Raw genomic sequence first — 72089 nt, 5'->3', positions numbered from 1 at the left:
TTGTTCATTGGCCGGTTCTAGATAGCTCGAAGCTGATAGGGGCTCCCAGAAGTGATCCCAATTCGTCGGTACGTCCGACGTACGTCTCCGTTCCCTCCTTCAGGGAACGAGGGTTACCATACGTAACCGAGACGTTATCAGTTATCATGTAAGAAAACCGTTCGCTTCCACCGTTCTCAAGATCAGACTAACATAATGAAATCAACGTTACGCAGCCGGAGAAGCGCTTTTCTTAAAGCGGCAGTACACTATTTTACCAATATGAACTAAAACTTACAAACACATGAATTCTAGCATGCTTTTAACATTTTAAGTACTATTTAACATTAATTCTTATTTACATTACCATGAATTGCACTTTGGCCTCTACATACCCGACCCCTAATTGCCTTCTATCCTTGAAGCAATTACAACTTTAAATGTCTTTCTTTTGAGTAAATCTCAATGACAGTCTTTTAAACTGCTTCCTGAAGTAAGCAGAGCTTAGTTATCGGCCTCTCAAGCTCATTAGTCTTTGTCTTGACTCGAACCTTGCGGACCACTCCATGCTCGTCCTCCCTAGTCTTAACGATTCTTCCCATCAGCCATGATCCCCTGGGGGCTGATTCGTCGACAATCAAGACTACATCTCCCGGAATGAAGTTCCGTGATGGATGGTTCCATTTCTGTCTCTTCTGAAGTTGAGGCAGATATTCCTTAGTCCAACGTTTCCAGAATCGATCGCTCATATACTGGACTTGCCTCCATCTTTTACGCGCATAAGTGTCATCCTTATGGAAGAGTCCTGGTGGTAAGCTGGGGTTAGTCTTGAGTAAGAGTAAGTGCTGTGGGGTAAGAGCTTCCAGATCATTGATATCACTGGAAGGCATGGTGATAGGCCTACTATTCAGAATGGCTTCACATTCACAGAAGAACGTCTGAAGACCTTCCTCATCCAAGTTTTGTTCTCTCAGCATAGCATTCATTATCTCTCTGATGGAATGGATGATTCTCTCCCACACCCCTCCATGGTGGGATCCGGATGGTGGATTGAATAACCATCTGATGTCTTATTGGAGTAAGCTGTTCTCAATTTGTGAAGTATTCCACTCCTTTATTGCCTTTCTGAGCTCATGATCAGCTCCAACAAAGTTGGTCCCATTATCAGATCTCATCTCTTTCACCTGCCCTCGTCTTGCAATGAAGCGACGCAGAGCTTGAATAAAGGAGTCTGTTTCCAGTGACGTTGCCATTTCTAAGTGGACTGCACGACATGCAAGACAGGTAAATATCACCCCATATGTTTTTACAGATGATCTTCCACGTTTAACGTAGAATGGCCCAAATAGATCCACTCCAGTTCTGGTGAATGGTGGTTCGTCTGGTACAACTCTTTTTCTTGGCAAGTCCGCCATCACTTGTGTGCCTGCTGCACCATGTTGTCTTCGACATATTCCATGTCATCCTGACATCCAAACTTTGTTCTTCATGAAGACACTCACCCTTTGTCCCCTGGAGGCACAATCAGCAGGATTCAACTGAGTGTTGACGTAGCTCCATTGTTGCACTTTTGATGCTTGTAAGATTATGGCAATCCTGTTCGCCACAAATGTCTTAAATCTGATGTTCTCATTTGCTAAGTACCGGAGTACTGCAGTACTGTCTGTCCAAAATCTGGAATCTGACAATGGCAATTGTAGTTCTTTCTTCAGCATAACATCCACTTTCACTGCTAAGGCAGCAGCCGTCTGCTCCATTCGTGGGATGGTTGGTGGTTTGAGAGGTGTGACCCTTGCTTTTCCCAAGACAAATGAGCAGAATATTTGGTTGTTAATGTTCTTCTGCACTAAGTAAGTAACAGTACCATAGCCTGTTTCGCACGCGTCACAAAAGTGATGCAACTGAGCTTGCACCGTTTTCCCAAACTCAGGTGGCTTAAACACCGATTCACTCCAAAGTCAGTGAGCTGTTGCAGTTCTTCAGTCCATTCTGTCCATTGTTGTGCGAAATGCTCTGGCACAGTATCATCCCAGCCTGTTTTTAGTCTAAACAATTCTTGCAGGATGTTTCTAGCAGGCAGTATGACTGGTGACAACATACCCAGTGGGTCATAAACTGAACTCATCGTAGACAGGATACCTCTCCTGGTAAGAGGCTTCTGCTCTATGTGCACGCTGAACTTGAACTGATCCGACCGGATACACCACTGTACTCCCAAAGCTCTCTTGATGGCGAATGAATCCTGATCAAGATCGAGATCTTTGACTTCTGTTGCCCTGTCCTCAGGTGGAATATTTAACAACACATTTCGATTGTTTGTCGTCCATTTTGTCAGTCTAAAACCTCCTGTTTGACAGATAGCTTTCAAGTCTTGAAGTAGTTTAATGGCTTCTTGATCCGTGGCAACTGATCTCAAACAATCATCCACGTAGAAATTATTCAAGACTGTATCCACTACTGTTGCATCAAACATGTTTTTGTTGTCTTCTGCACACCTTCTCAATGCATAACTTGCGCAGCTTGGTGATGAGGTGGCTCCAAACAAGTGTACTTCCATTCTGTACTCTTGCAGCTCATTTGAGGTGTCGCCGTCCGGCCACCACAGAAACCTAAGGAGGTCAGCATCTTCTGGTGGGACTTTGACTTGGTGGAACATCGATTCCACATCCGCCATGATTGCTACTTGTTCTTGACGAAATCTATTCAAGACACCAACCAGACTGTTTGTCATGTCAGGCCCTTGCAATAATTGCTCGTTGAGTGTGGTTCCTTGGTACGAAGCGCCACAGTCGAATACCACCCGTATTTTATGCTTCTTAGGGTGGTAGACACCGTGATGCGGAATAAACCACACCTTTCCATCACTCCATTTTAGTTCTTCATCTGGCACCTTTACAGCGTAGCCCTTCTCTATCACATTATTCATGAAGCTGACATAGTCCTCTTTGAATGTCTGATTTCTCTGAAGCTTCTTTTTCATGTTGAGCGCTCGTTGCTCTGTCATTGCTCTATTGTTGGGCATTTTTACATCTTTGTTCCTTAGTGGCAGACCAACAGAATAGTGGCCGTTGACCAGGTTTGTCGATTTGGAAACTCTGTCCATAAACAATTGGTCTTCCTTAGACATTTCTAACTTCTCTCCATGAGCATTCTCAGGAAAATCGTACTTGAATTGCTGAGTCCACAAATCCTCGAGACGAGCCACTGAGATTCGATTCATCTGGATCTGCGGGTATCCATTCTTTGTCCAGCTTCTGTTGTTCTCACGCAGCGGTCCGTTTACTGTCCATCCCAAAGCTGTACGTACTGCATACGGCCCATCATTGACACTGCGGATTACCTCTTTTGGCTCCAAAGCTTTTGCCACATCAGTCCCAATCAGAAGACCGATATCCGCGTTGATCGATGGAATTCGCACACCTCGTAGATGTGGCCACCTATCCACGTCTTCTTGGGTTGGAATGTTTTCTTTACTCGCGGGAATAACTTTTTGTGCGAAAACACCTGTAAGCTCGATAAAGTCGTCATCTTCTAGGTTACTCACCTCCAGATCTGATACAGCTTTGCATGAAACTGTCCTTTGGTCTCCCATAGTAGTAAGTAAGATGTTCACATTTTTTCCTTGCAGGTGAAGATCGTTCGCCAGCTTGTTAGTACAGAAGGAGGACTTCCTGGATCCATAAACGCATAACAAGTCACCACTTTATTGCCTTTTTTTGCTTTTACTCTCACAGGAACAATGGCGAGGACATTACCTGTACCCCCGACCCCAGTCTGAGAGCATGCTTCTCCTGCATCCACGAATCCACTGACAACGGTTTGCTCTTCCTTTGGAAACTCCTCCTTTAGCTCCTCCTGTGAATCTTCTTCCTTTGGTACATCTTTACATTTCTGCTTTATGTGTAAGAGCGTAGGGTGTGTCGCTGAACATATCTGACAGCTCTTCTTCTGTTCACAGGCATTGCTCATGTGTCCTCCTATAAGACAACTGAAACAAAGTCCTTTGCTCTTAAGGAATTCAAGCTTTTCTTTGTGCATCTTTTTTTGGAGTTTCTTGCACTGTTCCATTGTATGATCTCCTTGACAACAGATACAAGGTTTCATGAAGGCTTTGTCCATGTTTGTTCCCTTCTCTTGAGCTTTTTTGTTTCCAAACCCAGCTTCTTCTTTCTTAGCTTTCTGTTCTTTTACTTCAGTTGCTAGTGTTGTGATGTTTTTTCTTCCAATTGACCTTTCACTCTGGCGCTTTGTTTGTCCTGAGATTTCACCAAACACAGGATGTGCTGCTATTTCAGCTTGCGAGTTGACAAATGACACAACATCTTTGAACTTTGTCGGCCGATCTTGCTTTTTCTGAATGTCTATAGCGACACTTCTGAATCTCTCTCTCAGTCCGTATGGTAGCTTTGAGATGATCACGCGCATGTTAGCAGCATTTTCCATTTCTTCCAAGTACTCCAGATCTGACATTGCATTGTTGCAGTTTGTCATAAAAAGAGCATATGCTTCAAGTGCCTTGGTGTCTTCTGCTTTAATGGCAGGCCAGTTTAAAGCTTTGTCAAGATATGCCATGGATATCTTATACTTATCTCCAAAGCGTTCCTTTAGCAGTCGCTTGGCTTCAGGGTATCCCTGATCTGAATCCATATGAAAACAACTACGCACTAAGTCATTAGGCTGTCCACTTGTGTGCTGTTCTAGATAGTAAAGCCGATCTTTGTTGTTTTCAGTTTTGCTTTCTATGCGGTGCTCAAAAGCTCTAATAAAGAGACAATATTCCAATGGATCTCCTTTGAAAACTGGAATGTTCAGTGATGGCAACGTAGATAGCCTTTGCTGCTTTATTAAGTTTTCAGTGATGTCGTTTTGTCGTTGCATGATGGTAACCAGATGATCTGTGTGCTTATCTGAAGTGACTGTAGCTTGTATAGCATCCGCGCCTTGTTCACTAGCGTGGCTATGCCATGTTCCACTTGGCTCTACTTGACACATCTGAACTTTCATATTTTCTTAACACGGCTAATCGTGCATCTGTAGCAGCGAGCCCTGCTTGTAGCTCCAACTGTTCTTTTTCAACCTTGAGCTGTAGTTCGTGCTCCTCTAAAGTCTGTCTTTTTCTCAATGTAGCTGACTTGGCTATCAGAGCAGCTCTTTCCAATTCGACCTTTAAGCGTTCAACACGAGCTGACGATGTAACAGAAACAGCCGAAACAGACTTAGATTTTCTGGACCTACTGGAAGTGACTGACACACTATCTTCAGGATGTATCTGTTCACTAACCTTGTTAGCCTCTTCTCTGCGCAGTACTGCATTCTGCCTCCATGCATTCACTTCTTGCACAAATTCTCTGTGCTCGTTATTTCTTGGCTCAAACCAATCCCTTTGATCTGCTCTCAAATTCTCCACGCATTCCATCTGGCAGAATAGGTCTTTAACGTCTGCGTTTACTTTACTGAACTTCTTCATCAGCGTTTCATACATGGCCAACACTTCCTTTGCTACAATTTCCACATTCGCATCATCATCCATTAAAACATGCAATTCTTTCTTTTTCTCAGAAAGCTGTCCTAGTATGGCTTTTCTGGAGCTTATTTTCGTTTGCAGATTGTATTCCAATGCTTTGCGTGTTGGTTTAACCACTCGTTTTTCCTCAGTTAGGCTTACCGCGTGTTCTGTTCCTGTTCCTATCATGATCGCAGAGCCGGCCCAGCCACTAAGCGAACCTTGCAATTGCAAAGGGCCCCGTGGCCAGCAGAGGGCCCCCTAGAGTCATTGCTGAAAAAAAATCATACATCAAAAGTAACATTAAATAAATAAATAAAAAGAAAGAAAGAAATTGGCCTACAGCGCTCTTTATCAGGCATCATGATAAGCACAGTTGTTATTTATTTAGTTCTTTATTATGGCGAGTTCCCCGCTAATCTTGACCCCTGACTGACCCTGTGATGTCAGTCACATCATGTCACTCGTCACCTGTCAGTCAGTGACTCCGACGTCGACGATGTCTGACAACAAGAAACGAAAATATCTTTCTGGCCATGAAAAACGACAAAAGAAGAGGCTGGAAGAAGAAAAGAAGCAAGAAGATAAAGGTACGTAAACCTGTAGGCTTAATTGTCCGATACCTATGTATGTATGGATAATCTGCAGTCTAAATATAAGTTAGTCTCTCTCGCTCGCAGTGTAGCGAGGCGGTTGTTATAGCGAATAAAAACCGCCTCGCAGCTCGCTATAGATTATCCCTCTTATTACATGGATACCTACCAAATCAATTAATAATTTGACACAAAATATTGATTTAAAAAGGAGTTTATTGATTTAAAAACGATTGTTGCTTCCGCTAAAGAAAATAGTCCGTTCCGCGTCCATAGCAACGCTCTGCTCAACGGTGTGTTATAGCTACTTCACAGCGGGCTGTTATCAAGACGTAACAGACCCGCATTCTACATTGGAATTCAACCAAGCCATGTAATAAATGCTAATAACATGCTGCATAAAATTGGTTTAGTATTATACCATTTGCTGTGATGTTAAAGCATTTAACAGAACAATACAACCCCAGTTTGGCTTCTTCACTAAAGGGCTAACATTAATTTACTCCTTATGTCCCCTTTCCAGGGGCACTATTAAAGTATATGCTGCCAGTTAGCAAAGCTCCAGCTGTTGGTGAATATAAAGGTACTGTAAAATGATAACCGTCTGCATTTTAAAAAATTAAGTCTAACTTTATATATAATTATTTTCTTTATTGCAGCTCCATCAACCACTTCTTTTCCTGGTTCACAACACAGTCATGTCACCCAAGAAGACACAAATACACAAGTTTGGATTTTAATAGTTCTATTGAAATGTTACCTAATTATTATTATTGTTACTTTTAATCTTGTTTGTGGTGTTTTAGATATTGTTAATTTTGTTTATTTGAAAAGTTAAACCATTTAAATGTTCTATTTATTATTTTATATAATAGTTTATTTAAATGTATTAAATATTATTCTATTTGCTCTATTTCATTTCAATTATATATAGGCTGTTGTTTGTGCCTCTTAAACTCTTGTGTCAATTAAAAATGTTTCTTTGATTGTCAGTGAAAATCACTTTATCAGTCTTTTTATTTAGCAAGTTCATCAGTGTGTTCATTGCACTGCACTGCCATTCAGCTCAGTTGTATCATAATTATACTGTTAGACATCAAACATGGAACTCAACTCAAGAACTCAAGGTCTTTTATTGTCATTCTGTACATGTTGCCACATAAGAACGAAATACGTACTCAGGACCAGCAGCGTCAAAAAGAAAATTAGCATACAGTATACATAGAATAATTAAAACATTATTTAATAGACTAAAAAATAAAATAAAAACATAGTAGATATAATGTGTACAGTATAGTTATAAGGTAGTCATTGCTTTTCTTTAGGCCTTACTTAAAACGGTCATAGGGGCCTCCAACCAAATTTTGCTTAGGGCCCCCAAAGGTCTAGGGCCGGCTCTGCATGATCGCTTTGATATTCAGTCCGTTTTTTTTGTCTTTTTTACAAATTCCACTTGCAAACAGACGCGTAGCAGTAATGACGCACTTGTAGCCCGTTAGCAATCCCCTGCGCACTCACCAGCACAAGCCCAGCGCATGTACAGGCAAGTTGAGAAAGTCGGTCTTTCTTCCTTTATGTTCCACTTTCGCAAACCTCTCCAAAGGCTCCTAATCCAATGTCAAGCAGGTTTTCTTACTAATGTAGAGGTTTGAAAACTTGAGAAATGCGATGGCTTACGCTGATAACTATATAACCTTGTTCCAAGCAGCTAGTTCCATTGCTAGCACAGCGTCACAGTTCAAAAAATTCACTCCAGAAACGTTGTTGAAATGAAATACGAAATCTCCGGTTTATTCCTTGTTTTTATAGGTATACAAAAAAGAATGTGAGCTGACTAATACACTTATTGTAGCAGTTATCAGTTATCATGTAAGAAAACCGTTCGCTTCCACCGTTCTCAAGATCAGACTAACATAATGAAATCAACGTTACGCAGCCGGAGAAGCGCTTTTCTTAAAGCGGCAGTACACTATTTTACCAATATGAACTAAAACTTACAAACACATGAATTCTAGCATGCTTTTAACATTTTAAGTACTATTTAACATTAATTCTTATTTACATTACCATGAATTGCACTTTGGCCTCTACAGTGTGTGTGTGTGTGTGTGTGTGTGTGTGTGTGTGTGTGTATGTGTGCCCTTGTTTATATTACACTGTGGGGACCAAATGTCCCCATAAGGATAGTAAAACCTGAGATCACCTACATTGTGGTGATCCAGCCAGCGGTCCCCACTTTTCAAAAGGCTTATAAATCACACAGGATGAGTTTGAGAAAGTAAAAATGCAGAATGTTTCCTGTGATGGGTAGGTTTAGGGGCAGTGTGTGTGTGTGTGTGTGTGTGTGTGTGTGTGTGTGTGTGTGTGTGTGTGTGTGTGTGTGTGTGTGTGTGTGTGTGTGTGTGTGTGTGTGTGTGTGAGTGTGTGTGAGTGTGTGTGAGTGTGTGTGAGTGTGTGTGTGTGTGTGTGTGTGTGTGTGTGTGTGTGTGTGTGTGTGATGGGTAGGTTTAGGGGCAGGGGCAGTGTAGGGGGTTAGAATGTACAGTTTGTATGGTATAAAAACAATTACGTCTATGGAATGTCCCCACAAAGATAGTGAACCAGACGTGTGTGTGTGTGTGTGTGTGTGTGTGTGTGTGTGTGTGTGTGTGTGTGTGTGTGTGTGTGTGTGTGTGTGTGTGTGTGTGTGTGTGTGTGTGTGTGTGTGTGTGTGTGTGTGTGTGTGTGTGTGTGTTGTTTGTTTGTTTGTTTGTTTGTGTGTGGTTCAGACAAGTGAACATATATATATATATGAATATCACTAATAAAATTAAATATGACATAAAACACAGCCCAGTCTTTTTTTGTTAAATGTCAGTTTTTGTGATCAATGATAGGCTATAAGAGTATAAGTAAAAGGTATAAGAAGCTATACAAGAAATAAAGCGGACAATTTAGTCAAACAAAGTTAGTGCTATCTACAATGGTTAAGTAATAACGTTACCTAAAATATAAAACTTCACTTTACCCTCAGCCAAAACTGTCTGCCAGGGAACAAATTATAGATTCATGAGACCAAAGGTCGGCAGTTAGATCTACACAAAACGCATAATATCTCAATATCTCAAGATGAATATTAACCACTACAGAGACATCAGAGTCAGCGGCAAACGTAAGAAAGACAATAGCCCGAGTAAAGGCTGCTCTCACCGGGTTAACATTGGTAAACATTGGATATTGTCAACATTGTTTACGATATTCAATATATATCTCGAAATTGCTTTTAAATATATATATATATATATATATATATATATATATATATATATATATATATATATATATATATATATATATATATATATATATATATATATAGCCCCCATTAAAACCAACAAAAACTATTTAGATAGAACCAAATTAAATGCAAAATGTTTACGTTTATGTTAAATTTTTTCTTCTTTTTTTTTTTAAATAAGCAAAACATGCAAATTACAAACAATATGACAAAAACAGTGCTTTATTTTCAGCTACAGTGGGTCTATTTAACAGTAGCAAGTCAATAAATAAATAAAAAATCAAATATATATTTTTTAAAAACCGCTCAGTCTTCACTCTACAAATGAACTATAGGCTACACTGTTTCTTAATAAATATATTAAAATTGTTTAGCCAAGCATGGGGTGGTTTTCTATTTTTCATTGTTGTTTGATGAACATTAAATCACACAGAATATGACCTCCGGCCCTTTAAGAGCTGCACGGACCCAATACACTGTAACACATGATTTCTCACTCGACTCTGTGTGCGTTCACTAAAGACACACACTACTGTGTTTAATACTCGACAGGACGTGCATCTTTACATCTGTTTGACCATTGAAACCCAATAATCCATGAAAGAGCTGAATCCCGAAGTCCGGCAGCGTGAGCACGTCCTGCTAATATTCGATATATCGCCCAGCCCTAATTAACAGTAGTGTTTTTAAATTATGCAGAGTTTCTCTTCCTATAGATGATTGTTCCTATTGAGCCAAGACCTCTGCTTCTTCTCCCAAGTTGCATCGACACATTACTGCCGCGAGTGCCGCCAATTGTTTGGGGGTGGAATTGCCAAGGCCCCTGTGCCTCTAGAACCGCCCCTGCTGGGATCGAACCCACAATTGCATGATTACATGTTGTTGTATATTGCAATGCTCTACCAATATGACGCAGATAAAAGGGAACAATGCATTACAATGAAAGTGTACTGTAGTCGATAGGTGCAGAACTTTAGCAAATGCTCCTATGGGTTGTATTTTAGGAAAGTGAAAAACGACCTATATAGGCGTATTGTTTGGAGAACATGTTGTTATCTACCTCTTCACCTTGAAAGTGCTTGGTACTGACCTGTTTGAAATGGAGCCATTATAATTTATACAATTCTGTTCATGTAAAGGTCGTCATTGACAGTGATAATTCATCAGAAACCCGTCATGCCGTTGATGATAGCCCCACTGAAATGGTTAGACCATTTTAGACCTGTTTTTGCTTTTATTTTTTCAGAGGCAAATCCATACTCCATGTATATCTACTTTTTACCATAACAAATGCTTGCTCCTCACCTTCTGTTTTAATGGAGTCATTGCATTTTGTTACAATTATGATTGTCTGCTTGTTCATGTTAAGGTGATAGCTGAAAGTAATGAATCATTACAAGGATACCCCCCCTCCCCCCTTGATGATGATGCTAGTGAAATGGTAAGAACATGAACAAACATTTCAGTGCTGTTGTAACTGTGTTTGAGTATGGTGCCGTAAGAAACAGACAGCGCATTGACATATCTTGAAATAGTTATGCTATTTAGATAAGTGAGATCTTAATAATAATGCTTTGGACAGAATGGTAATAGTGTGATTAAAGTAGGGGTGTGCAATATATAACATGTCTGCTGAATGTGTGTGTATATAATAATATAGCCTATATAAAAATGCTTGATTGTACAGTCTTCTATAATCAACTCTTCAAAAAGATTATTCTTCTGGCAATACAAAAGCATGTAGCAAAATCCTGATTGCATCAAAATGTTACATTGGTTATGTAGTTTCACATTTAATCTGAAAAAGTTAAGGTCTTTAAATTCTCTGAGATTTTTATGATGTCTCTGCAGACAAACAACATGCCACTAAATCCAGCAAGATCCACAGATGAACCTGAAACAACAAATGGTTTAGAGGTAATTTAAAGGTGTCATGAACTGGCTTTTTTTCTTTTTTTATACTGTTGTCTGAGGTCAACTAACGATGTCTGTGTGGTTTTTACATTCAAAAACATAACTAATTAGCTATTTTCTACACTGGTTTTGAGGCTTTCTCCTGAACGCTGGGTTTTGATGGGCGTGCCGCACTGGAGACTTGGAAGTAAACGCCCATGGCTAGGATTGGATAAGATTTGCATATTTAATGAGCTTCAGCTCCCCTGTCAGTTCAGTTCACAGGGATTGTTTTAAAAGCAGCAACCGGAATGATTCTCTCACAGGGCTCGTAAACATCTTTATCAAACAACCACAATGATTTATCTCTCATCCACCCGTAATTGATTGGAATATTATTTCTGTATTACATGGCCCGCACGATCAGTGGATATAAGCTCGAAACATGCACACACACACACACACACACACACACAGATCAAGAAAGGAATATTATTTCACTATTTGAGATTCACGGCCTGCCGACGGACTTACGTTTTGGTAGCCCGTCTGGAAAACACATATCCCCGGGACTACTATTACATATAAAATAGACGTTTTACTCACATAAGTTTGTTGCACCATTCCTGTCGGATCCGATATAGAAGGCACAACACTGTGTTTTAATCTCAATATGTCTGCAAATCCAGCTTCAACCAGCTTCAATCTTTTTCTGGGCCTGGTGTCTATAAAAGCTTTACTTTGACTAGCAAGGAAGTTTTCAGCTCTGAAACTTACAGGATATTCTTATATTACCATGACATTTTATATATCAAAAGCTCAAGGCAAAGTTGATTTCTCAATTCATCACCACTTTAAAAGTTTTTTCAGTTTCTCATAGAGCTGCCTCCAACTAAAGATTTTTCTAGTTGACTATTAGTTGTTCATTTAAGCCATTAGTCAACTAATTTCATTTAATTACTTAAATATATACTGAGGAGAATGAATACTAAACCATAATGAGTGTTTAATATATATATATATATATACTGTATATATATATATATATATATATATATATATATATATATATATATATATATATATATATATATATATATATATATATACAGTAGGTGTCACAGACACTTCAGGTTCCAACCTCCACCAATCACAACGCACGCCATCTCCTGAGTACTGATCACCATCACCTGCACCTCATCACGGCACTCATCACCAGCACTATATAACACACACTCACACAGCACTCCATGTCCGGTCTCGTTCGCATATACTCTGTGCTATGCTTACCTCAAGGACTTCTCTTCACATACATACCTGTCTCCAGCGTGTCTCCTTCCCTCTGTGTTCCTCGTCTGCTGTGTGGGTGTGTTCCAGTCAGTTCCTCAGTTCTCCAGCGATCTCCAAGCTCCAATGTTCATCTATCTGCAAAACAAAGGACCGTAACTAACTCTATCATATCCATTCTACGTCTATCTACGACCAGTTTACTCACCTGTGTTACTTAGTCTGCTCTACTGTGGTCAAATAAACTACCATTACCTGTTACGTCTGTGTCTGCCTCCTGTGTACTGTAACAGTTTTCTAGGAAAAAACTTGTTAAACTGTGAGAAAAAAGTAATTGTGTTTGAGAAAAAAAATTTAAAATTGAGAAGAAAGTCGTGTTTGAGAACTTTATTTTGTCAAGTCAACTTTATTTATATAGCGCTTTTAACAATGTAGATTGTTTCAAAGCAGCTTTACAGTGTTAAACAGGAAAATAATGCAGCATAATTTTATTCAGCTGTATAGCCATTCTGGAGAAAACGTTGATGTCATCAGTTCATTTCAATTATCATACAGTGACAGTGTGGGCTTTAGATCAATAGTTAGATCAGTAATTTAGTTTATATGGTTAGTTTAGTTTATTAATTAGATTTATTTCGATGTTTAGTTCTCTGAGCACAGGTCCACCATCTGATCTGGATCCGGCTGACTGCAGTAAAACAGAGAGACTATCATTAGCGTAGATGGCATTCTTCTGATGATGTAACGAGTACATCAGGTGTTATGGGAAGTGTTCCCGGTTCCGGCTGACCTAGTTAATGCAGCCTAACAATCATTTAATTGAAAAAGTGTTTTATGTGTATGCCACAGAAAAGAGATGTGTTTTTAGTCTAGATTTAAACTGACAGAGTGTGTCTGCTTCCTGAACAATGTTAGGAAGACTGTTCCAGAGTTTAGGTGCTAAATAGGAAAAGGATCGAGCGCCTGCAGTTGATTTGGATATTCTAGGTATTATCAACTGGCCAGAGTTTAGAGACCGCAGTAGACGTGATGGAGTATGTGTTAAGAGCTCGCTCAAGTATTGGGGAGCTAAACCATTTAGTGCTTTGTAAGTAATAAGCAAGATTTTAAAATGTATGCGATGTTTAATAGGCAGCCAGTGCAGTGTTGACAGAACTGGGCTAATATGGTCATACTTCCTAGTTCTAGTAAGAACTCGAGCTGCTGCGTTTTGGACCAGCTGGAGTTTATTTATTAAGCGAGCAGGGCAACACCCAGTAGAACATTACAATAATCTAGCCTTGAGGTCATGAACGTGTAGTGATGCTTGTGACGTGTTTGAAACGTCACCATCATTAAGTACGTGGCCAATTGGGTGCCTCTCCGCTTTTGCATATAAGTTTGTTGTTCATGCCCCCTGGAGTGCATTTGATCAAAGGCCCGCCCCTTTTTCCTCGCACTGTTGTGGATTGCAGGTATGTGTTTGTAGCAATGTAGCTTTGTTGTTAGAGTTGAATGCTATGTAGTGATATCATGCGATCTTTACTTTAGTGTGATGTTGGTCCGCCAGAGCTTTGTGTGTGCGTGGTGTACTGCTTACCCTCAGGTACGTTTTAATGTGGTACATTCGGTGTTGTGAGAAGTTTGAGTTTCCTATAGTTATGCGTTTTAGCGCGGTGTGTTTACAGGGTGCCCACCTGCGCGTCCGGGCAGCACAGTAGACAGGTCGGTGCACCAGCTGTTCACCCACCAACTAAAGGAGCTACAGTATGACTGTGTGTGTGTGTGTGTGGTTGTGAGTGTCCCATCGTCTAATTATAAGGTGAGTAGTTTGTTTCTCCCTTGTAAATTGTGTATGTTTTAAGTTGAAAGTGTAATAAATGTTTACGTTTAGGGTCCTCGTTAAGGCATTGCGCCTTCTCTCCCCTCCTCTCTCTCTCCAATATGCGCTCTGGGCCGCGCTGCTGCTTTGGGTCATCAACACTTCTGGTCCAGTGGCTAAGTGGGCTGGATATTTGTTTCTTTTTGTTGTGGTCGTTATTTTGGTTGGTTTAATTTGTTTTTGTTATTTGTATTGAGTTATTTTGTATTACTGTCACCAACTCTCAGTTCCTTTTTGTTAACAGTCACTATTAATTGAAGTGATTACCGCTATGCGGTATCAATGATCTCGGTGATATTGCAATCTTGAGCTGTGATCAGTTCTGAGTTTGATCTTTGCTGCTGTGACAGTATACGCTGCCTTCTTTAATTAATACTTTTACATTTTGCTAATTTGAGTATTGTACGTTTTGTTTATATTTGTTCAGTATTTTGATTCTGGTTTGTTTGTCTTCTAATGTAATTCTTTTCTTTGTGTGTTTTGCAGGAGCTGAGAGTTCCTTGGGAGCGGGCTGGTGTTGGGTTACACAGGCTTCACTTTAATACGGGTTGTCATTTTATTGCTGTGTCATTATTTGCAGTGATTCTTTGTGGATGTGATTTTGATTGGTGAGATGTCTTTTTTTGCACTGGGTGTACCATACTAGCCCGCTTCTCATAAAGGAAGCCTCAGTCTCCCCCTTTGCATTGATTAATTTTGTTTTCTTTTTCATTTGACTACAACAATTAAATGCTGTGTTGAGGATTTTAAATTTTGTAAACTCTTTTTAACTTTAATAAAGATATCTGTTTAAACGGAAACTCACGCCTCTTGCCCTTTCCAAGTGGAGCTTATTTGCGTGTTCTTTTTGATAATTTCCCCGTTTTCGGGGTGGCGTAGTCATTACAAATCAGCCACATGCTACAAACGCATGAACTAACTGTTCAACATTTTGCATTGAGAGCATGTGCCGTAATTTAGATATATTTTTAAGATGGTAGAAAGCAGTTTTACAGATGCTAGAAACGTGGCTTTCAAACGAAAGATTGGTATCAAAGAGCACACCCAGGTTCCTCACTGACGACGAGGACTTGACAGAACAGCCATCAAGTGTTAGACAGTATTCTAGGTTACTACTTGAGGAGCTTTTTTGTCCAATAATTAAAAATTCTGTTTTTTCTGAATTGAGTTGCAGGAAATTACCGGTCATCCAATGTTTTATATCAGCTATGCATTCCGTTAATCTTGTGAATTGGTAAGTTTCTTCAGGGCGTGAAGAAATATAGAGCTGAGTATCGTCAGCATAACAATGAAAACTAACGCCATGCTTCCTAATGATATCTCCCAGTGGTAGCATGTAAAGGGGGAAGAGTAGCGGTCCTAGCACTGAGCCTTGTGGTACTCCATACTGAACTTGCGATCGGTGTGACATATCTTCATTTACTACTACAAACTGATAACGGTCGCATAGGTATGATTTAAACCATGATAAAGCAATTCCACTAATACCTACATAATTTTCGAGTCTATTCCAAAGAATGTTGTATCAAATGCAGCGCTAAGATCGAGTAACACTAATAGAGAGATACAGCCACGATCGGATGATAAGAGTAAATCATTTGTAACTCAGATGAGAGCAGTCTCAGTGCTATGATACGGTCTAAATCCTGACTGGAAATCCTCCCAGATTCCATTTCTTTCTAAAAAGGAACATAATTGTGAAGACACTGCCTTTTCAAGTATTTTTGACAGAAAGGGTAGATTTGAGATTGGTCTATAATTGACTAATTCTGTAGGATCAAGTTTTTTTTCTAATAAGTGGTTTAATAATAGCCAACTTAAAAGTTTTCGGTACATATCCTAATGACAAAGATGAATTAATGATATTAAGAAGAGGATCTATGACCTCTGGTAGCATCTCTTTTAATAGCCTAGTCGGTACAGGGTCCGACATACAAGCATACATGTTGTTGATTTTAATGATTTAACGAGTTTAGCCAATTGTTCTTCTCCTATAGCAGTGAATGAGTGTAATTTTTCCTCAGTGACACTACAATGCTCTGTCTGATGTGATACTGTAGTAAATGGCTGCATGGTAAAAATTTTCTTCCTAATATTATCAATCTTACATGTGAAGAAGTTCATAAAGTCATTACTGCTGTGCAGCTTACAATCATCTGAAGTTGAAGCTTTATTTTTGGTTAATTTAGCCACTGTATCGAATAAATACCTTAGGTTGTGTTTGTTTTCTTCCAAGAGAGTTGAGAAATAAGCAGATCTAGCCGTTTTTACGGCCTTTCTGTATGTGATCATGTGCTCTTTCCACAAATTACGAAAGACCTCTAGTTTTGTTTTCTTCCAGCTGCGCTCCATTTTTCTGGCTGCTGTTTTAAGGGCCCGAGTGTGCTCGTTGTACCACGGCGTTGGACTATTTTCTTTAATCTTCTTTAAGCACAGAGGAGCAACTGTGTCTAAAGAACTGGAAAAGAGAGAGTCAATAGTTTCTGTTGCAACATCGAGTTCTTCTAAGCTATCTGGGATGCTGAGGAGATGATACTGATGAGGAAGATTATTTAAAAAGCAATCTTTAGTAGCGGCAGTGATTGTCCTGCCATTTTTGAAGCGAGGGGGTGGCTTTGCAACCTTAGCTAAATTAAGTATACATGTTACTAAGTAATGATCTGAGATGTCATTGCTCTGCTGCAGAATTTCAACTGTATCAACATTTATTCCATGTGACAATATTAGGTCTAAAGTATGATTATGGCGATGAGTGGCTCCTGACACGTGTTGCCTAACTCCAATAGAGTTTAATGTGTCTTTAAATGCTAATCCCAATGCGTCTTTTCCGTTGTCTACATGGACATTAAAATCACCAACAATTAGTACTTTATCTACGGCCAGTACTAACTCTGATAGAAAATCAGCAAATTCTTTGATAAAGTCTGTATTGTGCCCTGGTGGCCTGTATACAGTAGCTAACACATGTTGAACAGGTTTTATCATGTACACTACATAGCGTTACATAAAGCACCAAAACTTTGAAGGAATTATATTTGAAACTAGACTTCTGAGTAATACTGAAGATATTATTATAAATTACAGCAACCCCTCCCCCTTTACCTTTCAGACGCGGCTCATGTTTATAACAATAATCTTGGGGGGTGGACTCATTTAAGGTAATGTAGTCGTCAGGTTTAAGCCAGGTTTCTGTCAAACAGAGCACATCTAGATTATTATCTGTAATAATATCATTAACAATAAGCGCTTTTGGGGAAAGGGATCTAATATTCAGCAACCCAAGCTTTATCAATTGTTCATCTGTATTATATATTTTGTTTATTTGTTGGACGTCAATTAAATTTTTACTGTTGAATGGTTTTGATGTTTTTTTGTATTTACTAATTCGGGGAACAGACACAGTCTCTATATGATAATATCTAGGTGAAAGAGTCTCTATGTGCTGGGATTTATCTGACTCCGGTAACGTGAGACAGCTAGCAGACGGTCGGTTTAGCCAGTTTGTCTGCTTCCTGACCTGGGCCCTAGTGAGTCAAGGTTTAGCTCTCAAGGTTTAGAGAAAAATGTTGTGTTTGAGAAAAAACATTAATTTTGAGAAAAAGTAGTGTTCGAGAAAAAACGTGTTATATTGTGAGATTTTTTTTTTAAATTTCAAGAAAAAAGTAGTTGTGTTTGCAAAAAACGTGTTGTGTTTTGAGAAAAAAGTCGTGTTCGAGAAAAAACGTGTTGCATTTTGAGAAAAGTCGTGTTCAAGAAACAACGAATTCTGAGAAAAAAGTAGTGTTCGAGAAAAAATTTGTTAAATTGGGCGGCAGTGGCACTGGGGCGGCAGTGGCTCAGTGGTTCATGTGGGTTGTCTACAAATTGGAAGGTTGGTGGTGGTGTCCACCGAGGTGTCCATGAGTAAGACACCAAACCCCAGCTGCTCCCGACGAGCTAGATGGCGCCTTGCATGGCTGACACCGCCGTCGGTGTGTGAATGGGTGAATGTGAGGCAAATGTAAAGCGCTTTGGATGGCCGTAGATCTGTTAAAAAGCGCTATATAAATGCAGTCCATTTACCATTTACCAAATTATGAGAAAAAAGTAATTGTGTTCGAGAAAAAATTTGTTAAATTTTGAGAAAAATGTGTTCGCGAAAAACGTGTTAAATTTTGAGAAAAAACGTGTTTAGAGAAAAAAACGTGTTATATTTTGAGAAAAACGTGTTTAGAGAAAAAACTTGTTCATTTTGAGAAAAAAGTCGTATTCGAGAAAAAACTTGTAAAATTGTGAGAAAAAGTTGTTGTGTTCCGAGAAAAAAGGCATGCGATCAGTGTCATGTTCATTGCATATTGACAGTTGGATCACTTAGTCAAGCTATATTTTAGGTTTTCAATTAACAAAGAAATACTATCAGCTTTAGCTAATTAAAACCGAATAATAAGTAGCATATGAACTTTAAAGAGAATTTGAAGCGCCACATGCCTCACAGCAGGCGCGTCACGTTCTCAAGTTCAAGGCGGCAATGTAAACCAGCGAATCTAATCACCATACAGGTGAAACGTTCACTTCAAGAATGAACAAAAGTGTTGATGTTTTTTACAGCAAATGTGTCAACAATCTATATTATATCGCTACATAAGCACAGACTTTATTAAATACACAGAAAGAAAAACGTCTATGGTTTATTAATTAGGTGTGTACAGAATTTGATCTTTTAATATCAATGTCTTATAAGCCATGTACGTTAAGCGTTCTCTATAACGGTTTTTAATGGGAGTTCATATTCTGGGCATCTGCTTATACATAGTATGCTTTATTAATAAGATGCGTACATCATTTTAATATCACTCTTTAATTTGTAATTAATGCATTGTGTTCATATTGTGTGCTCATTTGCACATGATATGCTTTACTGAGTGTGTTCTTTTAATGCCACTGTCTAAGTACATTGAGCCTTGTTAAGTGTTATTCACGTTAACCGTTTTAGAGTGTCCCGTTTTCTTGCGAGTACATCGTGCAACTTGGACTGTTCTTCTAAAAAGACCCAGTGCTTACAAATTCTCTTTAAAGTTCGTATACTACTCATTATTCGGTTATAATTAGCTAAAGCTGATAGTATTTCTTTGTTAATTGAAAGAAATTTGTCCCAGTTATGTATGTAACCTTAGTTCCCTGAAGAGGGAACGAGGCGCTGCGTCACTGCTGTGGGAACGCCTCTGAGTGATGGCATCGTGAAGCACATATGGAATCAGTCCAATGGCGTGAAGGAATGTCATAGGTGGGTGGCGTCATCGACCAGGAAACTGATCAATACCGTACCCCCTAGGCCTACGGTTCAGATATTAACCCAGCCTACCTGGGTGGGGTGGGTTAGCCTTCTGTTCAGTGCACCACATCTTCGCTCTCAGAGGAAAGCTATGCCTGGTTATGCACTCCCACGGCCCACACTGGTTGGCCACCTTGACCGACTTTGTAAAGTCTGTTGAGATATCTCCGTACAAATAAAAAAACTAATTCAGAAAGTCATATGACATTCTTACTCTACATCAACGAACATATTGGGACAATACTATCAGAGTTTAAGGGCAGTCCTCATGCTCACCCACACACATAATGCAACATTCATCATCTTTACAGGATATGGTACACACACAGTTCAAAGACTCTGTTTTTGTCACCTTATGAAAACTTCATGGCATCTAGAGTTCTTCCAAGATCTGCAATTCTCTGCTTTTTATTATCTTTTCTCATCATTTAGATTTTTATCTAATTGTTTCCTAGAGAACACTCAATTTCTCTTGACATTGTGTAACATATATAATCTCTCAACCAAACAACGCTCTCTTTATCTAACATTTACTTGCACTTTAAAAGTTAGATTTTTATTTTAAAAAAAGAAATCGGATTATGTTGTTACCTGCGATAACCACTGGAGGTCACTGTGTGGTATTGTGATGTGTGTTGTAACACAATTGTACAAGCAGAAGAAACTGAACAGATGTAGAAATAAAGAGACACATGTTGTTACTGCACTACAGATTGTTTCATTACTAAATGTTAAACAAAACATGGTACCAGGAGTGAAATCAACCAAAGATAACCTGTTGTGAAAATGACAATGAGATGTGACCAACAGTCTTTTTTTTTAAACTCTCAGCGTGGTCATAAAATACATCACAAATTATTCAATTGTTACCTAGTCACTCTGCAGGAACTACTAGTGACTGTTTTTTGTAATAATTTGTCATTTACCTATTAGTTATTAATAAGGCTAATCTCATTCAGTAATTATTGATTACCTAATAAGAAACTATCTTATAGTCCTAAATTTGATATTATTTCCTGATTAATTAAGCTTTTTCTATATTAGTCAATAGCAGTAGCTGAAGTGTTAATGTGGTACTACTCATTAGTCCTGCATTACTTCCTGCCAGTGGCGGTTCTAGGGGGGCCAGGGGGGGCCAGTGCCCCTGTGTCAACAAGCTTGGCCCCCCCTCTGGCCCCCCTAAATATAGAATCATATCACACCAAACAATTTTCTGAAACTGGTTGCAATGTGCAGTTTTTGCTGTGGCGATATGTATTGAAAAGAGTAATTTATTGTGTCATAACCAATAACCAATGCAGAGAAGCAATGAAGAGGCTGCGCGCTGTGGCGCTCAAGTAATCTGTTTATGAATGATTCGTCACTCAGTCTGCATTCGCTCAAATAGTTGTAAAACGCGGGCTATAATGGTCGTTATACACTTGATTATAGATAAAATAAGCTCTCTTTATACTCGTTGTGTTGTGTGTAACACTTCACCCATATGTAGCAGTGATACTGTAGATTAATTTTACTGACTTGACGACTTTGAATTCCATTCAGTCATTTTGTTCATTTAAACATAGGCTACTGGTAGTTAAAATATATTTTTTCAATGGCTAATTTCTCAGAACAGGTCCACATATGTAATCTTTGATCATATTCCGGATTAGGAAGATGCAGCCAAAGATAAATTATGACCAACGCAATGAAAGAACCGTTCATGTACGACTATGACAGAGATAAGCATACCCGAGCATAGATACAGAAAATAATATAATTTCAGTCTTGTTCACATATAGAAATAATATAATTTTATCCAATTGTCCAGTGTTGCTTATAGAGTATTAGATGTTTGTTTTTATGTCTATGCTAACTTTGCGAAGAGTCCGCTAACAGAGAGCAGGTTGGCTACAAAACATGTAAAATAAATGGTTTAGTTTTACTTTTATAAATTGAGCATGCATGATCATATTACAGATACATTACTTTTCAAATAAATAAATGAACTTGAAATTATTTTACTTCACGTGTAGAGACTGCAGAGTGATAAGGTACATGGCCAAATAAAAAAGACTTTCAATAATCCGGAAAATAAGTTAAAGGGTTAGTTCCCCCCAAAAATAAAATAAAAGCACCTAAGCACGTGGTCTACGTCAGAGCGCGTTCTACACCGCTGGCTCCCTCTCGCTCGTATCCAAGGTAAATCATCAACACTATCATCCCTTACATGTGTTTTATTAAACTAAATATATCGCCATCTGATAAAATTCATGCGCAGGTTACTTTTCTTGCGCACCCGAGTCCTTTCAAATTCAAATGAATCGCGGCACTGCTCGAGCGCAATTTGCACAACCGAACTCAGACCTCCTCCTTCAGGCAGTCTCGATATTCAGTTCCCCTGAGCTCAGCTCACACGGGTCCGCATGACAACTTTCACATTACCAATTATTCGAACTAAACTGATTCTGATGATTCGCAACAAAAGCACAAGTGGCCCCTGCCTGGCCCCCCTAGTTACCGTGGTTTAGAACCGCCACTGCTTCCTGTACAGTTACTTATTAATGACTAGAGATGCACCGAATCCAGGATTCGGGTTCGATTCGGCCGAATATTGGGCTTTTTGACGGGGTTCGGTTTCGGCCGAACCTTAGAATTTTTTTTTCACCGAACCGAACCGAACCCTAGGCTTGGACTACGCGCTCCGCTGGTTGAACGTAATGACGCTGCCGTTGGTAATGGGAAGGTGTTTAATAGCTGGACCGTTCGACTGCATTTGGCTGTGAGAAAGTGAAAATGGAACTTGTGAACAGAAAACGTGTTGTTTGGAAGTTCTTTAAATCAAAAGAAGGTGATTCAAGTCGAGCTACATGTTCAATATGCAATGCCGATTTGTCTCGTGGTGACAAGAACCCTAAACAACAGCCGCTGTTAAAACAATTGCGCATGAAACATCCGAAAGAATACGAGTTGTGCATGAGGGAATCTACAGACAGCAGCCAAAATGCAGCAACTTCAGGTAGGAAGGACAGTCATCCTGGCATAATGTTGGCAAACAAGGCTTCAGATGGCACTGGTGTCCCAGGAACACAGAGATAACGCCTCGCTAGAGTAGCCAGCCTCAGGAAACGCCTTCATTTGCTTTCCACCAGTCAGGAGCTTGTACTACTGCTTTATTTTAATACCGCATAGCATATTTTGCAATATGATCATCCCTACACTGCTGTGGACGTTGTTTACTTACTGTGATAATGAACTGAGTATGAGAGTAGGATTTGGTATTCGGTTTCGGATTTGGCAGAATCTTAACCAGTGGATTTGGTATTCGGCCGAACCCCAAAAATCTGGATTCGGTGCATCTCTATTAAAGGGATAGTTCACCCAAAAAGGAAAATTTGACATTTATCTGCTTACCCCCAGGCCATCCAAGGTGTAGGTGTCTTTGTTTCTTTAGTAGAACACTAATGGAGATTTTTAACTTCAACCGTTGCTGTGTGTCACTCATAGAATGCATGTCAATGGTGACTAAATCTATTAGGGTAAAAAAAAACATGCACAGACAACTTAAAATTAATCCATGCGGCTCGTGACGACACATTAATGTCTTAAGACACGAAACGATCGGTTTGTGTGATAAACCGAACAGTATTTATATAATTTTTTACCTCAAATACAACACCATGTCCAACAGCCCTGAAAGCGCAGAACAAATACGTGCATTACCGCCACTTATGTCAGAAATGCTCTCGCGCTCGTATACAGTAAACAATGAGTGACGTATACGAGCGCGAGAGCATTTCTGACATAGGTGGCGGTAATGCACGTATTTGTTTGCGACCCGCCGTAAAACAAGAAGAAGAAGAGCGCGAGAGCACTTCTGGCGTTTGCGGAAGTGCTGCGCTTTCAGGGCTGTTGGACATGGTGTTCCTTGTTCCTAATAATCCTTTAGGTGAGTGTGTATATATATATATATATATATATATATATATATATATATATAGGTCTAGCTATCAAATTAGTGCAGAATCAACTTTGCGTTGCGAATATACATCAATCATCAAAAGTGATTGTGTGGAAAAGTGCTGAGCTGAATTTTTGTGCCATCTAGTGTTTTAATGGAGAATGCAGTCAAATGACCAATTGTATATAAGTAATCTTATGCTTGGCTTGACTTGTTTGAATGTAAATGGCTGTAGGCCTATAGTATATGGGTCACGGAAAAAAAAAGGGGAAAAAAAAAGGGTCGCGGGTTGGGTTGAAAACCACTGCTCTAAACACACGTAATCAGTCTTAAAAAACTGCTAGGACAGTCTAGTTAAAGATATTAAAAATCAATACAATACATACAAAAGTACACTCATTGATGTGTTTATTCTTGACATGAGTTTTAATTATTTATGGTTAGTGTTGTGACCCCAGGTCTAGGGTTCAGGGATGAAACATAAATGAAAATAATCAAACAGATTATTGTTTTCTTGTTTTCAAAAGTTCTTGTTTTTATTGTGAGATTAAGAAAATACAATCAATGAATAAGAACAATGCAGAAGTAACTTCAGGGCTAGGCCAGGCCAAAATAATAATAAACAAAAAGTAAACTACCTTAACCCAGAAACTAAACATCCTTTCAGGGACAAAATCAAGCAAAAGAAAATACAAGAACTTCCCTAACTCCTTAACTAATCAAAAACAGGAGAAAAGTATATCAAAAATAAATGGCACCAGACCCAACGGCGTTCACGACAAAGGCAACTTGTTATTGGATTACATAATTGGTCAACACACCACTAAAAGAACAATGAGGGAGGAAAAATAACATAATCAATGGCTTGTTCGAGCTTCACAGAATTCACAATCAAAGCTGTGAAAACACCATTTTTCTCTCTCACCCTCTGAAGATGTCGAGCTTCCGTTTCTCTTTTAAAATATGCCCGCGATCTTCCTGATCAACCACCGCACGCGTTGACCGCATGTGCAATTAGGGAAAGAGCCTCAGGCGCAATAGGTTACAAATAGGTAAACAGAGAGTCAGAGCCCGACTCTACGGCTATTCAGAGTCCAGGAATCCACTCTTTTGTAGTCGACTCCCCATCATCACTATCTGACCAGCACAAATACAACAAGTGTGTTTAGTCCAGACTGATTCACAACAACATCCCATAAAACCCTGAAACTATCTCTTATTCATAAAGGCAAACATACCACATTCTGTGAAAACCCACAATCAGAAGATTAAAATACAGTAACAAGGAAATAATAAGTAACATAAAATATAAAAAACATAAAATGACAAGTAATAATAAACTGAATAAATGATTAAATGTGAAAGTGTGTAAATCAAATGACAACTACATTATAAATTATTGATTATAATATAAAATGAAAGAAAATAAAGCACAACACAAATGTATGGTTGAAGTAACACACACACAGGTTTCTATTGAGAATCATTAGATCCTTCATTTACACAGGAATTGATCAACAAACTGCGACTGATTCATTCTCTTCAGTCCGTGTCTCAATTCCCCCGACTTTGACGTACTACTGTACACCCAACGCACTTTAAAATCATTCAAGCATATGCATATGGGGTAGTAATGAAATACATTTACTTGGTTACATTTACTTGAGTATCCTTTTTGGAAAATTTGAACTTTTAAGAGGAGATGTTTTTCCGATTCTGTTCAAAGACTTGATTAAACAGATTGATAAAACCGTCTAAATTGGTTTGCGAATCAGTTTGAATTTGATAATTGTTAGTGTTCAGATGTTCAGCAGCGGTTGTGAGCACATGTGAAGAGTTCTCTCTCTCTCTTTCTTTTAAATGTAGCTATACGTTGTTGTTGTTATTATTATACAAAGCAAAGAACACAGATATTTAGGCTAAAGATGCCAGAAATGCTCTTCTCTTCTGTATTTGTTGCAAAGATATCTAATTATGATAATAATTATTATTTAAATTAAATATCTATCTAAATTAAAAACATGCTATTGTATTGTTGTTTTATATACTGTATATAAACTACATATATTTAATTAACATGAACTAATAATGAACTGCACTTCTATAGCATTTATTAATCTTTGTTAATGTTAATTTCAACATTTACTAATACATTATTCGAATCAACAGTTGTATTTGTTAACATTAGTTCAACAATCAGCAGCTGAATTTTTATTAACAAATACAGTAACAAATGTATTGCAAATGGTTAATTCATAATAAATTAACTATGTAACTAGTAACTAGCTACTATGAAAACTTATCGTAAAGGATTACATTATGTATATGATCCAAAGTATAATAAGTATGTACTTGAGTCGTTTTTCATTGGACACTTTTTTACTCTTACTCAAGTAACTATTAAGATTATTATGTACTTGTACTTTTACTTGAGTACAGTTTAGGGATACTCTACCCACCTCAGTAAATATACACTATATTGCCAAAAGCATTGGGACACTATACTAAATTCAGGTGTTCAATCACTTCTTTTGCCATATGAGTATAAAATCAAGCACTTGGCATGCAGACGCATCTACAAACATTTGTGAAAGAATAAGGCGCTCCCAGGAGTACATTCGGGAACTTTCCTCACTACTAAATATTCCACACTCAACTGTTAGAGGGATTATAACAAAGTGGAAGCACTTGGGAACTACAGCAACTCAAAGGTAGCCCACGTAAAATCACAGAGCGGGGTCAGCAGTAGCAGCAGCAGTGTGCAGAAGTCGCCAACTTTCTGCAAAAGTCAATAGCTCCAGACCTACAAGCTTCTGTGAGCCTTCAAAATTCCCATGAACACACTCCTAAACCTTGTGGAAAGCCTTCCCAGAAGAGCTGAAGCTGTTAGAGCTGCAAAGGGTGGGCCGACTCCATAATTAAACCCTACGGATTAGAATGGGATGGCATTAAAGTTCATGTGCATGTGAAGGCAAGTGTCCCAAAACGTTTTGCTCTGGGTTGCTGTGGCCTCGAAACTCTGGAATTCCCTCCCTCTATCTCTGCGCGACTGTCGCGGTTCATGAATTCACTATCTCTCTCTTGTACGCTTTACGTATGTGTGTGTTTGTGTGTGATTGGGCGCTGCTGCTGATCGAGATCACCTGCGGCTGTGATCAGCGCTCCACCTGCATCTGATCAGTGCACCCTATTTAATGTCTCTCTGTTTGTCATGTCATTTGTCAGAGCGTTGTTGGATGTTTCCCCGTGTGTTCCTGCCTGCCCTCCTGTTCATCCCCTGTCACCTTCTGTGTTTCCTGGTGTGTGTGTGCATTGGATTCCGTCACCTCTCATCACCTTCATCGTTCACCATTGGAGGTCTGGACTGTCCTCAGCGTCCCTGTGCTGCCAAGCGTCTCACCATCCTGGACTTTCCCTGCTGCATCACGATCTCTCTTACCAGTGTCCAAATAAATACTTTTACTTGCATTTGAATCCGACTCTGTCCTAATTTACTGCAACGTCACAGCGACACTGCTACTATATCCTCATTCAAATCTCAACTAAAAACATATCTTTTCATACAGTATTTCCAACCCTCCTCTGCTAAGTGTTTTTTCTACATTGATGCTATGTATATGTATGTATATTTCTCGCACAACAACCTTGAGCCTGGGAAAGGCGCTATATAAATAAAACGTATTATTATTTATTATTATTAAAACTTTTGGCAATATAGTGTATATGTTCATCGTCTTTCTGCGTGAAGCATGTGACAATCACTGATTTATCATGCAGCACAAAGCATTATGGGTAGAATCTCTCTAAAGTCTATTCTGATTCATCAACACAGTTTCACTGATGATCCAGGGCCAACAATAAACCCAGGATAGAGCGGCTGAGTGAATGTGGTCTGGACTGTGTGGAGGAGGCTCATTGTGTCTCCAGAGACGCTGTAGAAGGACAGAGTTCCTGCACTGTGATCCACATATACTCCTATTCTATTGCTGGTGTTGGGCTTTACAGGGAGAACAGTCTCTATGTCATTGTGTAGGAGTGCATAACTGGAGGAAGAGCAGGAAAAACCCCAGGACTGATCATTAGATCCAAAACGACACTCTTTACCCCGTCCCTTCCTGCTGATGCTCTTATATGACACTGATATTAACACACCACGTCCACTCCACTCAATCTCCCAGTAACAGCGTTCACACACACTCTCGCTACACAAAACCTGAGAACGGTCATCAAATCTGTCTGGATGATCAGGATACGACTGATTTGTGTCAGTGTAAGTAATCTCTCTGCTCTTCTGAGACAGACGGAGGCTTTCATTCACTGTGTGAAGATCCAGATTGAACTGATGAGAATCTGAAAAAATACATCAGAATTAGAAATAATTTTTGCTGTTTGTTAAATTTACTTAATTTAAATTAGTTAAAACCACACAATTACTGAATATTTTGTATTAATTTTATTGTGTAAAATCCAAACATGTAAAACTGTTTACTTAATACCATTTGTTTGAATGAACTAAACTTGGCAGTGGATTTTTAGTTCCCAGTATGCTTTGTATAGATCTGGAATGCTGAAATGAAGTGTAAAAGTACAGTGCATCCGGAAAGTATTCACATCGCTTCACTTTTTCAATTCTACAAACAATACCCCGTAATGACAACGGGAAAGAAGTTTGTTTGAAATCTTTGCAAATTCATTCAAAATAAAAAACAAAAAATTCATATGTACATAAGTATTCTCAGTCTTTTCGCAATACTCTTTGTTACGTCCACCCGCTTTTCTACGGGGAGTGGGACTAACAAATAGACATACCCAGGATGGAAAAACCAAGGATGACTCAAAACATGTCTCAAGTTTATGTATTTATTAACAAATTATCATAAGGCTAAACAGAAAACATAAGCAGCACCACAACAGTGCACACGGCTCCCACCGCGCAGATGAAATACCCGCGAGGGATACCCCCTGCTCACCACACCAACTTCTAGCGGATCGGGAACACTGGTCCGACGGCTGCCTTCCCACAGACGGCACGAGGAAACATTATGATCAGCAGCACCCAGCCAATCTCGCTACAGTCCACACAGCAACTCACACAGTAGTCTTAATTCACACAGTAATTCACACAGTAATCCACACAGTCGGTCACGAGTCGCCAAGAGAAAACCAAGTGAGAGACCCAGCACACTTCACTGTCTCCGCTAAATACATCCCACTAATTGCCGCTGATCAGCTTCAGCTGCGGGATTCACTCCACGTCAGACTCAGCAAACGGGTACACACACCTACACAAGAGAGACAAAACACACCCACAACAACAACAAACACAACACCCACAGACCTCAAGGGTCGTGTAACGAATGTAGCAATTATGGACGCAGACATATAGATGAGTTAATCTTCCAAATGATTCGATCAAATTAACATCCTTTTCACAAAAGCCCAATTCAGAGACCCCAGGAAATGGACCATTGATCACGAGAGAGATGGAGGCTCGATTCTGCCCGGAGCTACTAGTTTAGTTAATAATTACTCAATTTCCTATGAACTCATGACCAAACTTACACAAAGAGGACAGAGGACCTTTTGTGTTAACACAAGACAAAGAAACAAACCAGATCTCTGTCTTTTCAATGAGCGGTAAAAGAACTCCACGTGACAGCTAAAACTCCAAGCAAGCTCACAGAAACTGTTAGCTTATGGAGTGCATCAAATAACTGATTATTGGACTTTCATTCAAATAGCCTTCGATATAGCTTGTTAGTGTGTTTACAACTGATACACATGACTATTATGCATGTACATTACTCCCAATTCATGCAATTATGTAACTATTGAATGAGTGGATGAAAAGGCACGGTGTTTGATACCAGCATGTTCGTATGGGTATAATCCAACAGATGAGCTGAATGAAATCTTTATAGAATTGATCATGTCCTTATAGTAAGAAATTAGGTCTAAATTTACTCTCTGCTTAAGAGCAGGAAACTAAATTCTAAAGATAACCCAATTTTGTGGGAGGGGTGGAGACACAGTCACCCCTGAAGCCTAATTGGCCAGAACCCATCCAGGGGATGGGCAAATGTTTGAGTTTAATCTCAGAACAGTTCTGTACAGTTCAGACCAGTTCACAGAAGCAGTGCACAGTTCAGTTTTCACGTTCGGTTCCAGTTCGGTTCGAGCTGGTTCGCGGCCTGTTCGCAGTTCAGAGATGAGCTAAGTCCTAGCAGTTTGACCAGAGTGAGTTCTGAACGGAGAGCTCCCAGGACAGACCAACATCGGAGAAAATGGGTTAACAACGATTTCATTCAGGCCATCTGTCTTTCTCTCACTTTCCTTTCTTTTACTTAAAGTTTATTTTATTTCCGTTAAGTCTCGGGTTCTGTTAAGTTTCGCCGCAAAAGCTTCTCAACGAGTTTCTAACAGCGCGCTCCAACTTCAAACAACGCCCACAAGACTTCCATCCAGCCGCCAACACGCCACGTGGTTGGATTCCCCAGACGTCGACCAGACCTTCAGCGAATCAAAGATCCGGGAAAGCCCCTGTCCAGCCAGGAGAAGGGAATCCCCCTTGTCAGACGACACACAACGCAAGTAATGCCTTTTGATTCCAAGCTGAACTCGTGCATTAGATCAAATGTAATAACCCTGCCTAAGAAACGATAGGAGGTTAAATTACTGATCAATGGTTTCTTCAGGTCATGTGTCATAAATGCATAGATTGCTTAGGATTTCACAATTTCTCTCTCTTAGAACTTATTCTTTTCCTCACCTTCTTCCTTTCTGCAACGTGTGAATGTGCGAGTGCGTGTGTTTATGTTAGATATTAGTTTGATGTGTTAGAGTAATCAATAAAGTTCCGTTTGTATTCAAAGATAACTGTTCTTGTGTTATGTGCTTATCAATTTAATGTCTTGAACTGCCGATCTAAGTTACCTGGCTGTTAAATAGTGTTTCACTATTGTTCAGATATTAATATCCGCTGCAGAGTTGATATTTACGGCCCGTTCAAATGAACGCTAGAAGAGTCATTTGCTCGGCTGTAAAATAGACTCTCAAAATTCCCTATGAATTCATTAATTCATTCATTTGAGCTAAATATACATGTTTCCCTTTAACAGAGCCCCTTTAAGTTCTTACATATCGGCGGACGAATAAGTTAAGGTGTAAACATTAATTCTGAATTATTTATAAATTATAGTGTCAATCGAGTCTTTTTTTCATTTTAATTCAGTTCCCCGTTGAGTTATTATTTTATCTGACTCATAGTCGCTACAGTCGTAACAATACCCCATAATGACAACGGGAAAGAAGTTTGTTTGAAATCTTTGCAAATTCATTCAAAATAAAAAACAAAATTCACATGTACATAAGTATTCTCAGTCTTTTCTCAATACTCTGTTGAAGCACCTTTGGCACCAATCACAGCCTCAGTCTTTTAGAGTTTGATGCGACAAGCACACCTATTGTTGGGCAGTTTCTCCCATTCTTCTTTGCAGGACCTCTCAAGCTCCATCAGGTCTGGGCTCTGGCCGGGCTACTGAGGGACTAGGGGTGTAATGATATCGTTAAACGATATATCGCGATAAAAATTTTTTGATGATATGTATCGTTGATGGAAACGATATGATTTGATATAGTTGTTTTATCCAAGACTCAACTTGCTGTAGTCGGCCTATTTATAACGTATAATTCACCCAAACACAAATTAACAAATGTACCACAAATGTAAACTCTGTCATCATGTACTCACCATCATGTTGTTTTTCATAACTTCCAAACACAAATGAAGATATTCTTTATGAAACCTGAGGGATTTCTGTCCCTCCATTTTTAAAGTCCATTCCTCTCAAACTTAAAAGATCCAAAAAATGTCATAAAAGCATCGTAAAAATAACTAATCGAATGTCTAATCCAAATACAAGTCTTCTGAAGAGACACGATGGCTTTATATGATGAACAGATTTAACATGACGCCGCGCATACTGTAGTAAACACGGACGTTCAAACGATTGCATGACGTGCGAAAACAACATGAGAGGGAGTAAATGCAGAATTCAAATTCTTGGATGAGCTAAACATTTACAGTATGAGTGGTCCTTTTGACACACTTCCTTGCGATTAGAACTGTGATTGATTACATTGATCATCTGAAGTGCACACGCTGATGGAACAGCACTCTTCAAAGTGAGAGCGCAAACATTATTTAAAGCGGCACTCCTAAAAGTCAAAGCGCAAACATCATTTAAAGCGGAACTCCTTAGTGAAAGCGCAAACATCATTTAAATCACCAGATCAAATTTAGTTTTAGTAGCATGATTATTCAAAGCATTTTAGATGGTTTATTCTTATATGTTTAGTGCATTAATAGCGGGAGAGGCGTGACATAGCGAGCACTGGGAGAGATGCTGTCTGCATTGAAAGCGTAAGTAATGTGTGAGGGGGAAAAAAAGAAAGTTTACGGAGTTTCTGTGACATTATTACATTAAACGAACATAGTTTGAATATAATGTATGAATATAATGTATAATAATGCATAGGGGGAATATTTGTGGGTCCTGATAATAATACACTAATAATAATAATAAAAATAATATTTTAATAATAATAAAAAAGTACAAAAAAATATATATATATTTTGTCTTAAAATATCGGGATACATATCGTATCGTGAGTTCAGTATTGAGATGCATATTGAATCTTTACACCCCTATTAGGGACATTCACAGAGTTGTCCCGTAACCACTCCTTTGTTATCTTGGCTGTGTGCTTAGGATCGTTGTCCTGTTGGAAGATGAAACTTTACCCCAGTCTGAGGTCCAGAGCGCTCTAGAGCATGTTTTCATTAAGGATGTCTCTGTACATTTGCTGCATTCATCTTTCCCTCGATCCTGACTAGTCTCCCAGTTCCTGCTGCTGAAACACCAAAAAATGCAATCTTTGTTTCATCATCATTTTGTTTCTCATAGTCTGAGAGTCCTTCAGGTCCTTCAGCCTTTTGGCAAACTCCAGGCAGGCTATCATGTGCCTTTTCCTGAGGAGGGGCTTCCGTCTGGCCACTCCCCCGCACAGGCCTGATTGGTGGAGAGCTGCAGAGATGGTTATTCTTCTGGAAGGTTCTCCTCTCTCCACAGAGAAACGCTGGAGCTCTGTCAGATTGACCATCGGTTTCTTGACCTCCACACTCAGTTTGGCCGGGCGGCAACTCTAGACAGAGTCCTGGTGGTTCCAAACTTCTTCCATTTATGGATGATGGAGGCCACTGTGCTCATTTGGGACCTTCAAAGCTGCAGAAATGTTTCTGTACCCTTCCCCAGATCTGCGCCTCAATACAATCCTGTCTCGGAGTCTACAGACGATTCCTTGGCCTTCATGGCCTGGTTTGTGCTCTGACATGCACTGTTAACTGTGGGATAGAGGTCTTCACGGGTCCAAAAATTCATACCCGAACCCGAAGAGACCCGTAATGTGCTTAACGGAACCGACCCGGACCCGTCTATTATTTCAAAAGCTGGACCCGGACCCGTGCAGATCTGAGAAATGCCAAAAACATAGTACCCGGAACTGACCTGGACCCGTCTATTATTTAAAAGCTGGAACCGAACCCGGTGCGAAGACACAAACCCGACTGGACCCGATTGTCACATATTCCACAATAACTGATATTAACAAGTCAATAAACAAGTTATGAAAAATACAACTTTTTGTCTTACCTAGCCGTCGTGTCCCTTCCTTGTAACGTTACTTGTGATGCATTACATCCTTGTTCAAAAGTTAAATCCATGTTATTCCTCTCTTGTTATTCCAAGCATGCTTAATTCACTCATCATTTCAGCTTTAAAAGTCCACTTTATGTCACGGTGACGGATGACAAATGCGTCTTTGCAGATTTACATTTCGCCAAGTTAACTTGCATAATAACTTTGACTGTTTGACTTTTTGAACTATAATAACGATTGCTCGTTCGGTGGCCGCTGACGTCCGCATTATTTATTTGCTATAATCTCTGTGAGCCGAGTCTGACCACCAAAACTTTAAGAAATAAGACGGTTCATTCATATTATTATTAAAGTCAATCACAGCGGAAGCTCGGGTTGCCATAGAAACATGACACGCGCTTGAGACTGCACATGCACGGTGGCTGGAGCAACCTGAAATATGAGCTTTTTTACGCAATTTGAGCATCATAGAAAACATTTGTGACTTTGTTGCTGATTTGAAATATATTATTTAAATAAGTTCAAATCAAACTTCAACAGTGCGTCACACGTAGACAGCACTTACTTTTTACGGGTACGGGTCCCGGGTTGGGTCCCGGGTCCACGGGTCTCGGGGGCTCCGTGAAGACCTCTACTGTGGGACCTTATATAGACAGGTGTGTGCCTTTCCAAATCATGTCCAATCAGCTGAACTGACCACAGGTGGACTTCAGTCAAGCTGTAGAAACATCTTAAGGATGATCAGTGGAAACAGGAGCACCTGAGCTCAATGTCATGGCAAAGGCTGGGAATACTGATGGACATGGGTGTTGTAAAGGCTCCTTTGAGAGAGGGCTTTTATTTTGACATCATATTTCATTTTCGGGCTGAGCAGTCTCGTCCGATAATCTGCCGTTGCCTGCTGAACTTTAATGGTATGTTAGCCGATTGCTGAAAGGACATTTATTCCTCTTTAATTTGTTATTTGCTGCAGCAGTTACCAAGGTGTTAGTCATTGACCTACAAGTAAGCCATTTTGCTTTATTTTGGTGTTGATATGGTATTGGTATGATCGGTATTGAGTTATTTATAGCTGTGTCACTCTGACATGTCTAAACATTTCCTCAGCTGATGTCTCTATTAGTTTAGGTTAATAATGCTGTTCCATATGTGATTATTTCTTCTCTATTAAGATGTATATCAATGCCTTTGTTTCTACAATACCTTTGTGATATGATTTGGGATATTTTGAGCTGTTTATATCAGACGAGGGATTACACCCGGATGTGCCGTGATTTCCATACATGGAGTGTGTATCATATTAGATGATTGTGTACAGCTTAATGTACAATGTAATGCCTTCATTTCTTTCTTTGGATATTTAATGGAGGTGTATTATTATATATATGCCAAGCTAAGAAGTAATTCATTATTCTTTATTGTATTTTTTGTTTCAGACTAATTTCTCTACTGCCTGTAATTGATACGTCTGCAGCTTATCCTTTATAAATACAATACATCACCTAAAACCTGCTTACCTGTCTCCTCATCCTTATATATAACTGTGCTCTGACCGGCACCGAGAGGGGTTCACTTATCAAATTACTAACCAGATCCTGTCAGTTAAACGTCTATATAACAATGGGATTGTTTTGTTTTTTATTTTTAATAAATTTGCAAAGATTTCAGACAAACTTCTTGCACGTTGTCATTATGGGGTATTGTATGTAGAACTGAGGGAGAAAATTTTTTTTATCCATTTTGGAATGAGGCTGTAACATAACAAAATGTGGAACAAGTGAAGCGCTGTGAATACTTTCCGGATGCACTGTACACTCTCAGAAAATAAAGTACATAATTGTACCTTTAGGGGTATAATGGCTTGTCACTGGGGCTATACCCTCAAGGGTACATTTTTGTACCTCTAAGTCAAGGGCTGATGTCCGGCAGAGTTTAGCTCCAACCCTACTAAGCCACCACAGTATAAAACTCATTATTCCCAGCATGCATTGCAGCATTAAGTATGTCACCATTGTTGAGATTCATATGCTGATTCTTGATATCTGTGTGCATCTAAATCCAAACTCTGCAGGACAGTGACTCTCTAGGACTGAACTTGCCCACCCCTGCTCTAAGTAGAGGAAACCGCCTAGGTTACAACTGTAACCTCGGTTCCCTGAAGAGTAGAGCCCAAGTCCAGAGAGTAAAATCTGACGAATGTGTGCGGTGAGGACCACCCTGCCGCATCACACACTTCTTGCAGAGCAACTCCTGATATAAGGGCCTTAGAGGCCGCCATACTCCTTGTAGAGTGAGAACGAACCGCCATAGGGGAAGGCTGTCCGACTGACTCATAAGCAAGCGATATAGTCTCAACCACCCACTTGCTCATTCTTTGCTTAGATGCGGAGGACCAATTAGGAGGCCCAAAGCACACAAACAGTTGCTCAGAATTACGCCACAGGGCAGCTCTGTGGACATAAGCATCTAATGCCCTAACAGGGCACAGCAAATTATTCTTCTCCTGGTCTGCATTTCGGAAAGGTGGAGAAAAAAAGCCTGAAGAACAATGGAACTGGCTACATTAGTAGGAACCTTCGGAACATGACCTGGCCTAGGATGAAGGAAGGCCTTAACCATGCCAGGTGCAAATTCCAAGCACGAGCGTGCCACCGACAGAGCTTGCAAATCTCCTATCCTCTTAAGAGATGAAATAGCGAGGAGGAACAACGTTTTTAAAGTTAGAAACTTAGCAGGAACCTCCTACAGCAGCTCAAACTGAGCCTGGGACAGGCCCCGAAGGACAGTAGCCAGATCCCAGGTCGGCACCCTAGTGCGAACTACAGGCCTCAGCGTACCATGGAGAAAACGAGATACCAATGAATCTTTACCCAAAGACATGCCACCCAAAGGAATGTGGTAAGCACTTAAGGCCGCCACATAAACCTTCAAGATGGATGTGGATAAACCTGCAGTGAACCGGTCCTGCAGGAACTCCAGCACTGTTCCAACCGGACTGGATCTGGTAACTGGATCCCACTGGCGGTCACTACACCATGAAGTGAAAACTTTCCACTTTAGGGCATAAAGTTACCTCGTGGAAGGTGCTCTGGAGTGTAGAATGGTCTCCACAACCTCAGTTGAGAGACCTGCCCCTATGAGCTGGGCCCCCTCAGAGGCCAAGCCCACAGGTTCCACAGTTCTGGATGGGGGTGAAGAATCGAGCCCCCTGCCTGTGACAGAAGGTCCCTCCTGACGGGTAACTCCAGGGGAGGCCCGTCGAGGAGAGATATTAGGTCTGAAAACCATACTCGGCCCGGCCACCGCGGGGCTATCAAAATATGGTTAACTTGGTCCCTGCGAACTATCTCCAAAACTCCTGGGAGCAGAGCGATCGGCCTCGGCCATGTCTGTATTGTCGCATCCAGCCCCAGGGGAGCTGGATGCATAAGGGAGAACCAAAGTGGACAGTGAGACGTCTCTCGAAACGCAAACAGATCCACCTGAGCCTGGCCAAACACCCTCCATATCTGCTCCATCACCTCGGGGTGGAGCCTCCATTCCTGGGCCTCAGCCCCTGTCTCGACGGGATGTCAGCTCCTATATTCTGGACCCCCCGGGATATAAGCTGCTTTCAGTGACAGTAACTTTCCCTGGGACCACAGGAGGATCTGGTGCGGCAGTTTGCCAAGCGGACGCAAGCGCAGACCCCCCTGGTGATTTATGTAGGTGACCACCGAAGTGTTGTCTGTGCGGAGTAACACATGATAGCTGCTGAGGTCTGTGAGGACATTTTTCAGAGCCCGAAAAACTGCCAACATCTCCAGGCAATTGATGTGCCACGAGAGATGGTGGTCCCCCCACAGACCTTGAGTCGAGCGACCCTCCAGGATCGTTCCCCAACCCGTGAGAGAAACATCTGTCATTAGCATTTTGCGACGACCCGAAGCCCCCTGCACGGGACCCTGGGACAGGAACCAAGGTTTCTTCCACATCACCAGGGCACGTAGGCATTGCCGCGTGACCCTGATCATGAAAAAGGGGTTGCTCCTTGGGGAAAACCCTTTGGTCCTGAGCCACCACTGCAGAGGTCTCATGTGCAGCAGTCCAAAAGGTATCACGTTGAATGCTGCTGCCATGAGACCCAACAGTCTCTGAAACTGTTTCACAGTGAGTGACTGGTCTAGCTTTATATTTTTCACAGCCGACAGGATGGACTCTAAGCGTGCCGGTGACAGGCGGGCCTGCATCGACATAGAATCCTATACCACACCTAAAAAAGTAGTCCTCTGTAGTGGATAAAGCACACTCTTCTTGACGTTCAACCGTAACCCCAACTCTTTCATGTGGGCGAGAACGACATCTCGATGCCGAACCGCCAGCTGATGCAACTGAGCTAAAATCAACCAATCATCGAATGTAGTTCATAATGTGAATACCCTGAAGGCGCAGTGGCGCCAGAGCTGCATCTACGCATTTCGTGAAAGTGCAAGGTGATAATGCTAGGCCGAATGGAAGAACCCGATATTGATATGCTTTGCCCCCGAAAGCGAACCTCCTGTAATATGGAAGGATGGAAGTGTGGAAGTATGCGTCCTTGAGATCTATCGTGACAAACCAGTCCTCGGACCTGATCTGTGGCACGATTTGTCTCAACGTTAACATTTTGAACTTTAGTTGCATGACTGTGACGTTCAGAACCCGAAGATCCAAAATGGGACGCAACCCCCCATCCTTCTTTGGAACTATGAAATACCGGCTGTAGAACCCGGTTTCTCTGTCTGAGGGAGGTACATATTCTATGGCCCCTTTCTCTAACAGAGCCATTACCAGAACCTGCTCGGGGCCCACCACTGTGGGTAGTACCCCCATAAACCTGGACAGGCGAGACCCGAACTTTATCTGATACCCTTTTTCTATGGTCTGTAGGACCCACCGAGAAATATTTGGCAGTAGCTTCCATGCTGCTAAAAATTCTAATAGTGGTACCATCCTCTCGAGAATGGCTTCTGGTTTTTATTGTGTTGTAGGTGCCCTGTAATGGCGAACCGGCAGGGAACACCTGAACTGACTGTTCTAGGACCCTCCTTGGAGGAGGCGTGCATCCCAGGACCCCTACGTTTCCGGATGGACCCTGAAATGCACACTCGCGGAAGACCATGTACTCGCTGTAACACCAGAGGTGGCAGGGTTGGCAAAACAGCCCCCTGAGGGCAACGAAGGGAGACGGGCACCGTATGATGAGGTGTTAACCACTCTACTTCGTGGGGGACTACTCTCATTGGTCTGACACCACTGGCGTCAGGACCTCTTCCCCGCAGCCTTCTTGGAGATAATAACGGTCCTCAGATCCGCTTTACCCCTTGAAGACTGCGGCAGAGCGTGCTTCCCAATCCTTCTGAGGGGGAGAACGAGAAGCGACGCTCTGTTTCTGTGTGGCACGGTGTGAGGAACTGGCTTTAGATGTTTGGGGCTGCCCCTTATGCTCAGCAGCCCCGGCGATATGTGAGTGGCGGGGGAGGAGTTTTTGAAATGCAGCCGTCTGCTTAGCTGCCTCCTGGAACCTATCGACGACTGAAGTAATGGCGTCGCCGAACAGGCCCGTAGGTGACAGGGTGCATCCATAAGGAAACTTGTATCTTTCTCCTTTATGTTACTCAAATTTAACCAGAGATGCCTCTCAGTTGCCAAGGCTGCCATAGAGCGGCCGATTGATTTAGCCATCTCCTTGGTGGCCCTGAGAGACCGGTCTGTGGTCCGACGTAATTCGCAAACTACCTGTGCCAATTCCCCCGCCCCCATTTATCTCACCTAGCAACTCAGTCTGGTATGCCTGCAGCAACGACATGATGTGTAAACATGCTGCAGGCTGACCAGCCGCTGAGTATGCTTTTCCCACTAAAGATGATGTCACTCTAACTGGTTTAGTGGGAAATGTCGGGGCTTTTAGGGCAGATGCTGTATCAGGGGAAAGATAACTAGCTAATGTATCTTCAACTTTAGGCATCTCTCCATAACCGTGCTCTTTATAGTTCATTATAGAGGAATAGTGTGATGTTTGTGGACTGTACACTCTATATGAGACCAGTTTCTCCCATGATCTCGCCACTTCAGTGTGGAGATCAGGGAAAAACGGCAAGCCCCGACGTTGAGGTTGTGACCGAGAAGGCAGAAAACGTTTGTCTAGTTTACTTTTAGAACGAACATCCTGTGTATCAGCTAGCCAATTAATATGTAATCTATCAACCGCTCTGGCCACAAACTCAACCAGCTCCTCATATGCGCGAGACTGAGGTGGCGAATCCTCAAACTCTCTCATGCTGACGCTCTCCAGCTCCTCAGAACTGGAGGGCTGCAGCAATAGAGTCCGCAGTGCGGGCTTCCAAACCCAGAGTGAGATCAATAGATCTATCAGGTAAAGGCAGAGATAAGGCTGGGCCCGTCTCTAGCCTCGCTGATAGATCCATCTGCGATCCCCATGACTGTGCCATGGGGAACGCGAGCCTGAGCGCCCTCGCAAAAGAACGCCAGGCGGGATCGGAGCATCCGCAATGGAAGCACCTCACAGTGCTTGCAGCCAGCGCCCTTGAGCGCTGACCATGCATGCTCCTCTCCCAAACATGCAACACCCGTAAGGAAACGCGGGCAAGGGTGCACACACACTCTAAACTGCTGCTTGTCCGCCATAGTGTTTTTGTTTAGCTTTTATTTTACTGAACTAGAAAAAACACTTGAAAAACCACTGAACAGACATCACACAGAGAGCTACTGAAGATTCAGAAAGCTAGCGCAGCTTTGTTTTGGGCAGGCTATATAGCTTCCTGGTTCGTGACGTCACCTGCTCTGACGTCTCGTCTCACCATTGGACTGATTTGACATGTGCTTCCTGACTTCATCATGCATTGCGTTCCCATAGCGTCATTCGATGCAACGGGAGTTCCCTTGAAAGGGAACAATGGTATAATTGTACCCTAAGGACCAATTGTGTGCCTTTAAAGGTGCAGTTATACGTTTTGTTTCCTAGAGGAACAAAATTGTACCTCCACTGTAGCTACCTTTTTTTCTGAGAGTGTATGCGTTTTTGAGGGAAAGATCCTTTAAGAGATTAGTGTCAGTTATGTTTTACATGTAAATAATTTGTGCAAAGTTAGTTTTTCTGTAGAAGAGTGTTTGTGTTCAGGCTGTGTGAGGAGACATGACAAACATCATTCAGTGAACAACTATTGTAGATGAATAAAGTTCGTAAAAAAATAAATAAAAAAGCAAACTGTGTAGCTAGCTTACTGATTAACATGTAAGTATGTTTTGCTAGCATTTTTTAACATGTTTTAAGCATGAATTAGTGTGTTTATTGCAGGATTTAGCATTTTGTTAGTTTTAACATGAATGTTGCTAGCATGATTTAACACGTCAATAGAGTGTTTTAGCATGTTGTCATCACAAATTAACATGTTGCTAACAAGTTTTAGCATGAATTAACATTTTTCTAACATGTTAACATGAAACAACAAATAGTAAATAACATTTTGCTCAAGTTAGCATTTTGCTGCTAGCATGTTTTTAACACGAATCAGCATGTTTTAAACATGAATTTGCATGTTGTTAACATGATTTAACATGTTTCTAATATTTTGTTAACATAAATTAGCATGTTTACCATAAATTATTTTTTCATGCTCAATGCTAGCAATGCATGTTTTAATAAAACAATATTTTAACATGAATTGGCATGTTGTTGACATTTTAGTATGACTTAGTATGTTTGCTAGCATATTGTTAACATGAATTAACATGTTGCTACCATGAATTATCATGTTGCACGCATGTTTTAACATATTGTTATCATGTTTTAACATGTTAGTAGCATGAATTAGCATGTTTTATTATGAATTAGCATGTTGCCAGCTTGTTGTAGAATGAGAATCCAACTCTTTAACGGTGTAAATATGTCAGAATCCCCCTTCCCCCCCCCCCCCCCCCCCCAGAAGAACATGAACACACTCAAGAGTTTTTCTGCTTGTTTTCTTGGTGACTTACATTGTAGGAAGTCGTTCCTGGTCCTGGGAACAATGTTGGTGAAAGTGACTGTGGAAATCAACAGACATGAAGAGTGTGATTATCATGCCAAGAGAAAATGATCCCTGCAGCCGTTTCTAAAACATTTCTAATATGATGAGATGATGGAGCATCATTTCTGAGAGCAGATTAATCTCCAGGGGCCGTATTCACAAAACGTCTTAAGGTCTAAAAGTAGCTCCTAACTTGGTGATTTAGGAGAAACTCTTAAAAAAATGGGCGTGTCAATGACTCCTACATTTTTGCTCTAAGAGTATTTCACAAAACATTTTAGCACTAAAACTAGCTCCTAAATCTGTGAAACGTTAGGAGTAGTCAAGATGACTGCTAAGTCACTAAGAGAAAAATCACAAACAATCCTAATGGATCTGCAACAAATTTGGGCGTATGTATTGTTTTACAAATCTAAAAATGTCTATGTGTACTCATAATCTGCCTTTTATGCGTATGCTCACTTTTAGGATGAAATATACATAAAGTTTTATACACGAGGCCCCAGGACTTTACCTCTGTCAGAGATCCTCTTAAGACCCTCTTTGCAGAAATCCTCCAGTTTATTTCTCAGCTGACGGACAGATTCTCTCACTGCATCAAAAGAGTAGAGAGAACTGAAAAGATTGCTTATGTCTGTAGATTCAGGAGGAGCTGAGAGAGACGGGAAACTCTGCAGAAAACAGAAATTAAAGCTCATCACCTCCACACTTCAGCCAATAACTTTCACTACTGTTAGATTTTTTTTTAACATTCTTTGTTAAAGTGATTAGACTGAGACCCCAAAATGTCCTCCTTTGATCTTATGACTCTTTCTACTTGCAAAAATATAATTTAACATTTAAGACCCACTGTCTGTCCTCATGATGTCACGCCCGCTCACTTTTAAAGCAAGTTGTAAATACTGTTGGTGCAGGTGCTAGTTTTTGTAAACTTGAGTTTGAGCAATGGTTGGCCAAAAAATTTAGAGTGGAATTAAAAAAACTAACCCTGGTTTTTAAATCATTAAATAATCTTGCACCAGTCTATCTTGCTGAGTTGGTGCATTCTCACAAACCACTCAGATTAGGACATTCATGACCACTCAGATCAGGAAATTCACAACCACTCAGATCAGGAAATTCAAGAATGCTATCCATTCCTAGGTCCATACTGAAACACTGTGGTGATTGAACATTTTCTATTGTTGGTCCAACACTCTGGAACAAGCTCCCTGTAGCCACCCGAACAGCACCTTCTCTTTTTGTTTTTAAATCTATGCTTGAATCCTATTTTCTTTAACAGATGTTCTTAGTCTAAAACAGAGGTCTTCAAGCCTGCTCCTGGGGACCCACTGTCCTGCAGAGTTTAGCTCAAACCCTAATTAAAGACAGGTGAAGCTAATCAAGCTCTTCAGGATCACTTGTTGAAAATACACAGACAGGTGTGCTGAAGTAGGTTGGAAATAAACTTTGTAGGACAATGGGTCCCCAGGAGCAGGGTTGAAGACCTATGGTCTAAAATATGTTATGTACTGTAGTTGTATTATATTCCTTTGTACATTTTTAAATGTTTAATTTATTTTATGTACAGCACTTTGGTCAACCCATGGTTGTTTTTAAATGTGCTTTATAAATAAATAAAGAAGGAACCATTCGAGGGAGGTGCCATTGGTGGAGCCTCGGCATTGAATGAAGGAGGAACTGAAGCAGGAACCCTGTGGAGCGAAAGGGGTGGAGGGCAGAGGCGCAGCCGGAGGTTCAGAAACCAGGGTAATCCCTAACAAAGGTGGAGCCGGAATGATAAGAGGGTCCAGTGGCATCTGAGGGATGACAAACAATGGTGAAGCCAAAGGAGTGTGGAGCCCAGAAAGCTTGAATAGCAGTTTAAATGGCCAGCAGAATGGGAGGAGCCAAGGCGCTGGATGGAAACCTGGAAGGACAATGGGGCTTTGGATTGCCTCCATGGTTTTGGGACGCAGGAGCTTGGAGACTAGACAGAACCAGCAGAGATGGAGCCAGGAGGCTGGCCGGAACCAGCAGAGGAAGGAGGGCCAGGGAACTATCCAGAACCAGAGAGTCAATGAGTGGGGCCACCGTATTAAAGGGGTCATGAATTGAGAAATCAACTTTCCCTTGAGCTTTTTTTTATATATAAAAGTCATGGTAACATAAGAATATCCTGTAAGTTTCAGGGCTGAAAACATCCTTGTTAGTCAAAGAAAAGCTTTTATTGACACCAGGTCCAGCAAACAATCGATCTCAGAAGGGTGCGCGCACTCGCATGTGCGTGCATACTGTTCACGATTATATTCATCGATTTATCATTGATAAAAAATAACATTCTAATCAATCGCGGGTGGATGAGAGATAAATCACTGAGTTTGTTTGATAAAGACATTTTGCGAGCCCTGGCAGTGGGCTGGGAGATTCATTCCGGTTGCCGTTTGCCACACAGTCACTGACAGGGGAGCAGAAGCTCATTAAATATGCAAATCTTATCCAATCCTAGCCCTGGGCGTTTACTTTCAAGTCTTCAGTGCGGCACGCCCATCAAAACTGAGAGTTTCTTGAGAGAGAGCCTCAAAACCATGGCAGAAAATTGCCTATTACTTATTCATTATGATGTTTTTGAATGTAAAAACCACGCAAACCCAATAAGTTGACCTCAGACTAGGGATGGGTCGCGATTTTCGAATATTCGATTAGTTATTTAATTATAGAATATCGAATAGTCCCCATGTTTTCGGTGCTGATGTGGTCATGACGCGTTCATGTAACCAGAGGGAGGCGCTGCCAATAACGCACTTAAAAGCTGCCAGTCAGCTCTCAGGGTGTTTTATACTGGACACGTTTGCTGCGGTCCGAGTCTGATTCTTCCCTCCACCTCCGCAACATTGGTCTGGTTTCACACTCAACTTGAACCCTGGTGCGTTTGCGTTCATCTTACGTCATCACAAACGTGCACGGGCGTGATAGAAAACAGAACGCGGGTCAATATATTGGGCTTTTTTCAACTAATTTGGTGCTATTATGTGCAGCTGAGTAAACGACACTTGGGTTTACCTTATGTGTGTCGCTTGAAGGCGGCTTTTCTGCTTGCAAACAGACTCTTTTGAGGAGACGGTGAATTGCCATTAATTTGCTTCCCTGATTGCACTCTATGCGCAAATACACTGCAGGCTCGCTCTCGCGATCGTATCTCAGGTAAATCATCAACACTATCATCACTTACGTGTATGTTATTGAACTAATGACATTGTAATCGGCTAAAACGCGTGCGCTGGTTACTTTCTTCCAGAACAAGTGTGCACCCGAGTGTTGTTTAGATTAGATTAGATTAGATTAGATTCAACTTTATTGTCATTACACAAGTACAAGTACAAGGCAACGAAATGCAGTTTAGGTCTAACCAGAAGTGCAATAGCAGCAAGTGCAGGATATACAATGGATGCGTAAGTGCAGGACATGGATATGTACTGAATATGTATCTTACTGTGTGTAATGCTGAGTCGAATCTCCTCCATTTTGTTCACTAGCGATCGTACATTGGCAAGGAAAATGCTGGGTAAAGAGAGCCGGTAAGGAGTTAGCCTTAGCTTAGCTCTTAGACCTCCACGCTTACCCCGCCTTTGTTTACGATCACAGCGCCGCCTTCTAGCACTTCCGCCCGGCCGGGCAGAGCGCATCGCCTCGGGCGTCCTAGCGATCTCAGGAAGGAGTTGAAGATTGTCCATAAAACTGTCGGAAATTCGCAAACCAATATCCAAAAGCTCACAACGGGTGTACGATGTAAAAGCACAACTGTTCTGTACGAACAGACCCGAGATGAACAAGAAAAATACCGCAAAATTGCAGAATCTGGAGAGACGCTGAGCCTCGCGATCTACTCGCGCCGCCATCTTGGCCATCTTGGTCAAACATGGTTTGCACATTAACGTGAATTGCGGCACAGCTCCGAGTGCAACCAAACTCTGGTTGTGTGTTCTCGGGATCGGTTCCTCAGTGCACACCAAGCTCTGTAGGTAAGCTTTCATATTGGCAATTTTTCATGCTAACCGTGCCCCATTCCGAACTAAAATGCCAGAGTAAAAACGCCCTGAGACAACAGAAGAATAACACATCGTCTCACGCGCACGCTGTAGACTTGTGGCATTTATCAGGTAACTTGGGGCGATGTCACATTACAGTCATATGTTTCAGCATGTTACAATAAATATATGGCTTGAGTTGATCTAACCTATTTCCTAATGAATTAAACAGTTTGTTATCATACAGATTGAGAGCGTGAATGGCCTCTCTCCCTCTCTCTCTCTGTTTATGTGTGTAGCCTTTACACGCGTGCATGCGGGGGAGGAGTTGCGATTTTCGAATAAAAATCAAATAATTCCCAGCGATCTTCGAATATATTTTTGGCTTGAAATGCCCATCCCTACCTCAGACAACAGTATATATATATATATATATATATATATATATATATATATATATATATATATATATATATATATATATATATATATATATATATATTAAAAAAAGCCAGTTCATGACACCTTTAAGGATCCTCCTCCTCTTCACCAACTGTCAAGGGGGGGACACAGCTGTAGAGTACTGAAGTTCTCACAGAATATCCCTTGAGGGCCATCCCCAGGCAGGCACACCTTTGTCTACTCTTTGAGGCTGGTGTGATATAAGACGCACAGGGAGTCATTTGGGTTGTGAACCATACGTTCTAGATGGAGATGCTCATGGGTGTGGTCCTCAAGGTAATGGTAAAGCAATTATGAAAATAAAAAATTAAAGGAGCCCCTGACCCTACTATGAACCCTTTCTTCTAGATCTCTGTTACCTGCAGGAAATGGATGTGATCCTGTGTGTGTGAAAGCTGCTCCAGCTCAGCGTCTCTCCTCCTCAGAACATTGATCTCCAGCTCCAGTTGCTTCAGTTGTTCTTCAGCTCGACTCACTGCAGTCTTTTCCTGATCTCTGATCCGCTGTGTGGCCTCAGAGCGAATTCTCTCAATGAGGCAGATGAGCTCAGTGAAATTCCTCTCACTGTCCTCCACTGCTGTCTGTGCAGAGCTCTGTTAGGACACACATCACAATCACACAGTGGCTTCAGTGAGTCCTGACCATAGACTGTAAGAATTATGGACATAGTGTCCGTGATGTCACCCATAAGATTCTGAAGAGCAGTTTTGAAGTGTAAAATAGGGCCAAGATGGCCGTTGCCTCACTCCCGGATAGCAGAAAATGGGCAAAGAGGCGGGACATGGGCAGAGCTGAGGTGTGATGACTAACATGACAGCAGACAAATGGCAATCATCCTGTCATTCAAAGTGGCCACGCCCTTAATTTTAAGAACTTCAAGGCTTTATTTAATGTAAATGAATGATTTATAAGAAAAATTCACCCCCTCACAGTCGTCATGAAGGGCAAAATTAGCCGTATAGACCAAAACCACAATTTGCCCCAGACTGTAAACATTTTAACATGAGGCTCATTTAAATTCTGCTTCCTTCTGGAGCCTGTCCCTAGTGGACAGTTCATGAACTGTAGTTTAAGTCACTTCCGTATTGGCCTCAAGAGAAAATGGGGAGGTGCCGCTTGGTCCTGACTAAGGCCGTTTCTCAATACCAAGTACGCAAACTTCTGACTTGCGTCCTTGGTAGTTCAGACTTTCAAGTTCGACTCGGGAGAACGAACTCCAGAGGACGGGAGGAATAGTCATCAATCGTCAATTGTGAAACGTCATCAGTTGCTGCCCAAGTATTGTTCCAATTCAAAGTTCACATCTAGCCAAGTACAGTTCAAATCCCCGGATGTGTCCTTGATCCACCCCTTTTATCGAGGATGCATCGAGAGGAGACTTGTGGACTTCAGACAGACTGGTATCCCAGAATGCATCACGCACCAACAAGCAAACGTCAATAGCGGATGAGAAACCCCTCGTAATTGGAAAATACTATTGTTAATGTTTCACAAAATGTAGTTTTAAGACTTTTTCAGGCGAGAATGTACTTGTTTAAAGCTCAAATCTGTGGTTTATTTATAAAGAGAGCGCCTTTTTGAAAATTTGATCAGGCGTTTTCAGAGTTGTGAGATCCAGTCGATCAGCGGCGCTCAGCGGTCACTCTCTTAACATGGCTAGTCCTTCTGACGTCTGCCGCTGGCTCTGATGTCTTCAGATATAATTCGTCTTCTAACGGGTGATCTTTGATCTCATGAATCTATAATTTGATCCCTGGCAAATCGTTTTGACTGAGGGCAAAGTGAAGTTTCATAACTTTATATGTTTGGCTATTGAACACATAAACTGACATTCAACAAAAATAGACTGGGTTGTGTTTTATTTCATATTTCATTTTATTACAGTGATAATCATATATATGCACACTTGTTTGAACCACATATTAATGTTTTTTTTTTTATGTAAACGAAAAGAGGCAGGGTTTTTAATATTTCGTTTTGTTATAAATGTAGGCTACATGCAAGATAATACATTGCCTGCACTACATTTGTGAGGCTATAATATGTTGAATTTTTTAATGAAAATGAAAAGAGGAAGAGTGGTGTTTTATCATATATTTCGTTTTATTGTAGCCTAAAATATACATACACTGAATAACACTATCAAGAACGCTGCTGTTCCATTAGCAGAGTACCGGACTATTGTCCTCCCGTCCCCGGGAGTTTGTTCTCCGGAGTTGAACGTGGCAAGCCTGAACTACCACGGACTCATAAACCCATAAACTCATAAACACTCATAAAACACCACTGCCTCTTTTCATTTTTTTTTCCGAAAAAATCTTAAACCCTTTTCGCACGGGATTAGTATTATCTGGGGACCTCTGCTGATTTGTAATAATTGCAGAGAATGTCTGTGATCTTAATCCCTTCCGAATCGGCCATGTCTGTAATTTGTAAAGTAAAAATTCCCCCGCTAATTACCTACCATATTTCGCCAAACACCATGGTCCTGTGATAATATTAGTCCCGTGCAAATCGGCATCTCTGTGATTTGGCCAGGATTAGGCGGATCGTATATAATTTTTGCAAGGTTTTTGTTTCCTGTGCACATTTCCATCTTTATCTTTCAGGAAGAATGGAGCTAGGCTGCATATAATGCGCACCGTTATGAATTCCCGTGCGGATTATACTTTCACTTTAGAATGAGCACCAATTTGGGAGTAAATTGCTTGAATGGTGTGTTTAATATTATTCTTAATGAAAAACACAAAAACAGAACAGTAAAAATGACAAACTCGCTTAAATGGGCGCTTTTACTTTTAGCTTTGAAACTGAATCTTCCGCCGTATATTGTTGTTATTATATTGCTCAGTTCAGTTTTTAATTGTAGCATGTTCTCTAACTGAACTAAATTATTTTTATTACTACAAAACAAAATTATATCGATTCGACTGTTTATAATTTCATACAGCTATATCTATAACGAAAAACATTTACAAGTCTTGACATCATAGCTATCCAGGAGATAAGTCAGTAAATTCGAGTAAAATCACAGGCTTGCTTATCCTGTGCGAATGCACCACGCAAAATTCAGATGTGGGGGAGTCATTTCTAAATCACACGAGGTCCCCAGATAATACTAATCCCGTGCAAATAGGGCTTTAAACATATTAGCCACACAAATGTCGTTCAGGCAACTCGTAGCTACATTGATAATCTTATATATTTATAACAAAACGAAGTATAAAACACAACCCTGCCTCTTTTCATTTAGATTTAAAAAAAAAAAAAAAATAGGCCTATATTAAACATTAATATGTGGTTTAGGTAAGGTGACCAGATTTCTGAAATGGAAACTGGGGACATTTCCTATTTGAGTTATCAAAATATCACTAAAATCTAATTTGTTATTATCTTTTAATTAAAAAACGGGACAATACATATTTTTTATGTTTTTGTTGACGACTCAACGCCAGCGTTATGGCCTAAATTAATACATTATTGATGAACTTTTTCTAACATTTTTCTTTAACATTCTCTTTCTAACATTTTTCAATGTACATTCATGAAATGCACTTTATGTAAAGCTGCTTTGAAACAATGTGTATAGTGAAAAGCGCTATACAAATACATTTGAATTGAATTGAATTTGTTTATTTGTTGTTGTTGTGGGCTCCCTATATTATTATTAACATTAATAATTATTATGATTTAGTTTGATTATTAGGATTTTTATGTGGATTTAATAGCTACAATTCAACGCACCCGCAAAAAACAAAACAAAAAACAAAACAAAAAAAACAATGAAAACGGATAATAGTTGCCATTGTAAATAACAAGCAGTTCAAAACAATATTATAACATGATTAACAAAAACACATTACAAAAATAAAACATAAATATGATAAATAAAACTATTTAACAAATATTTTAACATTTTATAATTGTATTTAATATTTTAATTTTCACAAGTTCATACTACTATATAAGTAATACATAAAAAAAAAAGTTTTTACTTCAAATGTTTTATTACGCTTGTGCTTAAAAATAACTCTTGCTAAATTGTTCTTGTTTTGCATTTTAGGCTTATTTTAAGCAGAAATAGTGTGTATTCTGGATGTGTTGCAAGTGACAAAACAATGCCACACCCCATTGAGGCTCTGTTATGCACATGCAAACAGTATTACTTTAATTGATAATGTCGCTCTTAATTGATAATGTCGCTCTGCTCTCAGTTACGTTAGTAGAGGCTTAGTAGAAGCTTATCATGCATGGGGTGGGGTGGGGGGTGTTGGGGGGCATTACTGATCGTTGCGTCCGTTGGTGCAAGATGCATTCTGGGATACCGGTCTGTCTGAAGTCTCCTCTCGATGCATCCTCGATAAAAGGGGCGGATCAAGGACACATCCGTGGATTTGTACTGTACTTGTCTATGGCTAGATGTGAACTTTGAATTGTAACAGTACTTGGGCAGCGACTGTTGACGTTTCACAAGTCCACGAGAACACAAGTACAAACAAGAACGCATATTGAGAAATGGCCTGAGACTTCTGAAACTTCTCTTCTTCTCCAGACTCACCTTATGAGCCTCAACAGCCTCTCTCAGCTGCTGAATATCTTTCTCTGTCTGCTGGATCCTCTGCTGGAACGACCTCTGTGTCCCCTTCAGCTGGTGCTAAAGCACAAACCATTAACAGATGTTACATCATATTACTGTCACTAAATCATCATGTGAAGAGTTTTTTTTGTAAAAAGGTTTGTGTTGATAAATGTTTACAGTGCATTTTGACCAGTTTCCACAAGTTTATTGTGGAGCACAAATACGCTCAGCAGTGAAAGTCCTCTTGCAGCTACTGTACACTTTTGCTGACGTGTGCAGTGTGAATGCTGTTATCTGTTGCCAATTTAGTCATAAGTGTCAGCATAGTTTGTTAATATCTAGTTTCATACCTGTTTCTCTGTCCTCTCTGCTGCAGCTGATACAGTGTTGTGGTTTATATGTTCATCCATACACAGCACACATATACACGTCTGATCGGTGCGGCAGAAAACCTCAAGGAGCTTGTCGTGTTTCTGGCAGATCATCTCCTGCAGTCGTCCAGTGGGATCTGTCAGATTGTGTCTCTTTCCTTTAAAGAAACTCTCATGTTGTTCAAGGTGATTCTGACAGTAAGAGTTCAGACACACCAGACAGGATTTGACGGCTTTTTGTGTTATTCCAGTACAGACGTCACACTGCACATCTCCAGCAGGAAGTTCCGTCTTCTTCATCTTCTCCACCACTTCAGCCAGCATGGTGTTTTCACTTGAAATTCGGGCTTCTGCCATTTTACTGCATGCGACACACAACAGCTCAACTGCACTTCAATATCTCTTTTCCTGAACTGAAGAGTTCCTGTGTTTTCTTCTGTTTGTGTGTAAAACAGGTGTGTCTGTAAGTCTAAAACAGGTGTGTCTGTAAGAGTTCCTCATTCCTAGTCCTGAAGAGCCTCATTCCTGCAGAGTTCAGTTTCGGCTGTCCACCTACACACCTGGATGTTATTTTAAATGCCAAAGCCTTTCTTAGTAGATTCAGGTGTGTTCAGTAAGAGCTGGAACTAAACTCTGTTCTGTCACTCCAGGAATAGATAGAGGAATCCTGCTGTAAGTCACAGATCATAAAATGTCCACTAGACACACAAACACAACAGCTCAACTGCACTTCAATATCTCTTTCCCTGATCTGAAGAGTTTCCTGGTTCTGTGTTTGACGTGTGTAAAACAGGTGTGTCTGTAAGTCTAAAACAGGTGTGTCTGTTAGAGTTCCTGTGTTTTGTTCTGTGTTTGTGTGTAAAACAGGTGTATCTGTAAGAGTTCCTCTTTCCTGGTCCTGGAGAGCCTCATTCCTGCAGAGTTCAGTTTCGGCTGTCCACCCACACACCTGGATGTTATTTTAAATGCCAAAGCCTTTCTTAGTTGATTCAGGTGTGCTCAGTAAGAGCTGGAACTAAACTATGTTGTCTCACTAGATGTCAGTCTCAGACAGTCACTCAAAGAACACAAGTCATTGAGAGTCAGGACAACACCTTCCCATATGAAAAAACCCTGAATGGTTCATATACAGCAACCATATATATTCCTTACTTAAATCAGCCAGATTTATCTTATGTGTTTCATGTAAGTCCAATATATGTCCTACACAAAATCAGACCGTTTTTGGCCACGTTCATACTAAAAAGCACACATAAAACTTGTAGGGGATTTTTAGGTCATGTATGAGTACTGTAAAAATCTTATGAGTTTTACATGTCAACAGTATGCATCATATAAGCTTGAAGAGCAAGCACACCATTTCCCTATTTAAAAATTGAAATCTGTATGAAATACATAAACAAATGTAAATAAATCCTATATGATTTTAATTTGGCTAGAATATGATTCAGTATAAGAACTTTATATGATTTGTATATGAATATCTCATATGAAACAATCCGAGCGGCAATACCGCGGCTGCAGATGCAATATGCCCCAGGAGCCTCTGAAATAACTTCAGTGAAACCGCACTCTTGCTCTCGATTTGACGGAGGCAAGTCAGCAGTGACTGCGCACGTTTGCTGGTAAGCTGCGCGCACATGGCGACCGAGTCGATATCCATACCGAGAAAAGAGATCCTCTGCACCGGGCAGAGTTTGCTCTTCTCCCAGTTGAACCGAAGGCCCAGACGGGCTAAGTGCTGGAGCACTAGGTCTCTGTGTTCGCACACCTGCTCTCGAGAGTGACTCAGTATGAGCCAGTCATCGAGGTAGTTCAGGATGCGAACCTCGCGCTGCCTGAGTGGCGCAAGGGCTGCCTCGACAATCTTCATGAAGACACGAGGGGACAGAGCTAGCCCAAATGGGAGGACCGCGTACTGATATACCCGCCCCTCGAAAACAAACCGTAGGAACGGTCTGTGTCGAGGTAGGATGGAGACATGGAAGTAGGCGTCCTTCAGGTCGATTGCTGCAAACCAATCGGCTGGACGAACGCATTAGAAAAGGCGTTTCCCTGTCAACATCCTGAACGGAAGCCTGTGAAGGGATCGGTTCAGGATGCGCAGATCCAGGATTGGTCGTAACCCACCGGTTTTCTTGGGTACAATGAAGTAGGGGCTGTAGAAGCCGGACTTCATTTCGGCTGGAGGGACAGGCTCGATCGCACCCTTCGCCAGTAGGGTGGCAACCTCCGCATGCATGACAGGGGCATTGGGCCCCACCATGGTGTAGCGGACTCCCCGAAAGCGAGGAGGAGCCTGCGCAAACTGAATCGCGTAGCTGAGCCTGATGGTCCTAGCGACCCAGCGGGACAGTCCCGGAAGCGGTAGCCAGGCTCCCAGGAACTGCACCAGCGGGGTCATTCGGACCACAGACGTACCCCGTGTGGGGCAGCGAGGCAGAGTGACTGGCCCGGACGTGGGAGGCGCTGCGTCCTGACAGAGGAGACCAGGGAAGGACGCACATTCCACTGGGGTCTGCTCTGAGAGGAGGCTGGTGAGAGAGAGGGACGAGAGTGGCGTGGCCTGGGGGCGGCGCACACTGCCATCACCGGTCTCTGGGGGCTCAGAAATGGGGACATGAGTTATTTCCTGGCGCTGCTAGCCCGCGGGCCAGCAGCTGAAAGGATTTTCCCCCGGCCCTCCACCGGGGGAAGGAGAGGCCCTGCTACCATCCCCTGGAAATAACTGGAACCCATCTCTGAGTGTGGACAGACAAATTGCTTGTCGCTGGAATCTTATCGCATCGCGTCTGGTTAGGACACGGTGATAGTCGCACCACAAGATCGATGGAAGGTGAGAATGTAATGTCCAAAATTGTGATCTATTGTGAAAATTGTGAATATCTGTGATCTATCAAATAAAATTGACCTAAACTGTTCTTCTGTTATCGGTTTAAAGTCCATTCATTTCCTAAATGGATAATTGTTTATCTATCCATCTTTGGGCCATATATACACACTTTTTGTTCTTCAGGAAATGCATTTTGTGGTTACACTTCAAGTCTTACCTCTGCAGGAACTCCAGAGTTGCTCCAAGTTCCACTGGATAACTGATGTTGAGGCAGTAGTAGGATACAAACATCATTACGAGGGCATCACCAAAATTTGTAACACCATCTTTCACAATGGTGATGGTTTGGTCCACAGCAATCATGAAGTTTTCAGCTGTCAGCTACTGTAACTCCCTACAGTATACAGGAAAATAAGAAAAGTCAAAAACATTAGGCTAAAAGAAAAGTCTAACATCATGACTGTCAAAAGACCACATTATTTGGCTTACATATTAGCACAATACCAAGAAAACATTACTATTCTGGGTTTTGCCTTATTTTTCCATTCAGTTATTCCTCATGTAATTTCAAAACAGTATGACAGTCTATCCGTGCAATACAAATTAAAGCAGTTAAAAGTTCTCAGCTGTTTTGGTCCAAACAATGTAGGTGAAAGACAAACAACATTTTGAAGATATAAAAAGATAAAGGCATGATTGTAATCCATTCGACCCATGAGGTTTAATCCAGTCTTCTGAAGCATTACAATCACTGCACTTTATATAGATATAAAATGCAGTTGTAACACTCAATTTAAAATCACATATGAAATATGTAAAAGGCTGTAAAGTGAAACCTAATTTGTCTATACATTATGGCAATGGTGATAAATTAAATTCTATGCTAAAAGAGATTGTGTAACGTGACATTTTGTATGTGATGTGGATGTTAACTAAAATGTGTTATGATTTGATACTGTAGTTATTAATAATCAATCTCATAATATTAAGCGACAACATTTGTTCAGAAGACTTGGATTAAAACACGAGTAACGTGGATTACATTAAAGGTGAATGGTAACCAAAAAGTTCCATCAACAATGTATGGACATAAATCATGCTAAAATCATGGTAAACTATGGTGAATCATGCTAGAATCATGGTAAAACATGCTAGAATCATGGTAAACTATGGTAAATCATACTAGAACCATGGTAAATCATACTAGAACCATGGTAAATCATAATATAATCATGGTAGAACACGGTCAACTATGGTAAATCATGCTAAAAATATAGTAAATCATACTAGAATCATGGTAAACTATGATAATTCATATTAGAATCATGGTAAACTATGATAAATCATACCAGAATCATGGTAAATAATTGTAAGCTACGGTAATTCATGCTAGAATCAAGGTAAACTATGGTAAAATCATGCTAGAATCATGGTAAACTATGGTAAATCGTACTAGAATCATGGTAAACTGTGGTAAATCATATTAGAATCACGGCAAACTATGATAAATCAAATTAGAATCATGATAAACTATGGTAAATCATGCTAGAAACATGGTAAACTATGGTAAATCATATTAGATTCATGGAAAAACATGGTTTACTATGGCAAATCATGCTACAATTATGGTAATCATGGTAAACTATGATAAATCATGCTAGAATCATTGTAAACTATGGTACACCATACTTGAATCATGGTAAACTATGGTAAATCAGACTAGCATCATGGTAAATCATTCTAAACTATGATATATCACACTAGAATCATGGTAAACTATTGTATATCATAGTAGATTCATGGTAAATTATGGTAAATCATGCTAGAATCATGGGAAACTATGGTAAATCATACTAGATTCATGGTAAATCATGGTAAACTATGGTAAATCATACTAGAATCATGGTAAACTATGGTAAATCATGCTAGAATCATGTTAAACTATGGTAAATCATACTAGAATCATGGTAAATCATTGTAAACTATGGTAAGTCATGCTAAAATCATGGTAAACTATGGTAAATCATGCTAGAATCATGGTAAACTATGGCAAATCATTCTAGAATCATGGTAAACTGTGGCAAATCATTCTAGAATCATGGTAAACTATGCTAAATCATACTAGAAACATGGTAAATCATTGTGAACTATGGTAAATCATGCTAAAATCATGGTAAACTATGGTAAATCATGTTATAATTATGTTGAATCATACTAGAATCATGTTAAGCTATTTTAAATCATGTTAGAATCATGGTGAACTATGGTAAATCATGCTAGAATCATGGTAAACTATTGTAAACGTCTCCGGTTACGTATGTAACCTAGGTTCCCTGAGAACAGGGAATGAGACGCTGCGTCAGCTTGACGCTACGGGGAACGCCTTCAGCGTGACAGGTGTCTGAATCACAATCGAATCACGTCAATCCTATTGACCGGCGACAGCCCATGACATCATCAAAGTGCGACCAGGAAGTATATAAGGGCGCCTTACCAACATGACACCGCCTCTTCGTCTGAAGGGACTGTTCGGCGGGCAGGCCCTGAGGCATGGCAAAGCGACGCAGCGTCTCGTTCCCTGTTCTCAGGGAACCTAGGTTACATACGTAACCGGAGACGTTCCCTTTCGAAAGGGAACTCGCGCTGCGTCAGCTTGACGCTACGGGGAACGAAATACCAACGCCGCCATGCCGAGGGGAGTGCATGCCCACTGGCAGTGACAACTGTCAGGACAAGCAAATTCAAATGAAATGCCTGAACCACTCCCCCTCCAGTCACACAAGGCTGTCAGTGACAGCATTCCCTACGGTCATAGCCCGAGCTATAAGCCTCGTCAGGAACCTTAGTGCGGCTGCACGAGGTCCTACTCAGGCCGCTCAAAGGCCTGGAACCAACCCATTCAAAGGAGGGGGGCTCCTTTAAGGGAATGTGGCTAGGGGGCCCTAGGGCGCCCCAGCCAGCCACTATTCGGGAAGAAATCACCGAATGCCACCAGGGAGACCTAACCCAGAGACCTCTATATGGGACACATGGGACCAGCCATCCTTGTCTGTTTTAGAACAGAGCCTCTGGAAACTCACCTCCGGGAGAGGCATCCAGTCCAAGGGACTGCAGAATGGCAGTGTCCTCCTTGAGCCGGATCTCAGAGACGGGCATCCTGGAGAGCAGTACTCAGCATAGCGCTTTCGACCCTTGCCAGCGAGGGGAGTTAATCTGCTCGATCCTAGGATCTACTGAGTTATTATCAAGTAGAAACACTCAGGAGGCCAGACTGGCCTAAAAGCTGATCTAATTGGGAGGCCTCGCGAGGGGCCTACGACCATCTGATCAGGCCCAGGCAGCTTCGGGCTCACAGACGACCCTCAAAGAGAGGGGAGCTTAAAAAGGGGCTGCCCGGTAGGTAAGCCAGGTTGTAGGCTAAATTCCCTCCCATGGGAACCAAGTAGCAGAAGCGACCTCAGTCGCGCTAGGGTAAGACCATCCTCAGATGCCGCCAAATAAGGGGCAAATACCACTAGCTGTCAGCATATGCCAGTAAACAGTTCTTGAACTGAGAACCCAACCCCTCAGGGAGGCCTAGTGAGGCCTAATTACATGATAGCAGTACATGCCAAATGCTCGAGGAACCAACTCGGGAACTCGGCTAAAGGGAGGCCAGATGAGGCCCATCCCCATAATAGCAGTCGAAGCCCACTGTCGATGCAGCTGGAAACAGGAGTTCATCCCCTCAGGGAGGCCTGGAGAGGCCCGCTACCTAATAGCAGGCTATGCTAGCCGCCCGAGCATTCTGACTCGGGAATTCCCCCTCAGAGAGGCCCAGTGCGGCCTATCGCCTGGTATCGAGCTCACCGGGAGGCAGAGTAAGGCCTACCATCTGCCAGCATTCCATGTTAGTCCACATGACTGAAACCTTGGGGTGTGCCATCAGGGGAGGCCCGGCTTGAGGCCTACTCCCCACGGCAAACCTTCAGGGGGGCCTGGTGAGGCCCGCTACCTGGAAACCCCACATGCCTGCTGCCAGAGGCATCCTGGTCCCGGGGCTCACCCCTAGGGACAGTCAGGCAGCCGCACTGACTTATCATGGTCGACTGGCATCCATGGAGCCTTACAGCAGATCCGCGGAGGCGGCTTCCTGTTGTGGCAGGCACAAGGCTGGCTGCTATATCTCCCGGCTGACAGCGGCTCCTCTGCTGGCTGACAAGACAACAAAGAGAAGTTATTAGTTGATAATTCTGCTACTTGAGGCAGACATCGTTGGGGAGTAAACACATAGCAATACCAAAAAAGGGGCCGACTTTGCAAAGGCCAACTTTCCGAGGCTGACTACCTATCTAGGTTGCAGCTATTAATCGCTAACCTCCCCAACGTCGGGACTCACTCGCAAGGAGGCCTACTGAGGCCTACCACCTGACCCGTAGTCTACTGCCCAGACTGCCCAAGTTGGCTGAACACAGCCAACTGGTTTCCCCAAGGTCTCAACCTGGGGCTAATCCATCCCAGCGGCCCATTTTTCGGGCCTACTGTATGACAGTTGCAGTCTTACCAGCCTACAAGCTCTGGAACCTAATTACATTACTCATGACAGGATACTCGGCAAAACAACGCCCTGGACCCCCTAAACGGGGGGAGTACCACGTACGCCACCCGCCCAATGAGGACCTAGCTTTTGAAGCTGCCTATCGTTTAAATGCAAGGGCGTCAGCCATGGCAATGCTCTGGCTACAAGGGAGCTCACTACCAAACCAACAAATTTTGCTTCACAAAGGTTAAGAAGTGCTGCTCAACCCAAGCCATGGGTGAGGCAGAATGATACAGAGCTAGGTTAGCGAAATACTCTAATCTACCCTGTTTTAACAGAGGAGTACTGCCACATGCCAGGTATAATTCCAAAGAACTGGCGGCTTTAAACAACTAGCTCTGGAGGGCAAAGTTGAACAACATAAACAACATCTTTACATCAAACAAAAAAGATGGCCTACCCCTCCAAGCGACCACTGGCTAGGTCGCTATCACATCCTGCACAGCACCATCTGCATTGCTAGCAAAAAACCCCGAACGCAGGAAAGGGGACGGGCCTTGGCCGAACGACTCTACGTAAGAGACGGCAACATTAGGGAATTTTTATTTTTTTTTTAAACCCTAGAAGCGTAGGCCAAAATAGATCTATACCTGTTTTGTTTTAATGGGCTCTAGATCTAACTGTAGTTGTAACAGTCTGATCCCAATTCTCTAGCCAGTCTTACATTGAGAGAGGACGCAGGCCGCTCTACCCTGAGGCGGCTACCAGTTACAAGCTTGAAGCTGGGAATTCTTACACGCAGCCTTTCTACATTTAGAGAAAAGCGCTACATACCCGCAGGAATGAGCGGCACTACCAGCGATATTCCCGTTTTTTTTTTTTTTTTATATATATATATATAGAGATAAAAAACGTAATCAACAGCGAGCAAAAACCTGCTGATTATACTTTTAAAGCAACTGGCTTGTAAAATGCATTCGTTCTGGCCGTCCAAACAGGGGAACTAAGGCCCTACAGAAATATCCAACTACTCCAAAGTGATCCCGAAATCCTCAGCAGGGAGCATGGAACAGAAAATGTAATGATATTTTCCCCATAGGGGACTTACCCGCTCGCCTGCAGCGACCTCGAGCAGCCGCCTGCGATCGTTCCTCACATGATGGTGAATCCATACGAGGAATTTATCGAGGTGGTTGTTCGCGCGGTGGCCAGGGCAGTTTGTCTGGTACTGTGAATGAGAGATCCCCGAGCGCAGTGAGCTTGAGGTTTCTGTCTAGAAAGCATTTACTTCACGTGATTTTGTACCCTTGACTTCGACATTTTCGACTATCATGGGTGCGAAATCGCGTGGATATGTGAGAATACCCCAGGTGGGAGACGCTCACGAGCTATCTCTAAACGTCGGCTGTCATGGGCAAAGCTTATATATATGAATTATATATTGTATATTATTTTATATGGAATATATATATATATATATATAATATATTATTTTATATGGAATATATATTGTATATGATTTATATAAGAATAATAAATATAAAGGGACAGGCTGGTGCTGCGCTGCACACTATGGCTGTCTTGCAAGCATATCAGGCTGACCTTCTGAAGGATTTGAGTGGTTCATTTGGTGACTCAGTTAACTCTGTAGTGGCCAGATTTAAAGGAGTGGAAGAAACATGAAGTGTTCACTCAGTTTCTTCCTCAATGCACTCAAGGGGAGGGGCTATCAGCCACACAACCCCTCTCTTCAGTCCTTCAAGATTTAGGGGGGTAATAAGCAGAGTGTGGCGAGTCGCGCTCTCCCTCGTAAAGACTGGAGACCGGCTCGTCATCCTCAACAACCTCCCAGGGCAGACTTCGGGACTGTCATCAATATAAGAAGTCCGGTGTTCTGGTGCCCAGTCTGCCCCCACGGGACAGGGCATGTCAAACATTTGCTTGCCCCACCCCGTTATCCTCAAAACTACTCCATCCCCGCCGCCTCTGGTGATTCGGGGGGGCAGTGGTTTCCAGTGAAATGTTAGACGTTCAGTGTTTAAATCCTGCTATCATCCAGGACATAGAACGTCTAACATCCCCTCAACAGGAAGTGTTAAAATTGTCACTCTCAGAGTCTCAGGCAGCGTGTGAACTTCTGCCAGGCGTTTCTGCATGGGTGTTAAGCACAGTAAAAATTAGTAAACTAATTTATTTGTCATCCTCCTTGTTTGAACGGCGTGGTCTCCACTTCCGTGAAGGCGGAGTTGGCGTTCGTACTGTCACAAGTGACAGCAGTTACTTCCTGGTCCCCAGTAGGGTGGGGGGGGGGGGGTGTCTAATCTCAGATCTTCGAGTCTTAAACCGTGAAGCAGTTAAAGTACTCAAGGTCAAGATGTTACAGTGAAGGCGGTCGTGTCGCATATTCAACATTGTGATTGGATTCGGCACGATTGATCCGAAGGACGCATGTATTCGCACATAAGGTCTGCCACAACACAGGAAGTTCCTGAGGTTCGCTCTTGGGGGCAAAAGCTTACCAATTTCGGGTCTTCCATTTGGCTAGCCTTGTAACCGCACATAAACAAAATGTATGGATGTATTACCGGCTCCATTGGGATTCCGGGGCATTCAAATTTTGAATTACAAAGGCGATTGCTAAAATTAGCACAATCACATGAGATGGTGCTTCAACACAGTGTGTCGGCTCATCTAGTTTCTCTAGGGTTGAGACTCAACACCAAGAAAAGTGTTCTTTCTCCTGCCCAGAGAACGACTTATCTAGGGTTTGTTCGGTTTTTGGTCACAAGGTGGGCACAATGGTTTCCCGCTTGAATCAAGACCATTCAGTATTCCCTGAGCAAAGTCAGGCTAGACCAAGATCTTACTGATCATCAGCACCAGAGTGTTAGGTCTAATGGCATCAGCATCCACGGGTTTCCCTTTGGGGTTGTTGCACATAAGACCATTTCAGTTGTGGCTCAAAGCCAGAGGACTTAGGGCCAATCCTCAGGCAAATAAAGTGGCGTGCCATGTGGCTTCGTACACTAACTATGTGGTTCAGACCCCGGTTTTTGCCTTGGGTCCAACTCTAGGCGTACCTTGTCGTCGCAAGTTGCTAACGACGGACGCTTCCCTGACGGGCTGGGGTGCGGCCTTAAGTGGTCGTCCAGCCCAACGGGAATGGGAGGGTCATCAACTCAGTTGGCACATCAACTGCCTCGAGTTGACGGCTGTATTTCTGGCCCTGAAATACTTTCTCCCCCAATTGAGGGACTGTCATGTCCTAGTGCGGGTGGACAGTACAGCTAAATATCTTGTATATAATCACCAGGGGGGTCTGTGCTCACGCTATCAGAATAGCGAGACAGATTTTTCTCTGGGCTCAGAACAAGTTCCTGTCACTCGAGCAGTGTACATTCAAGGGCGGTTGAATGTGGGAGCAGATTTACTGTCCAGACAGAGTTACAGATGGGGGGGTGGAAACTCCACCCAGAAGTACTCAAGCAGATCTGGATCAGATTTTACAGAGCTGACCACAGGGAGTGGACCTCTTCGCCTCTTCTCAGACAGCGCAATGTCCCTGCTTCTCTCTGTCACCCAGCCCTGCTGGGTCTGGATGTGATGGTTCATACATGGCCCAAAATGTGTCTGTATGCCCTCCTTCCAGTCGCTCTGCTCCTGGGAGTTCTAGCCGGGGTTCGCCAACAAGGGTCTTGCTTCTTATCGATAGCGCTGCGTTGGTCGAACAGGGTTTGGTTCTCGGAGATAGTGTCTCTCCTCAACGGCTCGCCTTGGGCGATTCCGGCGAGGAGGGACCTTCTGTCTCAGGCAGAGGGCACGATATTCCATTCCAGGCCCGACCTGTGGAACCTTCATGTTTGGCCCCTGAAGGGCACCAACTGAGGGACACGGGGCTTTCGCCTGCAGTTATTGAGACCATCCTAAGTGCTAGAGCTTCCTCCACTCGGAAGTTTATGCTAATAAATGGGGTGTCTTTGAAAGGTGGTGTACGACACAATGTAGATTCAGTCAACTGCCAGGTAACTTCAGTTCTGGATTTTCTGCAAGAAAAGTTGTCATCAGGCACCTGCCCCTCCACTCTCAGGGTTCATGTGGCCGATCTTTCGGCTTGCCACGCCTTGGTGGATGGGGTGCCACTCGGGAGACATCCTCTACTCGCTCGCTTCATTCGTGGGGTAGGCGGTTGAGGCCACCTGTTAGAACCAAGATCCCTTCATGGGACTTAGCTTAAGTCCTCGAGGGTCTGGTTGAGACCCCCTTTGAAACATTAGCTTGCCCCTCCACTCTCAGGGTTTATGTGGCCGCTCTTTTGGCTTGCCATGCCCTGGTGGATGGGGTGCCGCTTGGGAGGCATCTTCTGCCTGCTCACTTTGTTGTGCCAGGCAGTTGTGGCCTCCATTAAGAGCCAAGATCCCTTCATGGGACTTAGTTTTAGTCCTCGAGGGTCTGGTTGAGACCCCCTTTGAAACATTAGCTTGCCCCTCCACTCTCAGGGTTTATGTGGCCGCTCTTTTGGCTTGCCATGCCCTCGTGGATGGGGTGCCGCTTGGGAGGCATCTTCTGCCTGCTCACTTTGTTGTGCCAGGCAGTTGTGGCCTCCATTAAGAGCCAAGATCCCTTCATGGGACTTAGTTTTAGCCCTCGAGGGTCTGGTTGAGACCCCCTTTGAACCTCTAGAATCAGCGTATGACGAACATCTGACTCTAAAGATGGTTTTTCTTATGGCTATAACTTCTCTGAAAAGAATTGGGGACATGCAGGCTCTGTCAATATCGCCATCCTGCTTAGACTTTGCCCCAGGTTTGGTGAAAGTGATTTTGCATCCCCACCCTGACAACCTGCCTAAGGTTCCTTTGTCGACTGTACATCCTGTCACTCTTGAAACCTTCTGCCCTCTGCCGTTCACAACGCCGGATCAGGAGAAACTTCATAGACTGTGTCCAGTCCATGCTCTTCAGGCCTACGTCCACCGCACTAGCCAGTGGCGTAAGTCAGAGCAACTGTTTGTTTGCCATGGGGGCCGTAACAGAGGTTCTGCCACCATCAAACAATGTCACATTGGGTCAGGGATGCTACTGCTCTTGCCTATGAGGTGCGCGGTCAAGCTTCGCCTATAGGATTAAGGGCTCACTCCACCAGGGGAGTCGCCTCTTCTACTGCGTTAGCAGGGGGTGCTCCCTTACAAAGTGTTTGTGATGCGGCAGGTTGGTCCTCTCCGCACACATTCTTAAGACTTTATAGCTTGGATGCTCATGCCACTCTGGGCTCTCATGTCCTTGAGTCAACATCACAGGCTAATGCCTGAGGCTTCTTGCGTTCTTGTGCACACCTACACAACCGTAAGGGGTCCAGGCACCATCAAGCACGGCGACGTGGGTATTCTCGTTCCCATTTGCATAAGCTTATGCAGCATTGAGTGTAGCTTTTGAAAGGGAACACTTGGGGTTACTTGACTGTAACCCTGTTCCCTGATAAAGCGGAACGAGATGCTGCATTGCTAGGCCGTGCTGATGATGCTTCAGGACTGGTCTTCAAACAAAGAAGATCTGGTTTGCTCCAGCTGAAGCTCATCTATTTATAGCCTCGTGCAGCAGGTGCGCCTATGACGTCACCGGCCGAGGCTATAAATACCTCCGGGTCAATTTCATTGACGTGTTTTCACACTATTTTCACAGCTGGTTATGTCAAAGACATTCCCATTTGCATAAGCTTATGCAGCATCTCGTTCCGCTTTATCAGGGAACAGGGTTACAGTCAAGTAACCCCAAGTGATTCTTTCTCTCGAAGCAGACAAACAGTCCCTGAAGACGAAGAAGCGGTGTCATGTTGGTAAGGCGCCCTTATATACTTCCTGGTCGCACTTTGATGATGTCATGGGCTGTCGCCGGTCAATAGGATTGACGTGATTCGATTGTGATTCAGACACCTGTCACGCTGAAGGCGTTCCCCGTAGCGTCAAGCTGACGCAGCGCGAGTTCCCTTTCGAAAGGGAATCATGGTAAACTATGGTAAATCATGCTAGAATCATGGTAAAATATGGTAAATTTTACTAGAATCATGGTAAACTATGGTAGACCATACTAGAATCATGGTAAACTATGGTAAATCATACTAGAACCATGGTAAATCATGACAGAATCATGGTAAAATACAGTCAACTATGATAAATCATGCTAAAAACATGGTAAATCATGCTAGAACCATGGTGCCAGAATCATGGTAAATCATGTTAAAATCATGGTAAGCTATAGTAAATCATGCTAGAATCAAGGTAAATCATGGTAAACTATGATAAATCATACTAGAATCATGGTAAATCATTGGAAGCTATGGTAATTCATGCTAGAAACATGGTAAACTATGGTAAATCATACTAGAATCATTTAAAACTATGGTAAATCATGCTAGAAACATGGTAAAACACGGTCAACTATGGTAAATCATACTAAAATCATTTAAAACTATGGTAATTCATGCTAGAAACATGGTAAACTATGGTAAATCATACTACAATAATTTAAAACTATGGTAAATCATGCTAGAATCATGATAAACTATGGTAAATCATACTAGAATCATGGTAAACTTTGGTAAATCATACTAGAATCATAAATCATGCTAGAATCATGGTAAACTATGGTAAATCAAGCTAAAAATATGGTAAATCATGCTAGAATCATGGAAAAATATGGTAAATCATGCTAGAATCATGGTTACTCATGGTAAGCTACGGTAATTCATGCTAGAATCATGGTAAACTATGATAAATCATGCTAGAATCATGGTAAACTAGGGTATATCATGTAAGAATCATGGTAAACTATTATAAATCATATTAGAATCATGGTAAACGATGATCAATTATACTAGAATCATGGTAAATCATGGTAAGGTATGGTAATTCATGCTAGAATCATGGTAAACTATGGTAAAATCATGCTAGAATCATGGTAAACTATGGTAAATCGTACTAGAATCATGGTAAACTATGGTAAATCATTTTAGAATCATGGTAAATCATGGTAAACTATGGTAAATCATATCAAAAACATTTTAAACTATTGTAAATCATTTTAGAAACATGGTAAAACACGGTCAACTATGGTAAATCATGCTAAAATCATGGATAACTATGGTAAATCATATTCAAATCATGGTAAACTATGGTAAATCATGCTAGAATTATGGTGAATCATGGTAAACTATGGTAAATCATGCTAGAATAATGGTAAACTATGGAAAATAATTCTAGAATCATGGTAAACTGTGGCAAATCATTCTAGAATCATGGTAAACTATGATAAATCATACTAGAATCATGGGAAACTATGGGAAATCATGCTAAAATCATGGTAAACTATGGTAAATCATGCTAGAATTATGGTGAATCATGGTAAACTATGTTAAATCATGCTAAACTATGGCAAATCATTCTAGAATCATGGTAAACTGTGCAAATCATTCTAGAATCATGGTAAACTATGGTAAATCATACTAGAATCATGATAAATCCTTGTAAACTATGGTAAATCATGCTAAAATCATGGTAAACTATGGTCAATCATGTTAGAATTATGTTGAATCATACTTGAATCATGTTAAACTATTTTAAATCATGCTAGAATCATGGTAAATCATGCTAGAATCATGGTAAACTATGGTAAACTATGGAAAATCATGCTTGAATCAGGGTAAATCATGGTAAACTATGGTAAATCATGTTAGAATTATGTTGAATCATACTTGAATCATGTTAAACTATTTTAAATCATGCTAGAATCATGATAAATCATGCTAGAATCATGGTAAACTATGGTAAATCATGCTAGAATCATGGTAAACTATTGTAAATCATGGTAAACTATGGTAAATCATACTAGAACCATGGTAAATTATGGTAAATACTGATCGAATCATGGTAAACTATGGTAAATCATACTAGAATCATGGTAAATCATGGTTTACTATAGCAAATCATGCTACAATTATGGTAATCATGGTAAACTATGTTATATCATGCTAGAATCATGGTAAACTATGGTACACCATACTGGAATCATGGTAAATCATGGTAAACTATCGTAAATCATACAAGAATCATGGTAAATCATTGTAAACTATGGTATATCATTTTTTGATATAAAAAAAAATTGTTTGTTGTTTGTGTTTGAGCTCCGTCAAATTGATTCATAAATCCTTGATTTTCTTCTTAATACTCGCTTACAAACGAATACTTTCTATTATTTACAGCGTGTGAACATATCTCCGATACGATTCTCTATAAAAAACAATCGGATTGCTTTGATATCGCTACTTATATCCGAACTTCCGCTACTAGCCGTAGCCCGCTAGCCTTGCACGCGTGGTAACTTGTTTACACCGGTAGCCCGCTAGCCTTGCACGCGTGGTAACTTGTTTACACCGGTAGCCCGCTAGCCTTGCACGCGTGGTAACTTGTTTACACCGGTAGCCCGCTAGCCTTGCACGCGTGGTAACTTGTTTAACGTTACACCCGGTAAACACTGATAGCTACAATTCGCCATCGTAGCACTTCTGCTACAATGGCGAATAACTCGGATGTGTGTCTAATGTTACCTTTGAGTGCAGGTGAGGACACGTTCGAGCTGCATTCGGTGCAGTTGGAGTTGGAGTCGTTGGCGAGTCAGATTCGCGGCCTTCTAGACAGACAAGCTGTGCTGAGAGAGCGGCGAACGGCGCTTGAAACATCACGCGCCGATGCGCACAAGTCAGTGGATACTAACATTTTGACTCCGACCTCGTCTACTCCGCGTGTTTCTCTGCACAGGACCCAAGCACCCAGGACGCGATCATCATCCCTGGTTTCGTTCACTCCGGCACCGACACAGCGCCATGGACCCTGGGTGTTTCCACAGCGGAAGACGCGAGCCAGGACCAGAGCGAGGACCTCTCCGCCCCTCCCGGTCTTCGAGATCTCCACCCGGAACCGCTTCTCCCCTCTTCGCGAGACGGAACGCGACGCTGTGGTCATCGGTACTTCCATCGTCCGGCATGTCCACGCTACCTCAGGTAAAGGCAAGGTTATCACTCACTGCTTTCCTGGTGCTCGAGTTCTCGATGTCGCTGCGCAGGTTCCCGAGATCCTGAACGGTGACGAGCGCATCGGAGCTGTCGTGCTGCACGCGGGGACGAACGACACCAGGCTGCGACAGACGGAGGTTCTGAAGAGGGACTACAGGAGCCTGATCGAGACGGTGCGCAGAACATCGCCTGAAGCAGCGATCATCGTGTCCGGACCGCTTCCCACGTACCGACTAGGACATGAAAAGTTCAGTAGATTATTTGCTCTAAATGAATGGTTAATGTCATGGTGTAATGAACAGAAGCTGCTCTTTGTAAATAATTGGAATCTGTTTTGGGAGCGACCTAGGCTCTTCCGTCCTGATGGCCTTCACCCCAGCAGAATCGGAGCGGCTCTTCTGTCGGACAACATCTCCAGAGCGCTGCACACCATCATATGACTAGTAAGTCAAAGTCCAAATAACAGTATTTGCTGTCCTAACTTAATTGACATAAGTACCAATGTAGAACATTATATAGAAACTGTGTCTGAACATAACTGTGTAGAACATTATATAGAAACTGTGTCTATTCCTCGTTTAGTGAGGTCAAACATTACATCTACTGTAAGATCTAGGAAAAATCTAATTGTGATTAAACCAGAAAATCTCAATATTAGTGAACAAAACCAATTTTGTACTAACTTAATTGACATAAGTACCAATGTAGAACATTATATAGAAACTGTGTCTATTCCTCGTTTAGTGAGGTCAAACATTAAATCTACTGTAGGATCTAGGAAAAATCTAATTGTGATTAAACCAGAAAATCTCAATATTAGTGAACAAAAACAATTTCTAAAACTAGGTCTTCTAAACATTAGATCGCTCACACCTAAGGCGGTTATTGTAAATGAAATGGTCACAGATAATAGTTTCGATGTACTTTGCCTTACTGAAACCTGGCTTAAGCCAAATGATTATTTCGGTCTAAATGAGTCTACTCCGCCAGGATACTGTTATAAGCATGAGCCCCGTCTGATTGGTCGTGGCGGCGGTGTTGCAACAATATATAGAGATATTCTTAATGTTACCCAGAAAACAGGTCACAGGTTTAATTCATTTGAAGTACTAGTGCTAAATGTCACGCTATTAGATGTAAGAAAGAAATCTGTATTATCTCTAGCCTTAGCTACTGTATATAGACCTCCAGGGCCCTATGCTGCTTTCCTAAAAGAGTTTGCAGACTTTCTCTCAGATCTATTGGTCAACGTCGATAAAGCATTAATTGTTGGAGATTTTAACATACACGTAGATAACACAAATGACGCGTTAGGGGCTGCGTTTACAGATCTATTAAATTCCTTTGGGGTCAAGCAAAACGTCACTGGTCCCACTCATCGTCTTAATCACACACTAGATTTAATTATATCACATGGAACCAACCCAACCGATATAGATATTATACCACAAAGTGATGATGTCACTGACCATTACATGGTAACTTGCATACTGCGTACTGCTGAAATCTGTCATGTTGCGCCACGTTATCGACCAGGCAGAACAATCCTTCCAACCACTATAGATAGATTCTCAAATACCTTACCTGATCTGGCTCAGCTGCTAAGTGAACCCAAACAAACAGATGAACTAGAGGAAATGACTAGCAGTATGAGCACCATTTTCTCTAGTACATTAGAAATTGTAGCACCAATTAGATTAAAAAAGGTTAGAGAGAAAACTAAAGCACCATGGTACAACAGTGCTACACATGTTATCAAGAGAGAAACTCGTAACTTAGAGCGTAAATGGAAACATACTAATTTAGAGGTCTTTAGAATCGCATGGAAAGAAAGTATGTCACGTTATAAAAAGGCCCTAAAAGCAGCCAGGGCTGAGCATCTCCGCAAACTAATAGAAAATAACCAAAATAACCCAAGGTTTTTATTTAACACTGTGGCTAGACTAACAAATAAACAAGCATCGCCTGAACAAAATATTCCGTTACAGTTTAGTAGTAATGATTTTATGAACTTCTTCGCTGACAAAATAGAAAGCATCAGAAACAAAATTGTAAATGTACAATCATTAATGATGTCTTATGATTCAACCGCAATTATCGCCCCTCAAGAACTACTACACCGCTTTACAACCATAGGACAGGAAGAGCTAAATAAACTTATCATTGCATCTAAACCAACAACATGTTTATTAGATCCAATACCCACTAAACTACTGAAAGAATTGTTACCTGTAGTGGAAGAGCATCTTCTCAATATTATTAACTCGTCTTTATCTTTAGGTCATGTTCCAAGAATATTCAAGTTGGCAGTCATAAAGCCTCTCATTAAGAAGCCACAATTAGATCATAATAACCTAGCAAATTACAGACCAATTTCAAATCTTCCATTCATGTCTAAAATACTAGAAAAAGTTGTGTCCGCTCAATTGTGCTCTTTCTTGCAAGAAAATGATATCTATGAAAAATTTCAATCAGGATTCAGGCAGCATCATAGCACAGAAACTGCACTCGTTAAAATCACAAATGATTTACTTCTAGCTTCTGACCAAGGCTGTATCTCAATACTAGTTCTACTTGATCTTAGTGCTGCGTTCGATACTATAGATCATAAAATACTATTAGATCGACTTCAAAATTACACTGGTGTTCAGGGACAGGCATTAAACTGGTTTAGATCGTATTTATCAGACCGCTGCCATTTTGTCTGTCTAAATGGGGAAAAATCAAAGATAACATCAGTAGACTATGGGGTGCCGCAAGGATCCGTGCTAGGCCCTCTGCTATTCTCAATATATATGCTGCCACTTGGTAATATTATAAGAAAACATGGAATTAATTTCCACTGTTATGCTGATGACACTCAATTATATATTTCATCACGACCAGATGAAAACGCTAAATTATCTAAACTGACAGCGTGTGTTGATGATATTAAACACTGGATGACGTGTAATTTTCTGCTATTAAATTCAGATAAAACGGAGGTGTTACTTATTGGTCCAAAAAATTGCCCACAAAACCTCTCACAATACAACTTTAACTTGGAAGGATGTCCTGTCGCTTTATCCACTACAGTAAGAGACCTGGGTGTTATATTAGACCGCAACTTATCTTTCGAAAGTCATATTTCATATGTTACAAAAACGGCATTTTTCCACCTTAGAAACATTGCCAAGCTACGTAACATGCTATCTATTTCTGATGCAGAAAAGTTAGTTCATGCATTCATGACCTCGAGACTAGATTACTGTAATGCTTTATTAGCTGGTTGTCCTGCATCATCGATAAACAAACTGCAGTTAGTCCAAAACGCAGCTGCTAGAGTGCTTACTAGGTCAAGAAAATATGATCATATAACACCAATTTTATCATCCCTACACTGGTTACCTATTAAGTTCCGTATCAATTACAAAGTATTGCTACTGACCTATAAAGCCCTAAATGGTTTAGCTCCAGTGTATTTAACTGATCTTTTATCGCCCTACAATCCATCGCGCTCTTTAAGATCACTAAACTCGAGGCTTCTGGTCATTCCTAGGATATCTAAGTCCACTAAAGGAGGGAGGGCTTTTTCACATTTAGCTCCTAAACTCTGGAATAGTCTTCCGGATATTGTTCGAGGTTCAGACACGCTGTCCCAGTTTAAAACTAGATTAAAGACGCATCTCTTTAGCCAAGCATTCACATTATAATTAAGTTTTATACTACAGTTAAATCGCACCAACAGCATTAATATTCTGAACAGCAGCTATGCTAATTATTTCCCATCTGCTTTTCTGTTGTTATCTCGGGACACTAGTCCCGAGGTAACTAGTTCGTCAGCTCCAGTTTGTATCCAGCCTCTGATGGAGACTTCAGATGCCCCGACACCTGTGATGAGACGACTCGACGCCTGTGAAGAGACGACTCAACGCCAGCGTTGTTATGGCCTAAAATAATACATGATTGATTAACTTATCCTAACATTTTTTCTTTAACATTCTCTTTTCTAACATTTTTCAATGTACATTTATGAAATGCACTTTCTGTGAAGCTGCTTTGAAACAATGTGTATTGTGAAAAGCGCTATACAAATAAATTTGAATTGAATTGAATTGAATATCACACTAGAATCATGGTAAATTATGGTAAATCATGCTAGAATCATGTTTTATCATTGTAAACAATATTAAATCATGCTAGAATCATGGTGAACTATCGTATATTATACTAGAATCATGGTAAATCATGCGAGAATCATTGTAAACTATGGCAAATCATTTTAGAACCATGGTAAACTATGGTAAATCATACTAGAGTCATGGTAAACTTTGGTCAATCATGCTAAAATCATGGTAAACTATGGTAAATCATTCTAGAATCATGGTAAACTATTGCAAATCATTCTAGAATCATGGTAAACTATGGTAAATCATAATAGACTCGTGGTAAATCATGCTAAAATCATGGTAAACTATGGTAAATCATGCTAGAATTATGGTTAATCATACTAGAATCATGTTAAACTATAATAAATCATGCTAGAATCATGGTAAATCATGCTAGAATCATGGTAAACTATCGTAAATCATGCTAGATTCATGGTGCTAGAATCATGGTAAAGCATGCTAGAATCATGGTAAACTATAGTAAATCATGCTAGAATCATGGTAAATCATGGTAAACTACGGTAATTCATGCTAGAATCATGGTAAAATATGGTAAATCATACTAGAATCATTTTAAACTATGGTAAATTATGCTAAAACATGGTAAATAATGCAGGAATCAAGGTGTTAGAAACATGGTAAATCATGCTAGAATCATGTTAAATCATGCTAGAATCATGGTTAACTATAGTAAATCAT

The 72089-nt window shown here is 41.3% G+C and overlaps 1 protein-coding gene across 1 annotated transcript; it reads right to left on the bottom strand.

The window, feature by feature from the left end:
- Nucleotides 1-26013: 26013 nt before the first annotated feature.
- LOC307126922 (tripartite motif-containing protein 16-like) lies at nt 26014-51242 on the bottom strand. The gene is made up of 6 exons (XM_079817794.1): nt 50807-51242; nt 50436-50531; nt 46237-46470; nt 41923-42079; nt 41377-41424; nt 26014-27994 (listed from the first exon to the last, which is right to left on the bottom strand). The coding sequence occupies exons 1-6, from the start codon at nt 51182-51184 to the stop codon at nt 27468-27470; spliced, it is 1440 nt and encodes a 479-aa protein (XP_079673920.1). The 5' UTR covers nt 51185-51242; the 3' UTR covers nt 26014-27467.
- Nucleotides 51243-72089: the final 20847 nt, after the last annotated feature.

Source organism: Gobio gobio (genome assembly GCF_949357685.1).
Source record: "Gobio gobio genome assembly, chromosome: 5".
NCBI classification, from domain to species: Eukaryota; Metazoa; Chordata; class Actinopteri; order Cypriniformes; family Gobionidae; genus Gobio; species Gobio gobio.
This window is presented reverse-complemented; position numbering and strand designations above follow the sequence as displayed.

Excerpts from the sequence above, each read along its gene's own strand:
- LOC307126922 (XM_079817794.1), bottom strand. The coding sequence starts at position 51,184 with ATGGCAGAAGCCCGAATTTCAAGTGAAAACACCATGCTGGCTGAAGTG. Across the intron at positions 46,471-50,435 it reads AGGCTGTTGAGGCTCATAAG|AGCTCTGCACAGACAGCAGT; the intron begins GTGAGTCTGGAG and ends GTGTCCTAACAG. Across the intron at positions 42,080-46,236 it reads ATCACATCCATTTCCTGCAG|AGTTTCCCGTCTCTCTCAGC; the intron begins GTAACAGAGATC and ends TGTTTTCTGCAG.